The following is a 72089-nucleotide window of genomic DNA, read 5'->3' as shown; positions in this document are numbered from 1 at the left end:
TCCTTGACTCTGACTTGGGACCCTAGTGAATCCCGATCCTGGTTCTGGTTTTAAAGCATTGGGTCCGACCCATATTTAGTTTTGAGAGAGAGAGGGGGGGAAAGAGATTGTTTAAGCTCACAATTTTCTTGGAATCTATATGGTTATTCTTGTCACTTTTCGAAATTTGATAAAACCTAAAAGAAATGACTCCAAAAATGTTTCAGGTTTTGGTGGATGAAATCATTGTGGGTTACGAGCAGCTCGCACAACTACAGGTACGACAAAGCTTTTTTACTCTCTTTCCTGTTAAGCTTTTTTACTCTCTTTCCTCTTACTTATATCTATATATTTGGAGGGATTGTCTACAAAAAAACTTTTTACCTTTTGTAGAAGGAGGTCACAACTATTTCCACTCATTAGATGTCAAATTGGATGGCTTGGGGCGAGCCACAAAATCCAAGAAATTTTTTTTTTGTTGGAACTTTGTGTCTCATCAATGACACTCTTACTACCGGCAATTTTGAAATCTAAGAAACAATAATGATTGTAACCTCCTTGTACAAAAGGTAGATGGTCTTTTTGGAGACAATCTCATATTTGTAATTAACTTGTGACCTAGTGAGAATGAAGTCGTGGACGTTACGTGCAAAGGTACATGTAGTATTGTTTTACTCAGATAGTCTCCCCCATTTTATATTTTTCTCCAACTATCAGTTATTTAAGAGCCATATGCTTCTCCATTATGGGTTTTCTTTTGAAGGATATAAAAGCCCATTTAAAAAAAACTGGTTTTTCTTTTGGGTGCAGTTTATGTAGAGCCGAAGCTCCAAACAATCAAAGTAATGTGCATCTTTAAATACTGTCGAGAATTGTGGTTTCAATACTGAAAATCTTTGTTATATCCTTAAAATATATTTCCATCTTTAGTTATAAAATTTAAATCTTCAAAAATAGTGTAAATCGAGCAGATCTATGAAACTTAAAAATTGGTGGTCCAAAAATACGTTACAAGATGCACTATTTCCAAAACTTGAAATCTTTTTTTTTTTCATTTCCATATATCTTGATGTCAAGATGGTTAATTTGAGGATATTTGGGCATCAAAACAACATCTTCTAGTGAAATTTTTGATGTGGGCGCTAATTTGATTGTTTAGAGCCTCGACTCTAAAGAAACTTTTTCTTTTCTTTTTTTCATTTACATTTGACATGAAATTATTCTTTGTCTAAATCTTGTTAATTGAAGAAATAAGTCTCATTCTCTTTTCCTTTTTGTATCACTAATGAATAAAGTAATGAAAAAGACTTTTGAAGGATATAAAGGGCCATTTAAAAAAAAAAACTTGTTTTTCCTTTTTTTATTTACATTTTTCAGGAAACTATTGTTTGTCTTAATGTTGTTAATTGAAGAAGTAAGTATCATTCTCTTTTCTATCAGTAATGAATAAAGTAATGAAAAAGACTAGTAATCTCTCTCTCTCTCTTTCTCTCTCTCTCTCTCTCTGACACATGTGAAAAAGGTGAATGGCATGGAGATCGATAATCTACAACATATGTGTGAGCTTGTTGAAGACCGTAAAGAGGAGAGCCTATGGTTCGATCTTGACAATGAAAAGGTCGTGATTTTAAATTATAATAAGGTCAAACTTGCCACCTCAAACATACTCAAGCGCTACCAGAGAAAGAAGCTTCAAAAGTATGCTCACTCTTGTTAATATTTTTCGGTTTGAAAAATACTTGTGTATATTTCAAAACAACAATATGGTTTTGTGGTTCTTTTCTAAACTGTTTTGTAAATAGAGAAAGATGTGGGTTTGAGTCTCATACAACAATAAGGTTTTGTGGTTCTTTTCTAAACTGTTTTGTAAATATAAAAAGATGTGGTTTGAGTCTCATATTGAAGATAAAAGAGTTTATTGAGATATATTTAAGAGCATGTGTTCTCATGCATTATACTCTTAGTATAAAGGTGAGAGAGATAGTGCACTTTTCACTTATCACGCTCACAACGGCTTGAGAGGTACCTCTCGCACATGTATAGGTCGGGCTCGAGGCTCGATCTCTTTTTGTAAGCCCAGTTAGTATGGGATAGCCAATAGTCTTCTAGCCGTTGATGCGTGTGGGATCCAACGGTCATCTAGCCGTTGATGAAATAGAGGTTAATGACAACAACTATCAAGTGCATGTAACTTGTAGCTGTTTGGTAGTGCATGTAACTATTACTACACTAAATGAGCAAGTGCATATAACTTTTAGCTGATGGTATTGCATGTAACCATCACTACACTAAATGGGCAGCCTCTTAGTACTCTATATAAGGAGCTCTTGGACCCATACGAAAGCAGACTTTGGAGCCTCGCTATAAACGCTTGCAACACCTTTCTCTATAAAATTCCAGCAAGCATATTTGTGAACTCATATCTCTCTCTCCACTTGGTTGTTTCTTTCTCTCTCTTAACTATCAAGACTCTCATGTCTAGTGTGTGGGTTCCAAGCTTGGGTGCATAGAGCTTAGGAACATTACAAGAGACATTTATGTTTTCATGTATCCCGATGACGAATTACCTTTCTTATGCACATTAAAAACTCTATCGATGGAGGGGCAAATATCAATTTGAGATAGTGCTCCTGTATACCAGAAAACAAGATGAATACGAGATCTTTTTTTTAAAATCATACTAACTTTTTGCCCCATTTCACCCAACCAATTTTCCAACAATTTAAGATGCTATTTCACAGGTGAAAGAAAGAAAATTGTCACGACTTTTTTAAAAGTCATGAATCATGACTTCACAAGACTTGAGTGCTTCAATGAACTGAATTTCAAGAGATAACAACAAAAGGTTCTCTTTCTGCTCACTACCCTCAAAGTGGCCTACGTAGTATGTGCACAAGCTAAACTAATTAGAAAACCATTTCCTTCAATAGAAAGAAATAGGGAATTGGTAGGACTTAAACATAATGATATATATAATTTAAATAATGTTCTAACTAGAGGTAGTAAAAGATATTTCATTACATTCATTGATGATTTTTTGAGAAATGTTTATGTTTATTTGCTTCGACATAAAGATGAAGCTTTTGAAAAATTTAAAGTTTTCAAAGTGGAAGTTGAAAATCAACTTAGTAAGAAAATTAAAATTATTTGAAGTGACAGAAGAGGGGAGTATTTATCAAATGGCTTTAATGAATTTTGTAAAAATAATGGCATTGTTCACCAAGGGAATGTTTCTTATATCCCTCAACAAAATAGACTAGCAAAAAGAAAAAATAGAACTTTAGTAGAAATGGTGAATAAAATGTTGATTTCTTCTTCTTTACCATTAAATTTATGGGGTGAAGCTTTATTATCTACATGTTTTATTTTGATTAGAATTCCATATAAAAGGAGTGATAAAACCCCTTATGAATTTTGGTTTACTAGGAAACCTTTTTTGAATTTTCTTAAAGTATGGGGTTGTCTTGCATATGTTAGACTTCCAGATCCTAAATGAAATAAATTAAGTCCTAGAGATTTTTATTGTCTTCTTGGTTCTATTGTCTTGCATATGCTAAAAATAGTACAACTTACAGATTTTTAGATCTAAATTCTAACATAATAATGGAATCTAGAGATGTTGAATTTTTTGAAAATCTCATCCGTAAAAAGTGAATTATATGAATTAAGTAGCATGCCAAATGAAAATAATCATGAAAATGGTCATAATATTGATGAAGAACATGTAGAAAATAATGATAATGAGATAATAGAACCAAGAAGAAGTAAGAGAATTAGATGTGATTTTTTTTACACCTTATATCTATCTAGTTGAGGCTAATCAAAACAAGATTTTAAATTCAAAACTTATAGTCTCAAATACCAGGACATGAGAACATAATTTATAAATTAGTAAAATCTCTGTATGGACTAAAACAAGCACCTAAACAATAGCACAATAAATTTGACAATGTGTTGATAAATAGTTTTAAGAGAAATGAGGCTAATAAATGTGTATATAGTAAGCAACTAAATCCTCTATGTGTATATAGATGACACTTATTTTTGGCACTAATCTAGAAATTGTGGGGGAAACCAAAAGATTTCTCACATCTAACTTTGATATGGATGACTTAGGAGAGACTGGTGTGACACTTGATATCAAAATAGTGAAAGAAAATAAATTAATTTTGACTCAATCTCATTACATTGAGAAAATGTTTAATAAATTTGAGCATACTAATAATAAGTCAAGTCTCTACCCCTATAGATCCCCAATAAATTAATTTTGACTCAATCTCACTACATTGAGAAAATGCTTAATAAATTTGAGCATACTAATTGTAAGTTAAGTCTCTACCCCTATAGATCCCCATATTAAGTTAAAGAAAAATGATGAGAGATGTATATCTCAACTTGAATATGCGAAGAGTAATTGACAGTTTAATGTATGCAATGACTAATACGAGGCCTAACATTGAATATGCAGTGGGCAAAATTAGTAGATATACAAGCTGCCCAAGTCAGTAGCATTACGACGTTATATCTCAAATACTAAAGTACTTGAATGGAACTATCAATTATAACATAATATATGTGGGTTGTCTAGGAGTGTTGGAAAGGTATAGTGATACAAATTGGACCAAAGAAATTCATTATTCACTATCAACATCCATGTGGGTATTTACACTAACAAGTGGTGTGATATCATGGGGATCAAATAAACAAATGTGTATTTCACGCTCTACTATGGAGTTTAAAATTATTACTTTAGACTCTGTTGGCAAAAAGACTGAATGGCTAAATAATTTGTTATATGACATTCTCATATAGCCAAAACGAATACATGCGATAACAATATATTGTGATAATCATGCTACTATAGTGAGAACTTGTAATGATGTATATAATGAAAAATCTACACATATTGCAAGAAGGCATAACTCCATTAGAATATTAATTGGAGATAGAGTGATTGATGTAGAATATGTAAGATCAAAAAAAAAATGTAAGGGATGCCATTAGTAAGATGTCAAAACAAATGGGGCTAATCTATTGATCTACAGTGGGAACCCAACTTAATCTTTTGTAACCTCAAAATTTTAGGTTCAATGTGGTAAAAACAAAATGTATATATGATTAGTTTGGTTGCTAGATGACAAAATATAACTGGCTCCCATTCTAAAGAAATCCATACAGAGGATAAGTCTAGTAATGATCTATATGTTAGTAGGATTAGATATGCTTTTAATGTTGTCTATAGACTGCACATACGTCGAAATATTTTATATACAGGGGCACTCTTGATAGACACCCTTACATAAGTGTGGAAGTGAGACTGCTTCTTATGACATTGACTCATCTCTAAAGAACTTGTGAAATGAGATATAAGCACAAGGCCCAAAACATGCTGACAACTAAAAAGACACTAGAGTTTAATATTGTTTGTGAGTTTAATACTTGTCTATTAGATAAGCAACCTGGTTTAAAGCTGCGTGTTATCACGGTACTTGATGGACTTTGTAGTATACACTCTAATTGAAAGTTTAAATCGAAAGATACTTTCATAGTATGCAAATGATATGTTTCTTATGTTTTTCTTGTTATTTTGAAATAATGGAGAAAAAAGTTAGTATTTTTTTGTTTGAAAAATACTTATATGTATTTCTAAAAAACAATTTGGTTTTGTAGTTATTTCCTAAATTATTTTGTAGAGAGAGAAAGATGTTGGTTTGAGATCTATATAAAAGCATGCATTCCCATGCATTAAACTCTTGATCTTTAAAGTTTGGTTATTTATCCCACATAGGTGGGTTATTCAGAAAATCTTGTGAAAGTGGCTCAGAGATCGGTGCAGATCAGAGTGTAAACAGTTTGACGCCCACCGTAGGGCCTTTTGAGCTTCAGATCCATATTTTAAACTTAAAAAAACTTTTTTTTTTTTCATATTTATTTTTTCAGCAAAAATAAAATTATATATATATATATATATATATATATATATATATATATATATATATATATATATATATAAAGAAGAGAAAAACGTGGTAGATTTTTTTTAAAAAAAATCTTTTTATTAGATTCTATCTTTCTTTCTAGATCTTATTTTTTTTCTCTCTCCATAAAAAAATTAGTATATTTTTTCTCTTAATCTTTATGATATTTTGGATCTTTTAGATCATATAATCTTTTAGATTCATCTTTTATATTATTATTATTATTATTATTATTATTATTTAGATTTTCTTTTATATCCATCTTGATCATCTTTATCTTTAGATCATCTTTTAGGTCAATCTTTTAGATCATCTTTAGATCTATCTTTTAGATCATCTTTTAAATAAATCTTTAGATCAACTTTATCTTTTTAGATAGTCTTTTTTTAGATCTCATCTTTATCTTTAGATCATCTTTATCATTTAGAACATCTATAGATTCATCTTGATATCATCTATATAATCTTTATCATATTTTTCATATCTTCTTTTATTCATATTTATCATCTTTAGATCATATTTTATCTTCTTTAGATCATATTTTATCTTTTTTAAGTGCATCTTTATGTTTTTAGAATATATATTTTCGAAGCATCTTTATCTCTTTAAAAAAAAAAGCATCTTTATCTCTTGATGAAATATATTTTTTTTAAAAAAAAAAAAGAAGATAGCTCTAGGCCTTCTCTACTTTATCTATTTAGATTAGAAATAGATCTCATTTTTTTTCTTCTTATATTTTGTTGTCAAACCTTATCTGTATAGTTTATAATTTTCTTGACATCATCTTTTTTAAAAAATAAAAAATAAAAATATATTTTTTTTTTCTTTTTAGGCGCATCTTGATCTTGTTTTTTTTAAATAGCTAAAAAAAAAAGACTAAAAAAAAGAAAAAAAAAAAGAGAAGATTTTTGTTACATAATATTTCTAGTCATGCCTGGAGTTCGTGATAACTCAAAACTCAAATATTGAGTTTACTGCCCTTACTAAACCCAAAGAGCTAAGCAACATGATCAATCTTTTAACGGCACTGACCCCCATTACATTTACTCATAATGACATACATCTGGGGTTCAATCGTTTTCACACTCATCCACTTTATATCACTGTTTTCATGAGTCGTTATGAAATCAAGAAAGTAATGGTTGACAATGGGGCATCTTTGAACATCTGTCCCTTAAAAACTATTCTAAGAGTAGGGTTATCACAAACAAACCCTGAGGCCTCAAACATCTCAATTGCAACCTATGATGGGGCTCAAAGAAAAACCTTAGGGATCATCCCTCTCACTCTTAAGATTGAGCCGGTGGTCCAAATAGTGAGGTTTTATGTCATTGATATTGAACCTTCTTTCAATCTACTCATTGGCAAGCCATGTCTACATGAAAATCTTGTTGTGGCCTCCACTTTGCACCAATGCCTGAAGGTCCCAACTATTGAAGGAATGGCTTGCGTATGTTCAGATGTAGTCAAAGCAGTGAAAGAGAAACTCTCTGAAAACTTGAAAATTCAAGAGATCTCACTTCTAACATATAAGGAAAATTGTGTTATGATCCATGAAACGCATGAAGTGTCTGAGAAATTGAAAATTTATTACAGTCATTACGATTTCAGTTCGTCCATAGCATGGAATATGTTATTGGCTCAGGGGTACTACCCCGGCTCTGGCCTTGAAAAAAATGGGCAAGGTGCTGCTGAGGCAATTACTCATTCCCCTCATGCTAAAGGAGACACCGACGATCGAAGAGGGTTGGGTTGCACACTTTCTAAACTTCAATGTAAACTCAAATCTTCTTAGTATCCAAGTTTTATTCTTGGAGGAATTAAAGGTCTTGACCACCAAAAGACTGAATTTCTTTCAAAACTGAAGATCATAATTGAAATTCCTCTAGAAGAATAGTTGTTAGAACAACAATTGTCTTGGCCTACACTTGGAGCCCATATTGTGGCTACCACCTCCTCGGCTCCCAAGCACACTAGGGCAATTACTGAAAATTGGAGCATTACTCCCTTATCTATTGAATCCATCAAGGGGATACAACGACACTTTCAAGTCCATGTGCCAAGAAAAGGGGTTGGCGCAGGATGCCTAAACAAGCATCTTGTGCGAAGCCTCTCTAACACCATTACCTTTCAAATTGTAGAAAATGCAGTCAAGACCTTTGATAGATCCAGTGAAAATTTGAACGAAGTCAAGGAAGAAAATGAAATGAAACAAATGAAGACACACCTCTTGATGAAAATTTCAAGGCAGATGAAGAACCTTCCACTGAGGAACTCATGTTTCAAGCTGAGCAGTTTAAGACAAGATTCGATGGTAGTCTTATTGCTATTGTCAAGGAGACCTTAGACATTAATCTAGGAATTGAGAAAGATCTAAAGATCACAAGAATTTGAAGCTCTCTGTCACCAGAAGAACAAGACAAGATGATCTCCATCTTAAAAGAATACATTGATATATTTGCCTGGTCCTATGAAGATATGTCTGGCTTAAATCCCGAATTGGTACGACACCATCTTGTACTCCATAAAGCGGTAGGAGCCATCAAACATAAATTACATCGACAAAAGCCTCACTTGGAGTTGAAGATAAAAGAAGAAATTGACAAACTTTTAAAGGCAAAGTTCATCTTACCTTTGGACTATCCGGATTGGTTAGCCAATATCATTGTAGTACCTAAGAAAGATGGGAGAATCAGAGTTTGTATCGACTATAGGGACCTGAACAAAGCATGTTCTAAGGATGACTTTCCTCTTTCAAATATAGATGCCCTAGTTGACAACACTGTTGGACACCAAATGCTATTTTTCATGGATGGTTTCTCTGGCTACAATCAAATCCTCATGGCGAAAGAAGACCCAAAAAAGACTTCCTTCATCATGCAATGGAGGACATACTGCGATAGAGTCGTGTCTTTCAGTCTTAAAAATGCTGGGGCAACCTACCAAAGAGCTATGGCTGCTATATTTCATGACTTGATGCATGACATTATGGAAGACTATGTGGATGACATCCTCGTCAAATCCAAAACTCGGGATACCCTTCTTCCCAATTTGAAAAGAGTATTTGACTGACTTCGAGAGCATCAATTAAAGTCGAATCCTTAGAAGTGTGCCTTCAGTGTTGAGTCTGGCAAGCTACTTGGCTTCATTGTGAGCCAAAGAGGAATAGAAGTGGACTCAATGAAAATTAAGGCTATCTCATAAATGCCACCTCCAAAGAATATTAGATAAATTCATTGGTTGCAAGGTAGAATGCAGGCTATCCGGAGATTTATATCCCAATTAGCTGAAAAATGCGGTCCATTCAATCATTTATCTAAGATGAGACATATAAAAAAGCCTTCGATCATATAAGGGAGTACCTTCTCATCCACCGATCTTGAGTCCACCTGATTCCAATAAACCTTTATTCATTTACCTTGCTATGACAGATAAGACTATGGGGGCGATGTTAGGCCAATATAATGACCAAGGAAAAAAGAAAATCATCTACTACATCAGTAAGACAATGGTCGACTATGAAATACGAGACTCGGATGTGGAAAAACATTGTCTAACCTTAGTGTGGGCAACTCAAAAGTTAAGGCCTTATGTGTTGTCTCATTCCATCAAGTTGATATCCAAGATGGATCCACTCAAGTACCTGCTAGAAAGACATATTCTACATGGACGATTAGTCAAATGGAGAATGCTCTTAAGTGAATTTGACATCGAATATGTTACTCAAAAATCAGTCAAGGGGCAAGCAATTTCCGATCATTTAGCTGAACATGTCTTACATGACTGCGTCCCCATCAAAACGGATTTCCCTAATGAGGACCTCTTTGTCATTGAGGATCCCACTTGGGAGTTATACTTTGATGGGGCTAGGAATGAATATGTCACTGGTATCAGAGTCATCGTATGCTCTCCAGAGAAAATAATGTTTCCAATCGCTATAAGGCTCAATTTTTCCTGCACAAGCAATGTTGCAGAATATGAAGCCTTAATATCTGGTCTCGAGAACGCCTGTGAACTCCAAATTGAACAATTACGGGTCATGGGAGATTATTTGCTTGTAATAAATCAAGTGAACGGAGAATGAAAGATTAAAGACAAAAAGCTCCAACTCTACCAGGACTCAGTTTCAAAGTTGTCAAAGTGCTTCAAAAGAGTAACCTTTCAACATGTGACTCGAAAAAACAATCGGTTCACCGATACCTTGGCCACTCTCGCATTAATGGGGAACATTCCTCCCCAAATGAGTGTCCAACCATTCTATATTCGACACAAAATCTATATTAGACACAAAATTAATCTTTCTCCTCCCAAGATGGAGTCAGAAGAAGAAGATCAAGAATCAGAGAGGGAAGAAGAAATGTTCTCCCTCGGGGCCAACCAGATAGTCAAAGCTAAGGCCTGATATCATGATGTATCAGCCTTACTCAAAGATGGAATGTATCCCGACGGAGCCTCAAAGAGAGACATGGATGCCTTAAGAAGCTTCTCAATCAACTGCTTGATTTAAGACGACATCCTCTACAAGAAGTCCTTTGAAGGAATCCTCCTAAGGTGTATTGACCAACCAGAGGTCAACACAGTGCTCAAAGAACTACACAAAGAAAGCAGACATTCAGAGACAACACTCCTAGCTCATAAAAGTCAGAAGATAAGGATCCTACTAGACTACTATGGCTGAAGACAGTTGGAAATATGTGAAGAAACGCCCTAAATGTCAAGTTTATAGGGATCCCATACATGCTTCTTCCATGTCACTCAATCCAAAACCTCTGCAAGAGTTAAAATAAATCAAACCCCTAGAAATTCTAAGGGGACCGCCTGGGCCACTTTCACAGAATTTTCTGAATAACCCACCTATATGGGATGAAGAACCAAACATTAAAGATAAAATCATATTATTTCCTGAAGAGAAAGGATTCAAAGAAAATGATAGGGGCAAGGGCATGATTCCACTACTTGGGGCACCCCTCATTCAAATAAAAGAAGAAGATCCAACAGAGGCAATTCTATCCACCAGTTTGATAGGGATCACCCCATTTTATGAAAATACTGTGGAGGCGGTCTCATCCAAGATATTGATTGTCTCATCAAATGGAGCAGACCCTATAGGGGCAACCCTATCAAACCACTTGATAAGGGTACCCTCACTTGATGATGAAAATAACGCATGGGCAATAGGTGAGGCTCACGCCTTATATGAGGACTCCCAAAACGCCTTGAGGCGATGTGCTCGTCAAGAGCAACATGAAGTTGCAACTGAAAAAGATTATCGAAAAGGCTTGTGGTGATCACTTATTTCTCCCTTTCAAATAAGTCAAGTGGGGCATCCATGCTCTGCTTAAGCATTCTACTCTATGGTATTGACAACCTAAGGAGTTGAAAAAAAAAAAAAAGGGGGAAAAAAGATGAGCTTAGCCAACCCAACAAGAGATTGAAGGATTAGGATACTCGGAGTGACTCTGAGTCTAAAAATCAAAGCTCGAGTAAAGCAGTTCAAGGAAGAAATATTCTATAAAGATTCGACAACCTTTGTCAAGGAAGTATTAGATACCAACTAGGACTAGGAAAATCGAAAGATAACCAAGACTAAGACCTCCCTGGCATTAGGAAGAAGGAAAGATGATAGAATTCTTATTTGTTTTGTTTAGGACGAAGTGCCAAAAGAAGGAAAAAAATGTCACCAACTCTTCTCCTCCTCCTCTGTTTCCATCTTCTTCAAAAGAAAAGAAAAGAAAAAAAATCCTCCAAGATAAAAATCGAAAAAGAATCTCGAGTGTTGGAAAAAGGGCCACTGGGCTGAACACCCAAAAGGGACCCTAGTGACAGAGAGGAAAAAAAAAAAATTCTACCGAGCTAAAAATCCGAAAGGAACCCCGAGCGTTAGAAAAAAAGCTACCGGGCTGAACACCCGAAAGGACCCCAAGGCGATAGAAAAATAGAACTTCTCTATCTTTTCGTCTCTTCTCCAAAATCTCTAGAAATTCTTCTCTTCTCAAGTCAAAATGGCGTCAGAAAGCAAAGGAATGCATTAGTCAAAGTAAAAATTGAAGAGGCTCGACTATCTGAACTTCAAAAGAATGGTAGTGGAGGAACAAAATTGAAAGTCCAAGGATATTTTGAGCACTCTGAGGCACATTTCATATTATCCAAGGTACCAGTTTGCTCGAAAAAACAAAAAAAAATTTCTTTGAATTGTGACATAAAAGCCAAGATTGGAAGATGAGGAAGTACTTAGTGATTTCTCGTCTTGAAAGTCCCAAGTAGAGGCTCGACAAGCTCATTAAAAAAAAAAAAAAGAGGAAGAAGAAGAAGAAGAAGAGATAGCTCCATAGTAGCATGAGCCTAAACTGCTTACCAAAACTTGTTTTTCAAGATTTCTCATCCATCTTCAAAATTTCCCTAATGTGTTTCGTGAGTTTTCAAAAACCTTAATTTCTTTGGTTAAAATGTAGCCCGAAACTCTGTTTCCGTTTCAAAATTCAATCTATCTTCAAAACTTTCTAAAATGTTTTTAAAAAACGAAGGAGTTTCATGGAGGCTTGGATATGATGCATCTGCCACCACCAAATCCTGGATTGCCATGCTTGCAAAGCCTTAGGAAAACAAAGACCAACCCATAGGTTCCCATACCAAAAAGCCTGAACTTGTGGACCCCAATAATCAGAATCAAAGGCGAACAAGAAGTTCAATTAGCCAGAAATACATCATCCCATCATTTCATCTAAATCAAAATCCCATTCGATTGGAAAATCAAACCCCGATAAAAAGGTCTAAAGTCGAAGATGACTACACTGACAACTTCCCAGGTAGCATTGAAGTGACTACAATAAGGAATGTCACTGGCTCAAAGATGGCACGGTTTCTGTTGATTGTCACTTCGGATCCCGACTGTCGGAGACCTTTCAACCGCACTGAATCAAAGATAGCAGTGCCAGTTCGATGTCTTACGGATCAAAAATATCCATCGACTTACCACCTACCCAAAGGGTACTGGTCATTCAAAATAATAATCCCTCAAAAAATATTTTCCTTCCTATCATGTCTCAGGTGTCTACTTCTTTGTCATTGACCTGGTGCCCCAAGTGAATAACAAAGAGGGGCAACTGTAGACACCCCTTCGAAATTCTGGCTAACGAAACTCTTAAAAACCTCGATTCTGGTCCTAAATGACCATACAAACCCTAATAGACCATAGGCAACTTAAACCCAATTTAAGTAACCCAAAACTTCCCAAACTTATTTCAACTTGAAGTAGAGCCCGAGATCTTTCCAACGGTTCAATAATTGCTTGAATCGGACCTACGGATAAAAAGATATAACAAATATCAATCTGGTCAATGTGGGTTGATGATGTAGTCAACGCATCTGATGACGCAGTAAACACGTTTTCTTTAATTAGATAAGGCTAAAACTTCAAAATAAATCCAAACAAATAAAAAAAACTTCAAATTTTTTTTTAAAAAATCACTAATGGAGTTATATAAATACTCCCTTCATAAGCCAAAAGAAAGAGACTAGAAATCACAAATAAATCCCTTAGAAATTCTTGAAATTAGAAAAATAGCCCAAAAATACCAAAAATAAGAAAACCCTTAGAAAATTCCTAAAAAATTTAGAAAAAATTTAGAAAAAATTCCAAAAAATTAGAGAAAATCTCAATCTCTGGAGATCCTAAAACCTTTAGAAAACTAAAAAAATTCTCCTCCAATCCCAAAAAGAGCCTAAGTAGACCCTACCTAAAATTCTCAACTTTTCTCCTGCCTTAATAACCCTAGATCTAGGTCAAAAGAACCTTAGATCTACCAATTTCAACAAGCAAATGCATCCAAAAAATGAGATGAGGGTGTAAATCAAAATAGTGGCATGATCGAAGCCTGAAACTCGGGGTTTCGGGTCTGTAGAGGTAAGTATATATTTCTTTGCTTTATTTAGTTTGTTTTTCTTCATTTAATTATCTATTTTATTTTTATTTTTATTTTAAAATAATTCATCATTAGATTTAATTCAATTTAGAAGCGTTTTTTTTGTCAAAATACAGATTTGGAGCTGGCGCTGCTAGTGGACTCAGGAAAAGACCGGATCTATATAGATTTGATATTTTTCTGAGCCTATAATTCAAGCGACCCTGCTTTCTCTACCTTTTTAAAAAGTAGCTCAATTTTTTTTAAGATTTGAGCATATCTCATTACAGAGATCATTACATATTGGAGTGAACACACATTGCTTGGGCAAATGGAGAAATGAAGCTATATTGGAGATTATGCAGCATTTTCGATGAAATCTTTTTCATTTTAAGTAGTGGTTCTTTTGAGTTATCTCGTTATTTTAGATAAGCTAATATAGAAGCTTATGCTTTAGCAAAAAATTGATGTGCACCGACATCAACATCCACAGGTGGTTACATCATTTGTTTTTTAAACCTCGTTGTAATTGTTCGTAGGTAAATGACATTCATAGTAGCTTAGTTATGAATTTTCCTACGAAAAAGGGTAACGATGCAATGTTTGACCTTTTTAAGGGCATTTCCATCCTCTCCCCCAAATTTAAATTCATAATTTCTCTTATTTTCCATATCTCTCTTGTTTTCTCTCGCTAGTTGTCATGGTCGGCCCCTCTTCGTTCTCCTTCTATAAATACCCCTTTCTCTCCCTCTGCAACAGTGGAAGTGCGAGTGTACTCTCTCACACTAAACCTAGAACTCAAATGAACGAGCTCCAAACCCATGAAAACCCTAATTTCTCTCTCTAAAATCCTAGTGGACATGATACTCTGATCCTCTAAAGAACACTAATTCTATCCTCAAAACCCTAGAGAGATGGCTCCAGAGCCATTTAACTGAACCCTAGCCATGTCTTCACAGCATACTGAACTCCCTGAAACCCCAGATTCCGGCCAAGAGTCCGGCCAAAGTCGGAAATCCGGTGATTTTCCAGCAAGTAAATTGAATGCGGAGGCCCCAGCGTTTGTTCCTTCCATGAATTCCAGTCCATTCTGGCATGGCTCGAGCTCCAGGCATTTAATGCCTCAGGTCCATCACAGGCAAGTCTTACCCTTTCATCCTGTTCATGCTCATCATGGCCATTTCCCATACTTTGGCTATGGAGATCAAGAGCATGCTGGCATGGCTACTGATCCTGATCCAAACCCTAGTAAGGAGGTTATATCTGAAGAACTTAGTAACAAGGTTGTTAAGCAGGTATAGGGTTGATCACTTGTATAATTTTGTTCAAATTTTTGTAAATTGTTTAGTAGTGATCATCTTTTGTTTTTAATTTTTTTTGACAAATTTTGAGATTTTTTTCGTCTCAGTGTTCATTAAATTTGTTTAATGCAATTTCAGCTAAGGACTAGAAATTGTACTCTCTCTCTCTGCCTCTCTCTAACATATGCATCACATAGAAAACCACTTCAATTATGTTGCATTAATTCCGATTAACATTGAATTGTTATTTTTAACTGTGGAAACTGGGTAGGCTCTTACCATATGAGCTGCCTTGTTGTGAAATTGAATTCCATACCTATATGCTCTTACTGTATTAGGAGAAAATTTGAAAGATCTATACGAATCTACTATGACTATATTAGGTTAAGACTGTTAGGCATACTAACGTTTCTTATGATTAAAACAAAATCATATGTTTTCTTGTTGAGGTGCTTGAATTGGATTTTTCTGTGTTTGGGAGAAATTTTTGAAACCTCTTTGATCGCCAGAGAACTAAATTAGTAAATTTAATTTTAGGAGTTTTATAGCTTGTGGATAATGACAAATGATTGAAGTCTTAAATTCAAATGACTCAAGATGATCATGTTTTATTATGTTTACTTGAAGAGTGTTAAATCATGATTCTGGCATGAAATGAAGTGATAACAACCATTCAGACAAAAAAATAAACCTGATAAGGGATTTTTATATTTATTGGGAATACAATTCCTGGGCACTCGTAGATGCCTTGTTAATTTTCATTCAGCTCAATTTTCAGGTTGAAGCCTGTTTGATTAGTCAAATTTTAATATTTCAAACTACCTTGAGAAGAAAGAAAAGATAAGCCCATATATACCGTTATACTTGCTATTTGCAGGCATTCTCTGCTCTATTTCCTTCCAATACCTTCTTTCCTTCAATTTTGGATTCCCTACCTTTTTGGTTGAGAAGCCCTACATTCAATGCAGGAGATGGTTACAACATATTGGGGTAGTGGGGCATATTGCCCCATTGGCCACCACTCAAATCTTTAGTTGTAGGGCTTGCACATGTATATATATATGTCAAAGTATCATATATGCACTGCGGAGCCTGTTGGGATATCTTTTGAATGTTGTAACTTGAGCTTCGGGTGACCCATATAGCCCTAGGCGATCTTTCACCTCAGTTATACAATTTTGCTTATTTGAACTGTTGTTTGTCCTATTTAAAGAGCTTTATGCTTAGATATGAGTGGGGGTAACTTCCATGTGATTGCTTCAATCATAGAGAGATTATTATGAAGGTGTAGTTGGCCGTATTTTTTTGCTTTTTTGAAGAAATGTTAACTTGGGCATGATTTATTAAAAAGAAAAAATAAAGAAAGATCATCATCATTTTAGCCTTTTCCCAATTAATTGGGGTTGGCTACATGAATCCCGATTCTCCATTCTGCTCTATTAAAGGCCATATCTTCAAGGAGGCTATAAGTTCCCATATCTTTTCAGATTACTTCAAACCACCTCCTTTTGGGCTTACCCTTTGTCCTTTTCAGTCTTTCCACTTGAACTAATTCATACCTCTTAACAGGTGTTGTACTTGGTCGGTGCCACACATGGCCAGCCCACCTAAGTCTACTCTTTCTCATTTTATCGCCTATTGGTGCCACGCCTAAATTCTCTCGAATAGTTTCATTGCAAATTCTAACCCTTTTTGTCTTGCCCCTCATCCATCTCAACGTACTTTTCTCCGCTACTCTCATTCTATGGGTATATTGTTTTTGTCCGCCCAACATTCCGCCTCATATAGCAAAGCTGGCCTCACCGATGTCCTATAGAACTTGCCCTTCAACCTTATTGGTATGCGGCGATCACATAAAATTCCAGTTGCATATCTCCACTTTGCCCACCTACCTCTAATTCTGTGTGCGACATCTTCCTTGATCTCTCCATTTTCCTGGATTATCGACCCAAGATATCGAAAGTGCAGTCTTTTTTGAACTTCTTGGCCGTCAATATTAATTACATCCTCGTTTCTACTCTTATTATCACTAAATTTGCAGTCCGTATACTCCGTCCTAGTCCGACTAATTTTAAAACTTTTGGATTCTAGAGCATCCCTCCAAAGTTCTAACTTTGTGTTGATGTCGTTTCGGGTCACATCAATCAAAGCTATGTCATCTGCGAACAACATGCACCACGGTACCTCATCCTGTGGGTGCTTGGTTAAGTCGTCCATAACTAAGACAAAGAGGTACGGGCTCAATGTTGATCCTTGATGTAGATCTATTGTCACTGAAAACTCACTCGTTTCTCCACTAGTTGTTCGTACACTAGTAACTGCTCCATCGTACATATCCTTCACCAAGTCGATGTAGTGTCTGGAGACGTCTTTCTTTTCCAACACCCGCCAAATCAAAAATCAAATCTCGAAGTACTCTATCATAAGCTTTCTCTAAATCAATAAAGACCATGTGGAGGTCTTTTCCCTTCACCCTAAACTTCTCAATCAGTTGCCTAAGTAGGAAACTAGCCTTAGTTGTTGACCTTCTTGACATAAAACCAAATTGGTTTTAAAAAATAAAAAAAGATAAAAAACTCAAAATGTGATTTGTAAAATAGGTATAGCCTCTTGACCACGGTTTTCCCATATAATCGACCAAGAAATCCTTGGTTTTGGTGAAACCAAGCTTGGCAATATTTCACAGTCATTTGGACGTCACAAATTTATTGGACCTTGGTGGTCACACATTCATCCAATACGTGCTCTGAAACTTGAAGGTTTTCGTCAAGATACAGGCCTCATGCCCATTCACCACAGTTATGTTCTTTGAGTCTCATACTTGCCCCAAATCAATCAAACTGATTAGTTCATACTGCTTAAAGTTTGTTTTGGTCATTTGATCATATTTATGCTGAATCTAGGTGTGATTGCTCTGAAATTGGCATATCATAGGTCCACTCATACATTCACCAGAATTATGTACTGTTGCATTGAAATCAAGACTAATCAGACTCCAGCTTATTTAAAATTTGGAAGTTGGAATATTCTCGCTTCTAGCTATAGGACTAGGTCTTGTTGACCTAATGAGACTATTTGGGAATGTGGGATGGCATTTTGCTGCATTCTTTTCCTACGCAATGGTTAACTTTGTTCCTACCTGTACTAAGCTATATTGCGTATCTCTTGAATTCTTGAATTCTTTTGAACTTGGGGTGATATAAAAACCACCCAAACATTATAAGAACAGTAAAATCATTGGGAGCCCTCAGTTCGAGTGCGCAGATCCAAGATGAATATTCTCTTGAAAATTTGGGGCAGTCGATTAAGTTGGGGCAATGTTTCGGTTCATCAGTTGGACATTATTTTATGTTTCATGCCTTTATTTGTACAAGATGCTATTAGGCTAAAGCAAAACTGGCTAACTAGTATTTTCATATGGTCATTAAATCGTTTCTGAAGCTTTTAGCAGACATGATTGGTATTATTTTTCTATCTAATTTTCTGAAATCTGTCTAATTCATGGCGTTGCCTTTATTTGTAGGTTGAATACTATTTCCGTGATGCAAATTTGGCAACTGGCGACCACTTGATGAAATTTGTGAATAAAGATTCTGGAGGGTTTGGTCAGATGCTTGATTACTTTTACTCCTGATCTAGTTTTTTGACTGCTTTAGGGTTATGCTTTACCTGCTTGATTGACCATGTGTGAACAATTTTCTCATGTGTGAAATATTTTCTCAAGTATGTTAAATCTGTTTTTGTGAACAACCTATGAGCGTGCTTGCATGCGGCATGTGGGTACCTATCTACATACATACATGCACATAAACACATATGCATGTGCAAAACCTTAATATACCTGGACACTTGTTTGTCCTCTATATAACATATTAGCATCAATATGATACAATACCAATACTCTGGGATGGTTTGATGTATAGAATAATAAAAAATTAGAAATGTAACAAATAAGATGTATAGTAATGCATGATAATATGAGATTCCTTACTGTCCTGAAGTGAAATATGATATGATATGATCATTGGTAGCTCTTGTTTGGGAAATCCTCAAATCCCAGCACTGCAGAACTTACCCAAAATAATAAATAAATAAATAAATAAGAGCCATGTCCATAGATAATGGCATGGTTTGGATGGGTGAGATGTCTCAATAAGGCCTTAATTTGGAGATCATCTCCAACAGATGGGGAATACCACTTACAGGTTTTTAAGTCATGTACAAGCCAAGCATATGGTTGACCACCTCGTTTTTTATTGATGCTCCGCAGCAAGTGTTTGTTCTATTTCCTACATGTTTTGGTTTGGCACCTTGTTATACCTGCCTCAATAGTTTATTTATACTAAAATTGGGTATAAAATCTTTTCTCCAAAAGTATCTGTAGTGGTAGAATGCATGCTTGGCATGGATCTTGTGGGGAATTCGGAAGGAGAGAAATAAGAGGATTTTTTGAAGGGGCATCAAAGGCTTGAGATAGTGAAGCAGGAAGGAAAGGTGAGAGATTAAATCTACCTTTCTCCTGAACCTCGAACAAGTAAAATCAGCAATAATGAAGAAAAAACATGGTTGTATATCAATCCAAGAGAAGAACTTTCTTCTTTCACAAAATAAATTTCATTCCAAGTAAATTAAGTCTCCCAAAATTTGACATCCAACCTTTTATCAGCCTATGAAACCCTAAAATTAATTTGAGACCCAAGTAAATATTTAAGACTCTAAAATAGCACTAAACAATACAAAAATTTCAGAAAAAACCTCTGTGAATAGTAATGTGTGAACAGTAACATGTGAACAATACCCATGAACAACAAATAAAAAATATTAAATATAAAAAAACCCTAGAATCCCTAAAAACTTAAAATCCGAATAATAAATCATACAAAAATTAAAAATACATCTCTTGAAATTAAACAAAAATTAGAAACTAGAATAATTTTGTCATGCATCATTCTCCCTAAACTCATCCCCGAGTTTTAAAATGAGCTAGGACGACTTCAGTGTTAAACCCATGATCTTCTTCAACCTTGAAGGCCTTGTCACGATCCTTAGAACAATATTCAAATGTTTCCATCTTTAGATACACAACCTCTCGATAGTGAAATAAGATGCATCTTCATTATTAGTTTCAATGTGCTTTTTGTAATTCTTGATCATATTCTCGAAATCCTCATGTGTTGTATTTCTAGCCTTCCTGCTTTTTGACTCCTTCATCACCTTATTTCTTTCTTCCCTAAAATCTTCACCAGTTGAGCTCCTTTGGGTTTGGGTCAACATTTTGCTTCTCCATCTCTCCATTCATGAGAAAGTAAGATATCCTTGCTGCCGCAAGACTAACTTCTTTCGTTTGAACTAGTTCTCATCAAATATAGGACCTTCATCAAAGATGGGGTCGCCTTTGAAATCAAGGAATGATGATTCCAATTGAAGATTCAAACCTACATGTTCTTCATCTTCAACTGATACTTCATCAAAGTTAGTGGTTCTTCTATCACACTTAGGTAGGTCAATTTCAATATTGAAATCCCAAGATCTATGCTCCCGAATATGAAGCTCCCGCCGCGGAGTGCATGTGTAGAACGGATTAACAAAAATAACACCTGACTCACAACCGCTATCATAATGTGTCGGGTTGATTCATGCCATTCTCTATAAAAACCCTCGCGATTTGGATCTATCCCCGTAGATTCCTCTTTGTTTAAGGCATGTGGCCTCGCTTGTGCAGCAATTCCTCTATAACCCTCTCCATAAAGTTGTTGATTTCCTTGCTTAGTTGGATCAAATTGGCATCCCTACGGCTAAGACCTCTACGACCAGCCATCGCAGGCTCTAACCGTCTTCGAACCATAATGTTTTGATACCACTTGATGCAAGAAGGAAAGGTGAGAGGTTAATCTACCTTTCTCCTGAACCTCGAACAAGTAAAATCATCAATAATGGAGAAAAAACATGGTTGTATATCAAGCCAAGAGAAGAACTTTCTTCTTTCATTAAATAAATTTCATTATAAGTAACATAAGCCTCCCAAATTTGACATCCAACATTTTATAATCCTATGAAACCCTAAAAGTAACTTGAGACCCAAGTAAACATTTAAGACTCTAAAATACCCTTAAAAAATACAAAAAAATCATATATACCTCTATGAACAGCAACACGTGGCAGTACCCATGAACAGTAACTAAAAAATAAAAAAAACTAGAATCCCTAAAATACTAGAAAACCCTAAAAATAAATCCTAAAACTATTAAAATATACATCGCTTAAAATTAAACAAAAATTAAAGATTAGAATAATTTTGTTATGCATCTAATAGTTTGTGACATCATAAATGATATATGGCCATTGGATGGTGACGTTTGTGGCCTGGTTGTGTTAGACTTGTTCCGTTACTGGAGCATTCTAGCTATGGAGTCTAGCCCGACCTTTGTGATTCTTGTGAGGTGGATTCCTTCATTGAATGGCATTATGAAGGCCATCTTTGATGGAACTAGAAGAGAAATCCTAAAGCCTTTTGTATGGTATTCAATCAGATTAGTTTTATTGACCTAAGGCCAGATAAATCGGGATCACTAAGTTAGTTGAGGTGAAGGCTCCATGACTACGCTTTAGGTTTCCTCTCAAATCTTGACAAGCCCATTTGTAGTGGAGAGTGGCTTGCTCAACATGATTAGATTGGCGAGTAGGAACCTCTTATCAAATTAGAGGATTCCTTTGAGTAGATAGAAGATGCTTCTCTTTTGAGCATTTCTCAAGCTGACTCCTGACGCCATCAGAATTGGCATCACTTGACATCATAGTTCTTGCGATCTTGCAATTCAGGTGGTGATCCCACACTTCCAAGAAAGGGATTTTCAATGGATCTTATTTTTAAATTTTGGTATCTCAATCTTTATTGTTAGGGATCGCGATCCCCACCTTAAAGACCAAGATAACAATCAAACTGAGGGTTTTCTTTGTTATATAGCCAGCTAGCAATGCAACTATATTAAATGGTAGCCTAGGAGAAAAAATATGGCTGCATCACTAGCTGTCTATATATAAAGAAATCCTTATATTTAAAGAGTATATAAAGTCTTATATATGATGCTCTTTAAGTTTGGGAATGAGATTCTCAAAAGGTTGGGATTGAGATCTCGAACATGTGGGGATCTCTATCCCTAAAATATACATTGTACAGATGACACTTCCTACCATAGGACTCTTCTATCCTTTCCAGATCTTGCGCCTCTTCCCAATTCCAAGAACATGTCAATGACATCTTATCGGTCATATATCCTTTCCCTTCTCGTTGTGGCATACTTCCCTATTTGTATACATGAGTTTGGTGCATCTTGAATACACACACCAAAGGAAAAACCTAACACAATACTATAGCATTTTTCCTATAGCTGAGTGCTGTTAATCTTAATTTTCAATCTTAATCTGATCGTTGAGAGCTCATCTACTCTTTGTTATTTACAAACTCAATCAAGTTGAGATTTTGGTCATCCACACTTCCAACAAGGGCACACTTCTTAAAATATGAAAACAATATTGCAAATAAAAATAAAATGGCCAAAGTACCCCTGAAACTTTCAGGGCATTTGGGTCCTTTTATTTTATTTGAAATGTTCTTTTGCTTTTAACTAGTGCTTCCTTGTTGGAAGCTTGGATTCCCAAAGTCTTAGTTTAGTCCAAGTGAAAAAATCAAATTAAAATACAGATACACACTCTCAACCATCCAATCTTTTCACTCTAGGAAAAATGCTGTGCCATTTTCTAGTTTTTTCTTTCATATATATGTACATATACATCATGCATGCACGCACACAGAAAATTCTTGAGCCCGATGGGGTTCTAAAAGAGCTCCAACCCCAGAATTTATGTCCATCAAATGAACTACTCAAATTTTGATAGTAGTCTAATTTGATTTAGATCATTCTTTGGAGCTCCATGTTGACATTTTTTTTTTTGTGGTTCCAAATCAATTATGTTTTGGATAGTGATTTTAGGTGGAAACCTATTCTTGGTCCCTCTCCCAATTTGTGGATTTTGATTAGGGACCAATGCTACAACATTAGGCCTTGGCACCATCAAATATTCATGTCTGTGTGTAGGAATGATCTATGGTTGTCATGGTTCAAAATCACATAGGTGATGTTTAGACTGGGTTATGTGTATGTGTAGGGATTTTCTGTGGTTTTCATGGTTCAAATCCACGTGGGTGACGTTTAGAATGGGATAATCCAAAATATCTTATTGGGACTTGGTATCATAATCATCGTCATAGCCTTTTCCCAACTAAGTGGGTCGGCTACACTAATCGTGGTCCGCTATTATGCTCTATCAACGACCATACCCTCAGTGAGGCCTTGTATATATAGATTAAAAGGGTTTAACGATTTTTATGAGATTTTAAATTTTTGACCAGAATTTTTGCAACTGTTAATCGAATGAACCTCTTACTTACCAAGAAAGAAGAACAACTACGAAAGTCTTTCCTTTATAGTGGTGTATGTAAAGGGAAACATGTTTCCTATGCGTTAGGATTCTGCGAAGCATAGCTTCCTTCCTAATTCGGAAGATATTCTGAACATTTGTATCATTTACCACCTCTTGACACATGAGATCAAAGTAATTCTCTAATTTTAACTTTTATTGCAAAAAATTTAAAAATAAAAAAGGGAGATCAAGCTACTTCATTCAGTTGTTTGATCCCCATTCCCCTGCCCTCCACTTTCAAGATAGTCTGGGTATATGAGAATATGCCGATTGAGAAAAACAGTGTCGAGACATCTAAAAGTGAATGAGGAAAAATGATATGTAAAATGTGAGTTAGAAATACGTGTGGACAGAGAAGATAATGTGCTTTGGTAGTTATCTGGAGTAGTGAAGTTCTTAAACATTGTAAGCATATGAGCTGGAAGTTCTACTATTGGATAGACTGGCCTTCTCAATGGATGAAATGATCTTCTAAGCATTTCTTGGTCACACTTTGGTTGGTTTCCATCAGTGCTACTTGGCATCCAATTTGCCTTAAAAGGCTTCAAGAATGAAAATAGCTCTTAGTTCCAAAATTAGTTCCACAATGACAGTGGCAATTTATTGGCTGGTGATACTTATTGCCCATGGGTAACCTTGAAGTAGGAGAAAGTGAAGATGCCTGCATTTGTGCTATAATGGCTTGATTTTGGCTGAAAATTATGAAAAAGTATGAATATATATTGCCGTAATTATATTTAGAGCACATAAGTTGTTGTGCTTTGACCTGTGTTAAAAAATCCCATTCGTGCTTGGACTGTGCTGAACCTTTTCTCATCAGAAATATGAATTTATTTGGACCACCAAGATATACAACATTGGTTTCATGGTTTAAGCTTGATAGGAGGAGTGCATTGTGTATTGGGGACACAGTATGAGGATAATACTTCATTGTATATTGAAGACAGATCCTTTGTTGTGGATGAGATATGGTATTAAAGTGGTTGGAAGCAAGGGCGTGCCAGGTGCAGTTGTCCCTAATGCACCTCTTTTATCATGTCATGAGGTTCGTGATGGGAAAATGTTTTTGTTCATCTTTGGATAAGACATGAGTTGCCATCGGAACACCCTCAAAGACTCGGCTTGGAGGATTAGGGAATTATGATCGTGTCCTAGGTTAGATTCTCCTGAGAATACCTAGTGAGGCTATTTGCCACAGGTATTACTTGAGTATTTTGAGGGATTCTTTTGGTATATTCTATTTTATTGCATTTGCAGGGTTTCTTTTTTGTTTATTATTTATTTTGTGTACAAAAAACATAAGATTTGCAATTTCGAGAAAGTATTTCTGTTTCATGATGTAAAGTTCCAATTGGAAGCATGTTCTTCAGAGCTAAGTTAACCATGGAAGATCGTATCTAAAACAAAAGAAAATTTCATGTGAAGACTAGGAGTGCCTTCAAAGATGTGTGACTCACAAATGCAAAATGAATGGGAATATATTGGTGTTAAAATAGTGTACTTCTGATATGGAGTTAACCATATTTTTTTAAATAAGAAATTAAACCATGAAATAGAATATTTCTATCAAAGGTGTATAGTCTCAAGAACATAATTATTGAAACGGATTGAGAGACATTGGTGTTAAACTAGAGTGACAACTGATATTGAATCGATCATTATTTCGCATTATCTAAGACTCAGAAATATTCACGTTCGTTTTGCACAGTCCCAATATCAGTTATTGCATCTTTCAAGAAGATAAAAGCCCTTATTAGCAATCATGCAATGCTTGCCGATGCTCTCCGGACCTCCAAAAAGCTTGTGAGTTTTTTTTCTTAAAACATGTTTGTGTCGTGCACGTTGTGAATTTTAGCAGTCCTAAATGAAGAGTACTTTGGCTTTCTCCTCTGTTTGGTAGGTTGTGAGCGAAGATGGAAAGAAAGTTAAACGCCTGCATCCCCTAACTGAGTCAGATATCGAAGACTTGCAGGTATATGCATCTATAATCAGTCTCCTTTTATCTACAATTAGTTGTTTGGTTGACTGCACAAGCTAGGGTCTGGTGTATTTTCCTCCTTGTGCTTTTTTATAGGCCATTGCTTTATTTTCATTCTTGTCGTTTTTTTGGCAGTCACGTACAGTTGTTGTTGAAAATTTGCCCGAGGATCATTCTCACCCAAACCTTGAGAAGATATTCTCTGTTGTTGGAAGGTAAGGCATCCGTTTATTTGTTATTTTGTTATGCCTTATATTGGAAAACACTTCATTTGTTCTAAAATGTGAGATGGTATACATGCTTCCAGTGTGAAGACAATCCGTATATGCCATCCTCAGGGTGCAAATGGTACTGCTTCATCGGCTGCTCGATCTCCGAAAATGGACATGCTTGTTAGTAACAAGGTATTTTATATTCTATCAAGGTTTTTTCTTGAATAGAGCTGTAAACGAGTTGGATCAACCTGGCACAATACCACAGACATAGCACACATAACTGTGTGTGCCTGTGTATATAACTACACAGGCACCCACAAACATACACACAGGCACATATAACTAGTTTGGGTCAAGCCAGACCCAGACCTGGACCAGGACCCAGTCTGGTCCAGATGTTTTGGGCTTGGATCTGACACGCGGTTCCATTTTTTGGTCTGGACCCAGACCCGTGTCAACCTAAACTCAATCGGTACGCATATTCTTGTGTGTCATTATTCTGAAACCTAACTATTTAAGGAGCTTTGGCTAAATTATATTGATACAGTTTGATCGGAAACCGTTTCTAAAAAACCATTTTTAAAATTAAAGTAAAAATAAGATTTATTAAGCTTGTTGTTCTTTCCATCTCTTGAGTGGGTGTTGTTCTTAGATGTGGGATCTAGTTTGGATTTGGGCTGTTGGTTGTTTTGAAAACGATATGAGCATATCATTAGAAAGGTTTACCAATTGGGACCAGAGAAAGAGAGCAACTACACTTCTTAATAGAAAAAAGGAAAAAAAGGCAAGTTTTATCTTCTTTTGATGGTGATATTTGAGGTATTATGATATTCAGCTGAAACATCTTTTCATTTTTCTGAAGTTGCATGCATTTGTGGAGTACGAGACAGTTGAGCAAGCAGAGAAAGCGGTAAGTCGTTTTTTCTTTATAAATCCCAGGAGTTCTAGCTAGTAACTGGTAATTTTGCATACTCTTCTTTCCATTTTCGTTTTTCGTTTCGAGTTATGATGGGGCAATCTATTGCTTATAGGTTGCAGAGCTGAATGATGAACGTAATTGGAGGAGTGGACTTAGAGTGCGATTACTGCTTAGACGCACGGTACTTTGCTTCAGTTTCAAGTGTAACTCTAGCAATAGAAAATATTGCATAAGAGAAATAAATGATAAAAAATATAATGTTTATACTCTCTCTCTCTGTGTCTTTCTCTCTCTCCCCCCCCCCACGTGTTTATGACAATGTGGTAATAACTACCTTATCCCAATACACCAGGCCAAATCCGAAAAGCCAGGACGAGCTAAAAGAGCAGATGGGAATGGGGAGGAGGATGAAGCATCGACATCTGAGCTATTGAGTGAGAAGCATGTTGATGATCAGTCTCCATCACCTGAATTGTCCAACGACAGCATTGTAAGTCATTCACCTCCAATGAGTCCACCAAGTAGCACACACGCGTAACCCAAGATCTCTCTCTCTCTCTCTCAATTCCCCGAATGTATTGCAGAGGATATCTCTCTAATGATTCCCTAGACACATAGACAATGTGTTTATCATGATTCCCCCTCTCTCTCTCTCTCTCTCTCTCTCTCTCTCATTCTCTCACTCATATTATGTGAACATAAATCAAGCTCTCATTTGTCACTAGCTACAAACACACCAAGCGCTCTCTCTCAGCCTTGTCCTTGTACAGGGGGATGAAGGATCTCATGAAAGGGAAGGTGGGGGGAGGAGAAGTAGGGGCCGAGGCAGAGGCAAGGCTCGTGCACGTGGCCAACACCCTAATGGATGGGGTACTACTATGCACTCTGTGGGCACCCCTCCAACATCATCCAACAATAACCACGCACTCACAATGCCACCACCTGAGCCCAAGCACCCACCTCCTGGTCCGCGGATGCCTGATGGAACAAGAGGCTTCACTATGGGTCGAGGAAAGCCAATGGAGATTGCCACCCAATGAATGATGCATGCCTCTTGTATTTGCACTCCTGCCTCTCTCTCTCTCTCTCTCTCTCTCTCTCTCTCTCTCTTTCTCTCTCTCCTCGTTTGTACGCCTCTCTGATTCTCTCTCTTGTTTTTACACCATGATTCTCTCTCGTGTTTGCATGCTGGCATGAGTGTTTTGATGGCAGGTTTTTTTGGATAGATTAGTTAGTTCCTATACGCCTGCATTTTCAGCTGAGATGTAGGGAGGCAAAGTTCAGTTTGTGTCAAGTTGGTTAGTGAAGGTCTCTCAGGGCTGGCTTGTTCATGGGGAAGAAGGTAATAATACTGTGTAAATCTCTTTTCTTCTTCTTCACTTTCTATATTAAGTTTGTGTTATAATTAAACATAGTATTATTCTACACAAATCAATCAAGAAAATGTATCACCTTGTAAGCTCTCTCTCTCTCTCTCTCTCTCTCTCGTATATTTTGTTTCAAAGTTGAAAGATTCACCATCTTTTACACATTTTGATTACCATATACCAGACATCGATCACAGCTTGTATGTATGCGTACACCCAATGTTTTACAACACAAACTGACTTGCCGAACTGGTCACCAGCCAAAAACTCTGGGTTAGTGAACAAGATTTGGAGAGGCGTATCAACGTTTTCTTATACCTAGTGTCTGGTTACCAGCCAAATGAATCTCCATCGATGAATAGAATCGAAATGGCATGTATATATGTGCTTACATCCAGTGTCTCAAATCTCATACCTATAGTTTACTAGCGAACCCAATCTAGATTAATGAAAGTTCTATAGAAATGACCCAAAAAAAAACCACCAAAGTGATAAGACAGTAAATAACAACAGACTGTTACAAAACAGTAATGCCACGGCAAAATTATAAAATGAGAAAAATATATAAAAAAAAAATAGCACAGCAGCAAAGGAAAGCTACCAAAGACTAACCAGAGAGAATAAATTAAAAAATAATGGTTTCAATTTGAACGGACTATAAAGTACATCAAACTCCATGATAGCTTACAGCTATAAACTAAGGATCTTACCTGACATATCAATAGCACGACATACAAATGGCATGCATTCCGGCGTCTTTTTATACTGCCAGCTTGTTATGGCCTTTGGCCTTGTATACCGATTTTATGAGCGATCTAGAGACAAAGTCCAATCTCGTAGGAAGCAACCTCGATGCCACATCATATTGGTGAATCTATCAAGGGTTCCCATCCATATATAGCATTTGAACTATATGTCTTACACATAATTAAGATAAGGAAAATTGTTTGATGCAGGCTAGATTGCATTTCTACAATATGCAGTCCATAGGTTTAAAGTATCCATCTTAAAGATAGATGCAAATAGGTGGTCCATCCAAAAACAAGTGTAACTAACAGTCAAAATGTTTTTTTAATATAATTATTATTTTTAGTTTTAATTTCATTTTTTTCATATTCATGATCTCCATGTTAAAGATTATATATTCTCTAAAAATTAAAATCAAATTATATTTAAAAAATACATTTATTGCGAAGCCTGTATTTCTACAATATACAAGCTGGTCGCAAAGAAACCGTGTCCTTAAAAAAATAGCTCAACCTTCTCCTATACAAGTCGATCCATTGTAATGGATTTTTCTAAAATGGGTACTCGTAAATTATTTGAACATGTCTAGTGTTCCAACGAACCATGTGAACGACTTGTTTTACCATTAAGAATCTCAACATCTTGGGGTAACAAAATGCCTAAATTGGTTTACTATTATTGATGGTTACTTTATGGTCTACCCTCCAGTTCCATTTTGATGCCTTCCATTGTAAGGCCTTTGTCACAGGACCCACTAAATTCTCGTTTGTTCTTACAAATTCTAAACTTACCACTACATCTTTCATCAACATTTGAATGGAACTATATCCATGCGCAATACATCCAGATTTGCCGATATATAAATCAATATATGCTTGAGCAATTGTTGCGCAGCTATCACAATTAATTTTGATTAGTTTGGGCCAATATAGAATCATTGCCCTTCTTCACAAGCAGAATGTAGTGCAATGAACTACAACCCTATAGTGGATCGAGATATACACATTTGTTTCTCTAAGCCCAATGATACCACTCCACCACTTGTAATATAAGAATCCAAAACAGTTTACAACGCTTATATTTTATCAATTTAACGAACTTACGAACATACTGTGTTTAGTACCTGCCACCTATATTTTCTCCCCCAAAACCTTTCCTTAGCTAGAGAGAGTGTGTTCTACAGCTGAACTACCAATGTGAGAGTGAGTCCTACAGTCAAACTAACAATAAGAGAGAGAGTTTCCAAATCTCGGGCATTTCCTCAACGCATACAATGTAAAACTCGACGTTCAGCTGCTTCAAAACAGATCCGTCTTTGCCACCCACCCTCTCTTCTGGTGGAAAAGCTCAATGATTCAGCCAGAAATAGAATAAGAATAGCAAAATTGAATGGATGTAATTTTACAAATATCAAGACCACCCACCACAAATTACAAATACAAGGATGCGGCGAAAACAATATCGCGCTTGATCTTGGAGACTGCATCCTCAAACTTGGCCTCGAGTTCGGTTTCGCCGATGGATTTGGTGGCTTCAATCAATTGTTGCAAAACCTCTTCAAGCCTTCTGATTGCCCTTATAAGGCTCCCCTCAAACACCTGCGTTATCTCCATTATCTCGTAGAATTTTGAGCCTTTTGCCCATGCGTAGACCACCTCCATTATATCGGGCCGGAATGAATTAACAAAATCTTCCACATCGATCTGAATCTGTAAATGGAAAACAGAATTTAATGAAGATGCAAATAGACTTAAGAATGTACATCCATTGAATTCTGAGAATAAATTGCATCCTAGATGTAACTCCAATAAACCATTTATTTTTTACGAAAGTTCGTCTGATTATATCCATTTGTGCTTTCACTCTCTCAATCATTAAGCCATATTCTGGTTTTTCTTTAGAAACACTCTCTCTCTCTCTCTCTCTCTCTCTCTCTCTCACACACACACACACACACACAAAAGGAACTAGAAGAAAAAAAACTATGCATTCCTATGCACACACAGATAATTGTTCCGATTAGTACCTTGCATTCCAGCTGGACTTTGGCAACTCTCCTGGCTGTGTCTTGGAGCTGAGAGTAGAGCATTTCAAGCTCTTCCCTGGGCTTCGGCATGTCCTTGAGCTTTTCGGTCCAAACAAAGCACGAGAGAAGGGCCACCAACTGCTCCACGCTCACATCCTTGAGCACCCCACTGAACATTAGTTCAGTCAATGTCAACTCTTCGGCACTGCTGATCTCACATGCCACCTTCCCCTTCAGCTCAACCACATCATCACTCGTCGCATAACTACATTTTAGACAAACCCAATTTTGAATGCTTATCAACAAAATGTATCGGAAAAAGAATATATAACCCAACATGCTTATATTGTAGGGCATGCCACTTTGAGAAGTAGGGATTAGTTGGACCAAAACCAGCTAGGCGATCAAAATCATCATCATCAGAGCCTTGTCGCAACTATTTGGAGATTAAAATAAAAATAAAAATAAAAATAAAAATTTTAATTCACACAAATAAAAGGGAAAAATAAGTCTGCTATTTCAATGATCAATGCAGGCTATTCATTCAGTGGATGGTGCAACTAGGCTTTTTGACCTCAAAATCATTTTCTTTTATTGCTTTTTTTTTTGGATTAAAGATGTGCAACATTTCATCCTAAACAAATCCCCTCTAGCTAGTTATTTTATGGCTAGGCTTATACCGCAGCAATAAACCCGTTGGCTTATATTAATTGAGACATTTATATGCCTAGCATTTCTCAGTCTAAAAATTTAGTCACTTAAATGCATAAACACAACACAGTATAATAGAAACATCAGTTTGTTGTATCTATGCATCATGTGAGAGAGATGATAAACATCATAGTTCACCACACAGTCAAAATATAGTAAATTTCAAAGGTCCCCAAAGAAACAATACCATTTTGAGAGAATTCTCTCTCTCTCTCTCTCTCTCTCTCTCTCTCTCTCTCTCTCTCTTTTATTTTTTTATTTTTACTTTTTTTTTTGGGTGTAAAAGGATGCAAGGGCATGTGTGCAAGCTAAGCATTGAACCTCAGTACCTATACACCCTAACCAGTAAAGCCAAGAGGCGTACCCCAAATGAGCCTTAAAACTTTTCAAGGGATAATAAACAATACCATTGAGTTCATCCGTGATTCAGAACATTTTGTTATAAAAGATTGTTGCAAGTCCTAATAAACATTATTCTATGTAGAAATTACTTGTCAAAAAGAGTTCCCATTGTACAAGTCATCACTGAATGAGAATAAAAAATCTCCAGACACCACCAAGAATCCCAGGTACTTTGACCTCAACATTAAAACACCATCAAATGACAAACCATTTTGTTTGGTAAATTTTTCAAGACGACAAATGAGAGCACCAAGCCCCAATCTCAACGCAAAACTCATTAGTAAACATAAAAGAATACATGTGTTGTTATAATATAAAATAAATAACAATAATAATAATGCAGGTATGTATATATATATATATATATATATATATATATATATAGGGGAAAGTATATAATGAGACCATTTATTTTTGGTACAAGGTGGTCACAATTAATCTTGACCATTGGATGTGAAATTGGGTGGCCGCATTTATTTCATTCACCAAGCTCAAAGCTCAAAAGAAATTTTCTCAAACTTTGTGACACAACCAAGTTATCAGATTTCACATCGGATGGTTGTAAGCAATTGTGACCTCCCTGTACCAAAGGTAAATGGTCTCATTGTATACAATCCCTACATATATATGTATATATATATATATATATATATATATATATATATATATATATATATATAAGATACTACAAAACGGCCACAAGCGAAAATGAACAGTGATTTCACCTGCCCTCATCACCGTCCAAACTTCATCGTATGGTCACGATTGTCCGATAGTGTTTCATTTTTCATTTTTTTTTTTCAAATCGAAATGACTTGAAATTTGGAGCGTATATTCATAAAAAATAATCGAATTTAAAAAAAATATCAAAAAAATATTTTACATGAAAAAATTGACCAAAATACCCGCAAAAAGTTTTGGAGGTATTTTGGTCAATTACTTTTTCATGAATTATTTTTTTTATATTTTTATTAGGTGCATCTCACTAAGATGTGCACACATTCCAAATTTTAAGTCATTTTGGTTTGTAGAAAAAAAAAATGAAAAATGATACACTACCAGACAATTGTGACCGTGCGATAAACTTTGGACATTGATGAGGGTAGGCGAAATCAATGTTCATTTCCACATATAGGTATTGGGAAGACTTTTCCTATATATATATATATATATATATACAATTTTTAGGTATTTTAACAACCTTTTCCTTGGGGAGAATGGGTAACTATGTTTTTCCCGTTGAGAGTATCTTTAATGCTTTGATATCACTAGAGATATTCTCAACTATGAAATATCATATATATGAAACATAAAAAAAAAATTCTAGACCATGCAACTACAACATACAGATTTCTTTCCAAATATTAGTAATACAAAATGGGTGAGGTTTGTATAAAGCACCACACTTATACTGTAGAAGTCGCACCTCTAAATTTTTCCTGGAGATGTAGTTCTGGTGTCGGAAACATTATGATGGCTTGAAAATCCATTTTCATCCCTAGTTATGAAATTCGAAAATCTCAATATGGTGCAGATCGAATAGATCTATAAACACAAGAAAATTTTGAAAATAGGCTGTCCAAGTAATTTGCTACAAAATGCACTACTTTTAAGACTTGAAATTCTTTTTTTCTTTATATCTATACAGCTTGAGGTCAAGATGGTCAAATTGGACGGTTTCCCAAGATCAGAACACTCTCTTCTATAGGATTTTCAAGGTGCACCTTACTTCAATACTATAAGGTTGACCCCTTATATAAACCTTTTCCAGATAAAATATATCTTTATAATACTGCACTATCTTGATTTGTCCAAGCATGAAAGGTTTCATTATGCTTGTTTTACCCTTGATAGTGTTCTTCCTTGGTTAACAGAATCATCAGTAAAAGGAAAAAGAAGAGTTTACCCAAGTCTTCGAAGAACCCGTTTCCGCGCTTTGAGTTCATCCTTGAAAGCTAATGCTGTGGAGGACCGCAATGCTTTTCGAGTCAACTTAATTTTGGCTGTCAGTTCTTGTTTCTCATGTAAAACTGCAAGCTTTTGTCGGAGAAGAGGAGACGTAGTAAGTTCATGCTTCTCTATTAACCCCTCCAGGGTCTCAACTCGCCTAACTGCCTTATCATATGAACTACTGTGAACCTGAAAACATGAAAAGAAGGAATATTTCCTAAAGCAGTACTGAAGAATGGAAGTCAAACCATATTCAAATGGATTGTGTAAAACAATAGTCCATTGGGTCATCATGATCCAAGGAAACAATGGATGACGATGGGGAGTGAGACTACAAGACCCATCACTGCAGTCATGCCTGGTTCTGGTGCGTCCCACTCTCTATGCATAACCATCCATCATTTCATTGGACAGTGGTGAACCCATTGGGTGGTTTTTCTTTTTCATTTTGGAGTTGGATGGATTATAGCATACTTTCCCAAGAGAGAATCCCTTAAAAAAGAAAAACTACATCAATGCACAAGCAAAACAAAACAATTGAAACATGAATAGAGAGAAACTCACATTCATGTCCTCTTTTGGGTCCAAAAGAGGCACTCCATCAGGAAACCTAGCAAGGATTTCTGATATCTTCTTTAGGGTATGTTCCCGTGCTTCCAAAGGCAAAAGATCCTTGGGCATATTTGCTATACATGCACAGCTAAAGCTATCCAGCTGGAAGGTAGAAAATAATATTACAAATCATCAATAAAGCTTAGTAACAACACCAAGTCACCAACGAAATGACAAGAGGGTTAGATTACCTGAGTAATGGGTATAGACACGACAAGAGGTTCCCCTGGCTCTTTTAAAGGAACAATTTTAACAGTTTTCTTGCCAGATCCTTCCTTGTTGGCAACACACCTTGTAAGAACGTCAATTGTATATTGATCATCCTCAGGTTTTAAATTCGTATGACCTGAAAAAAGGAGAAACACATTTTCTTAATCATTAAAAAAGAGATGAGCTCCTGCAACTTAAAACTAAATAAAGAAGTTATCTAAATCTCTCAGCACCTATATAAACCCACAAAACGTTTCCCTTAAATTTTTTTTTTTTTATGTTGTTCACTGTTGTATTAATAAAAAAGGTATTACAGTAGTCCGTCGAGATAGCCCACAGGTTGGGCTTCTCGGCAAAAAATGGGCTTACCCAAAAGGGCCCTGTACAAACTTTTCCCTTAATTCATCATGAGACTGAGGAGCTAATGCCCTCGTTTGAACTTGTTGGCACATGTGTGCATCCCAAGGAATGGGACAGATTGACGTATTTGGAGATCTAATCATATGGTGTTTGAACTTGTTGGCACATGTGTGCATCCCAAGGAATGGGACAGATTGACGTATTTGGAGATCTAATCATATGGTGTTGAGCACAGTTTAAATCATTCTTTAGAATACTCTTCAATGTAGATGAGGCTTCCTCTCAAGTATGTATATGTGGAATAGCCCCACACCCTCCTGAGTATGTTGCTTTGGCTGGCTGGTTGTACTTGACATGGTATTGACAGGGGACCGTTCAGCCCTTGGAGGAATCCAATTCCCAAAGACCCAAACATGTGTATTGTGTGCTGGGAGGGCTGAGGAGAATGTTAACCATTTGTTCATCCACTGTTCTGTTTTTTGTACAGTCTGTACATAGTACCATTTGTTCATCCACTGCTCTTCATGTGTAATATACGGAACTCATATTGAGACTCTTTAAAATGAATTTGTTCTTCCTTGATCATAGGAGGATGTGTTGTCAATGTGATTTTCTAGCCCTTCCTTACAAAAGGTCCTATGGATGCTTCGCATTACAACTATTTTTTTGAATCTGTTAACTTTGCATTAAAGTAAAAGAGGTATTGGCATTACAACTATACTATGGATCACTTGGCTTGAACAAAATAAGAGACCTGATAGAAAACATTCAAATTCCAAAAGAGTTGCTCATAGATTCAGATTAATGGTTATTGGTTGGCGCTTGCCAGGATAGACTTCAGGGCAGAAAATCTAGTTAGAGAGTGGAAGGTCATTGTTGACAGCTGAGTGACTCACAGTGACTTACACATAAGTTGGACTGGCCCACCAGGTGGATCCCAAAGCTAAACTTCAGTGGCAGTTCATTTGGGAACTTGGGACCTTCTACTGCTGGGGGAGCTTTCAAAGACAATTTGGTGTACTCACACTGTCTATACCTGTTCTTTGGATATTGCTGATCCTAAATGGGGGGAGGTAAATGGCCTTCTCACAGTTCGTAAGATCTTGAAAACCTTTTCAATGCCATTAATTGTAGAGGGAGATTCTATGAATGTGACCTGATGAGCCAGCAAGCCCTGTCCCATGAAGACTTGCTAACAAGGAGATCCATGATACGTGTGAGGGAAAAATGGCTACCTTTCATCAAGTGCCAAGGGTGGCAAGTGACTTAGCAATTCACTTGCTTCTCCTACTGTGCAAGTCTCGGTTTGTACGCTCATCTGAGCAACTTAATCTAAATGGTTCCTATTTAAAGATATTATCATTCATGAAATCAATATGGATGTACTTGGACCCTTGCCATAACACATTTGTTTGCTAAATGCAACAAGCCAAGCGCCATATAATTCTTCACTTGCATAATGCCCTTTTCCCTCTTAAATTCCCATAGAAGTGGAATCCTATACAATCATTGTTCCAGTTTCCACTTATTTTCAAAGAATTCATACTTACTAATATATGGATAAATTGGTTCTCTTTTTATTACCACCTCTCTAGAACTTAATTCAAATTTTTTGTCACCAATGCATAGAATTTCTATGTAATCTTCACGGATAGTAATGCTTATAGAATGAAAAAGATGAAAACAATATATGAAAAAACACATACAAGGCATAAAATCCCATAAAGTAAGGGACATCCACTTTTATGTGCTTTTCTTCTTATCCTTATTCATTTATATTTTACAGATAAAGATCTTAATTCTTTAACTTCATTTCAACATTGTCGCATGCATATCCATATGACTACACTAAGTAAAACTGGATTCATACTCTTCTAGAATTAATGCTAAAAATATTTTTCACCAAAATAGAAAGACGAATAGGTCATTCCTACATTTTCATGCAACTCATATGACATTATCCACTGGTGCAAATAATTCGCCAGAACCATCTCAAAATTTCCAAAGAGAAAATAACCCGCACCCCCCTCCCCATAATTTTCGTCCCAGCTAAGCCCTCAGGTCCACCAAAGACCCGTGGACCTTAGTAACCCGGATAATGACCCCCCATACCTTTTTCTCCCTCTTAATTACACGCCTTTTTCTAAGACAAAATATCACAATCGTCCCCCCCTCTCACTTCCTTCACCCAAAGCTCTTGTGAACATGAGGGCCTAACTGGGATGAAGATTTTGGGAGGGGAGTTGCGAGTCATTTTCCCAATTCTAAACCACTAGTATCAGTTCAATGTGATAAATTTAGAAGGATGCACTAGATAAGAGCTTCATATTGACAAGGTTGTCTCCTATCCATCAATACAAAGCTATCAAGGAGGTAAATATATCAAGAATATTCTTACCATCTGCCGAATGTATCACCCTCTCAAAATTTACAATCACACCCCATGTAACTTGGTCCTCAACAGAAAAATATGAGACTCTTGTATCACTCCTTGCGCATTGGATACGCACAAGCCTTCCAGGCTGCATGAAGGGCAGAGAATACTTGGGAGAAAGGGTAATATCCCTAATGTCTTTCTTTAAACTCTTGTACTGCTGGATAAGGGAATAATAGCCCTTCAACTTCTCTTCCTCCTCAATCACAATTGAGTCTCTCTCCTCTTCAAGAACCTTCACTTGTTTCTGCAAAAGAACAGGGCAACCCCCAGATGTCAAACTTTCACTGTTCAAAGCTCCTGCTGACAATCAGTGCTAACATATCCGTTTTCCATAATAACAAGTCAGTGAATAGAAATATACATCACATTGCAGCAAGTAAGTACATAAAATGGAGAGATATACACTGAGGAAAAGAAGACAGAAGAGACGAATGGGGTGAACAAAAGAAAGCAGCGAAAACAAAGGAGACTAGAGAAGAAAAAGAAAAATATGGTGAGGGGATGGAAGACAAGTGGTAACTTACCTCAAGATCAGGAAGAGCACGGTCAGACTGGAACTGATAGAAAGAGTTCCTCAGCAAATTTTCAGGATTACCATCTTCACAACGCATTTGATTCAACAGCATATTGTAACTTAGATGGAAGGCGCTGAATACAAAGACAGGTATTTTTTGTTTTTAATGCAAGGATATTAGTAATGCAACAGTTAGCTACAATAACCTAGGAGTAACAATATAAATATATAAGACCATGTGTTTCTAGGACAAATTGCAATTTGGGCCTATGTGAAAAATTTTCATCTGAAAATTGACCTTAGGGGGTCTTTATTGTCACATTTGAATTGATTCCCAATTCTCCAAAATTCACATACCACTCCAAGGTTTTTTCTTCTTTTTTTTTTCTCTTTTTTGGAGAATGTTCACTTAGGCAAACCACTCCAAGTTGTTCAGCAAATAGTTCTACCTGGCACTCAACTCTCTCCCTCTCTCTCTCTCCACCACAACCCATCAAGCCAATCACCACCACTACCATCACTAATGCCACCCTGGCCCCGTGGCACCACCACTACAACACCCTCCACCACCGCCACTGCCACAAGCCCACAACCACCACTCTACCTCCACCACCACCGCCACCGCCTCCTACACACACAAAAAAAAAAAACACACATGCACATGCCTGAGAAGTTTTGAAATTACATATCCTAAAAAAATAAATAGATGCAAAATGTAAATAACTAAAAACTCTCTTATAAATTAGTAAATATAAGATGAATATTGAGTGATTTGGGTCAAGTGGAAGGCTTTAAAAATGCAAGGAGAAGGCCCAAAAGGATATGGATGGAAGTAGTGAGAAGAGATATAATGACTTGTGGTCTGCCATTCTGCTCAATATTTATCGTCATCATTATCACTCAAAAGTTGGGTAACACTCAGATGATGATGATGAACATTGACCTCTAAATCACTCAAAATGTTCTCTCTTAAGAGTAGGTTCAAAAAGGATTTGTTGGGGCTTTAAGTACCCTCCCATCATTTTCCACCTTAGGAGGAAAAAGACTACTTTTCCCACAGCCCGAGGACAATTCCCGCCCTTGGGCCATGGTAACCAAGATGGGAGCCTTGCACCAGCCTAGAAGCCTAGGCACCTGCCTCTAATGCTATGCACCCAACTACGTCCAAGCTGCCTAGGAGGGCCACCTCGGCCTAGGCAAGTCATTTAGGGACCCGCCTCACCTTGAAGTACCATCTTGGCGGCAAGGAAGGCTGCCGTTTTCTACACCAACCACCACCACCTTGACAACACCACTATCACCACCATCAGACCATACTACTACCACCACCACCACCACCACCACCACCATCGCACAATACAATAACAAAAATCAAAGTTCAAATTGGAATAATCCAACACCCCAAGAGAGCAAATTACAGTTGGCAAAATTTCCATTTGATTTATTAGAAATTGTATAGGAAAAAAACACCATTTGAGAAAATACTGAAATCAAACAGTGCCTTAATGGTGAATCACCATAGTATCAAATTTCAAAAGTGAAAGCAATTAAATGGGAGTTAACATGCAACACAAGACCCAGGACTAACAAAGTGTCGAGAATTCCAAAACTTGGTACATGCTGAATATTCTCATGAAACCCCAAAGATAAAAAGCATATGTAGCTACATTTGTAAAACACCATCTGAAATTCTAACCCCATAGGTTCCATAAGAAGCATAAGAAATCATAATTTTTTTTGTTTAAGTATCACTCTCAAAAAATCAGGAATTAGAAGCTTAGCTGCTCATCAAGAAAGAAAAGAATCACCAACCTAACCACTCAAGCACCAGTTCCAATGCCCATATTCCATTCATGCCAATTAAATAAAATTACAAAGGAAACAAATTCAATATTTCAATACCTGTTCAAGCAATCAGCACTTCCTTTTACCATCGTCTTAGCTGTAGATGGTTCCAATTTCTCATCCACCATGAGAATACAAATACCACGTTCATCAAGACCACGACGACCAGCACGCCCACTCATCTGTATATATTCTCCACTAGAAAGCCATCTAAACTTGTCCCCATCAAATTTGCGCACATTAGTGAAAACAACGGTCTTCGCAGGCATGTTCAAACCTATACTGAAGGTTTCTGTGGCAAACAAGCACTATAAGAAAAAGTTTCAATTCTCAGAACCCAGATAGTCAAATGCCGATTCATAAAGTAAAATTTCTGCAAAAAAAAAAGGCAAAATCCATATTTAATGAAGTACAAAAACAATAGTAGGTCATGCATGCCCAATGATACAAGTCAAACAATATAAAGCGTAAACATCAAACCCACAGTTTAAGGCCTATAAATACTTCAAGAAGTCCTAAAATTGCACAGACACGTGTATGAGAAATGCAGGTTTTTCCAAAGTCAAGAAAATTGTATCCAAGAAAGACAACTTTGATGATGCTTAGAAATGCACATTGCAAATAGAGTCAACTCCGTTTGACCAGCATGAATCAAGTGTACATTGAACTGAATAATGTCTGAATCAGAATTTCCAAAAGATCATTCAATCAATCACCACTATTGTTCAGAAATTTCCCAGCCTGGCCTCGTAGGTGACCACAGGCCCTAGGTGCGTTGGTGAGTGGGCTCCAGGTGCATATCTAGGTGGCCAAGGCAGATGCCTAGCGCCTTAGCCATTTCGGGCGCCTTCTCCCGTCATGGAATTTTGAAGAAGATTTCTAGTCGAGTTTTACCAGTTATGCAAAACTAAATTACTATTGTTAAAGTTGCCAAATTTATATGAGATTTCTCAGCTGGTTCAATGAGAAAAAACAAAAACATCTGAGTGAATTCCCAATATTTCATCCAAGGATTCTACATGCGTATCTTTTCAAAATTAGTTTAGAAATCAAGAATTTTGGCGGTAGAAATACTTTCTTTATTTTCAGAAATAGAATATTATACCCCTATTCTTGAGGGTAAGGGTGTACGAGAATTGCTTGTTTGAGGGAATGCTTGTTTGAGGGGATAAGAGTAGTTTTTAAAACAGTAACGAATCAAAGCCTGGCAGGGGTAGCAGGCATCCTTTTCTTATTCATTTAATCTCCCCAGTCGATGCTATAGAGAAAGACAAGGAAATAACAATTTAGAGAGAAATATACATAGCAAGTAATAAAGAGCATGGCAACACAGAGCGAAGAGAGAGAAAACTGTGAGAAAGACATAAAGACCAAAAGGCGAGGAGCGAGAGGGAGTTTAGAGAAAAAGAGAGGGACAGAGAGAGAAAACCATGTTGAGAGAGAAGTGGAGAGAAGCCAACTGAGTAAAGGGAGGTATAGATAGAAGGGCAAAGAAAAGAATGCAAGGGAGAAGAATATATACATTCGAGTGCTATCTTAGCTTTTCCATGTTGCCAGGGAATCTCCCCTCTCTTCCATTGCTTGACCACATAAACTAAATGCATTTAATAATTATTTTCATTTTTTGCCTGCCTCCCTCCACCCCCCAACAAACAAACAAACAAAAAAACAACAAAAAAAATCTCCCTTTCTCTATCCAATCCTTTCTCTAACTCACCTGTGGCAATTGCAGGTCTTTGGTTTTTGGCTTTATGCAGCCTAAAATGCCCTGGGGACACGGATTGACTTTTTTTCGCATTTTTCATTTTGTATGCACGAATTATTGACTCACATTTTATAGGGATATGGACTGCCTTTTATTTAATGTTGTTGGATGTAATACATTATCTCAACTTAGCAGCAAAAGAAATGCCTAGGAGGCGCCAGCCCAGGGGGCGAGGCGCTGCCAAGCAGCATCTGCATTTTTCAACATTGACGACTGATCACCCCACCCCCAACATGTGGTAACCAGAATACAAGTAATGAACAACAAAAACTAAGTTCTAATACTAATCACATACAATCAACTCCAAGTAGCAATGAGACTAACCATGCAACCTTTGATGCAAGATCCAACACGAACAAGGCAACGCATCCTTAAATGATAAGAACCAACCACTTTAATTCTATTTAATATTGCTTTATGGTTTCAACACCATTTTCTTTTCCATGCGTTTCTCTGTGCATGTGCATGTAAAGTGTGATCAATTAACATGATAAATTAATGAGAAAATCAAACTTCAAAGGTATCTTGTGCATGGAGTAAGATAAATGGTAACAGTGAAAACAGTAGCACAATTAAAACAGTGAAAACAGTAGCACAATTAAGACGTACTACATACAATTGTAGTCCCCAAAGCAGTAGTACAATTAAATCTACACATGAAAACAGCATAAAGCTGGCTAAATCATTTGAAACATGCAATAGTATTGCCTACCTTGATAAGGCCTTCTTGAAAGAGTATCTCAATCACCTCTTTTAAAATTGGTAGCAACCCAGAATGGTGAACACCTATACCACGTTTAAGCAGGGGTAGTATGTTCGATACCTGGTGATTAGCAAGGGTAAAAATCAAAACTGTAAGTCAAGCTGATTGTTTTCCTGTACTAATGCCAAAATTGAGTGGCAAAAGAAGTGAAAACAAAAGTGACTTCATCCAAACTCCTATACCAACGAACAAGTAAAATTTAAATGCAGTTAATCAACATAGCTCATATAAAGAGAGTTAATGTCCCATTTCCTAGATCAGTTTGCTGGCCAAAATCAACTTTATGGTCTGAAAAAAGAAATGAAGTTTCCAAGACTCAAAATCAAGGAAATTCTCTACTAATTGTATATTGCCAAAAACTCAGATAAAAGTGAAAGAAGACTCCATCAAATCAAAATATCAGAAAACAGTCAACCAAAAACAAACCATTCTGGTCAAAATTTACTTAGCAGGCCAACTTTCCAGATCCAAAACGATGCAATATTTACCTTGCTAGGTGGGATCAAGGTTCCCAATTTGCATTGACCAAATTGGATAGTCTAACGCAATTCTGGGAACTGTACGTAGAACTGACTTCCCAAATATAAGAAATCCTTAACAAGCATAAATATAGGGCATTTTTGCCCAATCCATTTTTGTAATTTTCTTTTTGTCTAGTACAGAAAATCACTAGCAAAGATGTTTTACTCTTTCTCTTTCACAGGATAGCTGCCAGAGGTCTATGAACTACAGCAGGGCCTTTCCCAATTGGTGGACAGTACTATAATTGGGGCTATCGAGATCTCTCATTTCTTGTTGTTAGTAGTAATTTAGTAACGCGGATTTCTTTCCTACTTGACTCTATTCATTTTTCATGGCATCCACTTATACGCTTCGCAATATTCCATTCTTTTCTATAATTCCCATTAGGACAACTGGCTTTCTTATTGGACACTAAGGAATTTCAAAATTATAAACCTTCTTATTAATAAGTTAAAAAAATTGTAAAATTATTACCTAAAAGAGTTATCAAAATAAAATAAAAAAGTTGCACAAGAAATAGATTGAACCTTACCATTAAGAAGTCAAATGAAGTGCACTAGATTGAATGTTGAGATGCTTCTTAAAGGGGAAAAAAAAAACCATATTTCTCATACATAAAAATTACAACTTCATTTGAACAAACAAGCAGATTTAATGCAAAAATACAAGAAAAAAATGTTCAATCCAGATAAATTATATCAACCTTTTACAGCCATTATTAAGGACATAACAAAACTGTTTCATATTCTGCCATTAATTTGGAAAAAATAAATTTATTGTTTTGATAAGCAAAAATAGAAATAGAAATACACACATACACACACAGACACATATTTGCATGTGTGTGTGTGTGTGTATAAAAGAAGAAATATATATCGAGAAACAAAAGCAAATAAAAAGAAGAAATATATATCGAGAAACAAAAGCAAATAAAAAGAAGAAATATATATCAAGAAACAAAAGCAAATAAAAAGAAGAAACATATATCAAGAAACAAAAGCAAATTAACTATATATATATATATATATATATATATATATATATATATATATATATATATATATATACACGAGAAACAAAAGCAAATAAAAAGAAGAAAAACCTGAGGAAGTTTCTTATCATCATCTGAAAGAAGATCCATAGCACTCCAAAAAATATTCTCTGTCAGCTGTTTCTCATTTTCATCACACAAGTCCATCTTAGCCATCTGCCAAACAGAGAAAGAGAGTCAGAGGTGTACAGATATGACATCATCAATTGCTCCTGCTAAATTGATCCACTACTGTTATTATTAAACATGCCATTACACATTTAACCCAGCATGCCCCGGTACAAATTTGTGCCCATATAATAAACCCATTAATTAATAGACATTGAACTAACAACCATTCTGCAGTTATTTATATCGTCACAACAGGGAAATGAAGGTGGTGTGATGAAATAGCAGATGATATGGCATCATAGCTCACAAATCAATTTGTCCATTCATCAAAACTACTATAGAAAATATAAAACAGAGAAAAAGAATGGACATGATTACTGACATATCTTGTGTTTTCATTAAAATAATAAGGTAATCTTATTTTTTTGCTTCTTATTGTTTCCATAATGTCAATATTTCCCAATGTTATCAAATTCACATCACTTCGACCGAAGAAGCCAAAGGCTTCGGATTTTAAGCATAAACCGAAGCGAAGAGAAGCGTGGTGCTGCTGCTTCAATCAGATTCAGGCTGCTTCGGGTCTGCTTCGGCCGAAGCTTCGGGCTGCTTCAATCAGAAAAGAAATACCCATACAAAACTATTTCTTTAATTATTAATTTTTTTCATTATTTTTATTTAGTTTATATAAAAATATCTAGTTTATTTATATTAAATTAAAAAAAAAAAAAGTCCAAAGTCTTCCCCTAAATCGGCCGAAGCACCAAATTGCTTGGTTTTTCTCACCAAACCGAAGAAGGCTCCGAAGCGAATCTGACAAAATTGATATTTCCTATTATATATTGATCATAGAAACTCATAAATTACATAATAATGATCCACAGAATTAACTAACAAAGAGTTTACCTGCATTGCAAGAAGCTCACATTCCCTTTTGCTAAAGCTGAAGAGGATCACTGGATCATACTGTCGTTGCATTATCATTTTCACCATCTTGAAAATGTCGCTTTCTTCACCAGCCTTACGTGTTAAAAATCCCTTTTGCCACTTACCATTCTCCTTTTTCCTTTCCCCACCTTCTCTGGCTGGAACAAGTGCATTTAAAGCTTTTTGAAAGCTGTCCTCTCGAAATTTTCCGTTCTCATCTACTACCAAGTATAGACCAGTCCCCCCTGAAGGAAAGATATAATGCTGGAGAGGGGTAGGCCGATAATCTGTATAAACTATATGACATGGTTGCTGGTGTACCTGCAATTTGTAGGGTGATGTCACTAAAGAAAGTAATAGCAATAAGATCCCAAAGCAGTATGTTGTGGGCCAAAGTGCATGGGCAGACAACTTTATAATATGAAAGAAGAGCAAGTATAATGCAAGTATGTAACCCAGAAGGGCATGACATACTAATAGTCCAGCTGGGTCATCACCATAAAAAAAAAAATGGATGGTAATGTAGAGAGAATGAACCCACAAGAACAGGACACAACCCCACCCCACCCCAACCCCCCCACACAAAAAAAAAAGGCACCCTCCCTCCCTCCCTCCCACCCTGAATAGCAACAATCACTATGGACTATGCTTCTCCATAACCAATGAATTAAAGCATACATCCATTAAAAGAAAAAGAAAGATAGGGAAATAAATAGAAAAAAAAGGAAGCAGTGATAATTGGCTCGAATAGACAGGGAGAACCTTTGCAACCCAATCCGCAAATTCCTTGGCATTAGGCACTGTTGCTGAAAGGAACACAAAACGAGAGTTCTTTGGAGCCATGACTATGCTTTCTTCCCAAACCACCCCTCTTTCTCTATCACGCATGTAATGCACCTCATCAAAAATAATCCAGGATACCTCCCGAATAATCTCGGATCCCTTGTACTGCATACTACGCCAAATTTCGGTAGTCATGACCTACACAGTAATGGTTTGTTAGCAACTTCGCAAAGGTCATGCGATTCTCAAAAAGAAAACAAGAGCACGGAATAGAACCCCAAAAAAACTAAAGATCATCAAAAGACCGAACCCACCAAGCAAGAGGCATTTGGTTCAATTGTTACATCCCCAGTCATCAGACCAACATCAGAGAATTCTTCTTTGAATTCTCTAAATTTCTGGTTACTAAGTGCCTTAATTGGAGATGTGTAGATGACGCGCTGTTTGTCTTGCAAAGCCATGGCAATGGCATATAAAGCAACAACAGTCTTCCCAGCAGAAGTATGTGCAGATACCTGAAAAAAAAAAAGAACAAAACCAGTTTTATCAATCATCTCTTCATCGGAAATATATCATGTGTCTGTCTATATACAAGTGCTCAAAATAAACTCATTAAATATCATAACAAGATTTTGTGATGGTTAACCAAATATGTTAAGAGAGAACTAGAATTTTTTTCTTTTTATTACTGCAATTAGTCAATTTTTTGTAACAGATAGAAATAATTCAAATATATAATTTTGAGATATCATTAAAATGGGCTTGCTTGTGAGACGTGAGGATGAAGTAATGAATTTCATACAAGAAACAAAGCAATGCCGAAATTGATTAACACTACTCTGAAGAAAGTTATATGATTAGAAATGAGCACAATGAAGTGTACCTTCTAGTGAAACAATCATTATCCATACAATTTACCTTAAAAGACCAAAAACCTAAAGCTAAACCCAGTACCAATTACTAGAATGGTAAAAACATATTCACAAGGTTAAGTGAGCTCTCACAGCTGCCGCCTAAAACCTTGGCCAAAATCAAATTTCACGTTTTGTTAGGTGACTCCGCCATAAATTTAAGTTCACACACTTTCTTACATATTTCCAAACCTTCCACAAAAAATATCACAATGTTCCATAACCCTAAGTGTTAAAGATAGTATTTAGAGTTAACTACTTAATCATTTACTGGCTCAACCTTCAAGTTCTAGAGAAAAAAAAAAAACGGTCATTCGGTAATTAAGAACTCGTGCAAATAAAGTATAAAACTCATAATTTCTGAGACAGAGAAACACAAAAGGGTTGCCTTTTTCTTCTTTTTTTAATAACTTCGGACATGTTGATCGCTGCATACCAATGAAGCTGCAGGGAAAGTTTTATTGGACCGCTGTGAGACCAGCTTTACTTTATGGGGCGGAAAGTTGAGCTGTCAAGAAACAAGGATACGAGGATGTTGAGATAGATGAGTGGCAAAACAAAAAGAGATAGAATTCGAAATGAAAACATTCAGGCACCAATAAGCCATACTTAGGGCTGGTCATAGCAAGAACCCAGTACAACACGTGCTAGGAAGTGTGAGTTAGTTCGAGTAGAAGACTCAAAAGGAAAAAAGGGTAGGCCAAAATGAGATGATTGGAGGTACTAAGAAAATACATACGGACTTATGGTGTCACCGAGGGTGTGGCATTAATAGGGTAGAATGGTAGATCAGGATTCGTCTAATCAGACCCCAATTAGTTGCGAAAAAGATGATGAACATGAACTCTGTACATAGTGAGAATGGAACTCTAGACGTTACTCTGAACCCAAAACAAAATGGTAACTTTAAATCCAAGAAATACAACTTCACTGCCTCAAAACATTAGAAACACAAATTGGCCACTTCAAAGCACTACAAGCACGATCCAATAGTTCAAAACCGTAGAAAACATAGTCACATAGAAGAAAGAGCGGGAAATTAGCAATAATTTGACAGGATTGGGAATCTTGAGAACGTACCATGACTGATTCACCATTGTCAAGGCACTTGATAGACTCGAGCTGGAACGGGTCAAGCTCAAAGGGAAATTCCTTTGCCGGTTTCAAAGGCAAGGGCTTTTCCGGGCCTCTGCGACGAACAAAACCTTCAGGGTACGAGACATCATGATGACAAGTTACGGGTTTGTTTGAGAGGAGCGGTGGAGAGTTACCATCTTTCTGGTGTTTTAGAGAAGGGTTGAGGTCTTCTTCAGAGGAGCCATCTAGGGTTTTTCTTTTGAGAGAACCCATGGCAAAAGTTGCGGAGAGGCCAGGGACTTGCAGGGCACCACCAGTCCCAAACCGCAATTACAAGTGGCGGTTTTGAAGAAGAGAGTGTGAGTTACATGGCGAAAGCCCTATAACCTCAGTAAGGGTATTTTAGTAATTTAGCCCGTATAAGCAGGGGTGCTAATGGGCCTTTTGGATTCCGGGTCACGTCACGAACTAGGTTGTGGCTTCACCCATACTCAAGACTGGTGGGCGGTCTATGTAATTGGACTCAGACCGGACTTATCCGACTTTTGGGTCTGGGTTTAGATGAAAACAAAAATAAAAACTATTATTATTTATCAGTATAAATTTAGCATTGCATATACACGTATATAGTAAGGAAAATTACTAATATCTAAAATGAGCTTTTTAGACTTTTCTTTACTCTTCTTTTTTAAAAAATCAATTTTTTTTACTAAAACCCTTAACCCGAAAAAAGATGAGTTAAGGGCAATTTTACCCCGTTTTGACGTTTATCGGGTATCCTTCCCATTAACCCATTTACTCTGTTTTTTTTACGAAACCTGGTTTTTACACATTTCTTTATTTTCCTCACGCTTTCTTCACCTCTTCTTTCCATCGGATTTTTCTCTCCATTAGCTTCCTCATGGTTTTCCCTTTCCACGAATTTCTTTCTCTCTCCGTTGGTTTCCTCGCACTAATTGAATCGCTCTATAAGCAAAATAAATAACATATATAAGAAATTCCAACCCAATATAGAATTATTCTAGAGAGTAGAGATAAGAGAGAGCGTCCGTGTGTTTGAGAGAGAGATATAGGGAGATTTTGCATAATATTGAAGTATTCTAGAGAGAGAGAGATTTCACACAATAGAGGTACTTTAGAGAGAATGAAAGATAGAGATTTCACACAATAGAGGTATTCTAGAGAGATAGATTTCACGCAGCACAAATATTTTCTAGACAGAAAAAGAAGGTTGTTTGGTAAAAAAAAACCAGTATTTATAGCAAACAAAGAATGAAGGAACAAACTAAGAACTTGGAGCATTTTTGGGGGATCCGGTATTTTTTTAAAGCACTCCGGAGATCATAGTCGGGCACTTATGAAATGCGTTTCGGCAAAACTAAAGCTCACTCCGGCATTTTTTGAAAGCACTCTGGAGATTAGTTCACTGTAAAACATCAGTTCGGCCCCTATAAAAAGTACTCTAGCAAAATTAAAAATTACTCCAGCGTTTCTTGAATCCGCTCTGGAGATTGATTCACTGTTAATAGGCCGTTCGGAATCTAAAAAACGCGCATTGGCAAAACTAAGAAGAACTTTGGCATTTTCTGAATCACTCCAGAGAATGTTCACTGTTAAATAAGCACTCCGGCATTTATAAAATGCACTCCGGCAATATTAGAAAGCACTCCAACATTTGCTGAAAGCACTCCGGAGATTAGTTCACTATGAAAAAGCACTCCGGCATCTATAAAAAGCACTCCGGCAATACTAAAAGGCACTCCGACTTTTCTTGAATTCACTCCGGAGATTGATTCACTGTCAATAGCCAGTCCAGAATCTAAAAAACACGTACCGGCAAAACTAAGAAGCACTCCGGCGATATGTTTCCTAGATACACAGGCACTTCAGTCCGACGTTTTAGATATTCGATCCGGCATATTGTTTTCTCATAACCACTCCGACAAATAATAACCGCAGTTCGATGTTAATGGAAATTGGGATCCGTCTGCAGGATTTAATCGCACGTTCAAGGTACGAAAAGGGGTATTTTTGGCCAAAAAAATAAACCTTTTTTAGTTGTGGGGGTTTTAGTAAGGAAAGTTGGTTTTTTTAAAAAAAGAGTAAAGAAATATTAAAGTGGGGATAGAAGGTCTAAAAAGCTCATTCGGGGTTTTTTTTAGTAATTTTCCCTATATTGTATATAAATATTAAGATTTAAAGAAACGAATTGGTATCATGAATAGCAAATTGGTCTTGTTCGGTGGATTGGAGGTCCAAAGGTGGATTGACGGTCCAAATCGACGATCAAACCAAAACAATTTAGAGAACAAAAAAAATAAAAATAAAAAATAAAAGGACGGGCCAGTTTTGTGACAATTGGTTCCTGATATTTTGATAGAACTAGACGGGCACCATGGTTCCTTATCTAAACCAGCTGGTTCCAGTCCGATTCTCTATTTTTTAAACATTGATAAAATATCAACTCGAGTTGACCTATACCTAAACCCAAAAACCACACAATAAATCAAATGGACCTGAACATCCAAGCTATTTGGACCTAGAACTGACCCGCTAGGTCAAGAACTGAACTCATTTTAAATCGATCTCTCAGGCTAATAGGTCGACCCTACTCAGTTGCCACACCTACAGGTAAGAGGCCCCAACAAAATGACAAAAAAATATGTGCTTGTCCCGAAAATGCTCTTGCTTGTTGAAAGTCATCGACCATGAACGATGGCGATTTAGGTATTTCTTATTACACTTTTGGATTAATAATTATACTTGATATTATTTGGAAACTTCTGACCATCTTAATAATTTTTTAAGAGCCTTTGAATGATGTCTTCTCTACTAATTGAATCATTTTCTAGTGAAAGATTGTGGGTTTAAAATTTGAGTGGTCGGCAATCTTGGGCATTGTGATTGTGAATATGAAAAAATAAACAGATTTTAAAGTTTAGAAAATAAAGTGTTATGAACTTTGATTTGGAGCATTTTTGGACCTTATATTTAATAATTTTAAAATAATATTTTGAGGTTAAATTTCTATTTTCTTTTGGTTCATGATAAGTGATGCAAGAACATTAGAACATCTTATAAAATTATTTATCTTAACAATGATTATTTAGAAGGATTATTTACAAAGAGGCTCTTTATCTTTTGTACATGAAGGTCACAATCATTCTCACTAAGTAGATGTTAAATTTGATGGCTTTAGGTGAGTCATGAAGTCTGAAAATTTTTTTTTTGAAGTTTATGTCTATTCAATAACACTCTTGCAACCACCCATTTTTAAAATTACGGGATAAAAATGATTATGACCTCCATGTACTAAAGATAAATGATCTCTTTATAGACAATCTGTTAGTTATATGGTAGTGTTAGATAAGGTTTTGAATTCAAATATTATGATTAACAAATTTAAAAAAAAAAAAAATTCAAAAAAATATATATAGCTTTCTACTATAGTTGGTAATGAATTTACATAAGAACTAATGTCTAACAATTGGTATAAGTTTTTTTTTAGGTAATTTAATGGGGGAAAACAGGCTCCAACTCATTTTTTATCAAATAATTCAAGAGTTAGTTTTTAAAAATGTTAATAAAGTTGTGTCAGTAAAAATAGAAACCACAACCTGAAGACTAAGATGTGAGAGGCCACAATCCTAACCCCTTTCCCAATCGGTACAAGTTTCATAAGTAATTCAGTACAAAGTTCGAGTAGGTGCCAATTCACATTTTTTGTAGGAAAAGGTTTTCATGAGTCGGTAGCCTCACTTATTTAAATGACTCATCTCTCCAAAGTCTATCTCTAATAGATTTTGGATTCAAATTTTCAGGGAATGAAAATCTGATGCGCAAGAATCTTAAAATTTGATATGATTTTAACATCGATAATTTTAATATTTTGCGTAATAACCAATAAACATCTATAACTTCATTGCCGGTTTAGGTGGTAAGTGCTACAATATGATGTCTTGAATTTTATTCACTTATTTCCAATTTAACATTTCACAAACAACTTTTAAGGGCCGTTTGGTTACTTGAAAATATATTACACGAAAATAGATTAGTAAGAAATTTCCAATTTAACATTTCAAAAACAACTTTAGTAGCATTTGGTTACTTTAAAATATATTACAGAGATAGATTACTAGAAAATATGACATTTACAATGTTTGGTACATTTATTAGCAAGAAAATGGAAATAGATTACACAATCTTTCCTTCTAATATCGTGAAATCTATTGCACACGGAGAGGGCTGGGAAATCTTTTACCCGCTTGACGAGTACATACAAGTAATGTACTGTGCATGTCTACATTTTCCCTGTACATCATCTGCTCCCTCTCAAGCTCTCTCTCTCCCAAGCTCTTTTTCTCTCAACCTGGTAAGCCTACAACTTTCCTCTCTCAAGTTCCCCTTTTCCAGATTCAAGGCGATTTCTAAATCATGATATTAATTTTTCTCATTTCATCATTTTGCACGAATCCACTCCCTCTCCTATTCCTTGCTTCCTCAACCTTTCTGTCTTCTCTTCCTTGGTTCATGAACCTCTCTCAACCAAATATTCTATATTTGCCCTCTTCAACCTTTCTCATTCTTCATCAAGCACTACGTGCTTTCCCTCTCGTCCAAATATTCTATGTTTGCCCTCTTCAACCTTTCCCACTATTCATCAAGCACTACGCCCTTTCTCTCTTTTCATCAAGCACTGCATTTTATAATGATTACTAAATCTTTTGATAAAAAAAAAAGGATTTTTTTGGGATTAGAGTTTAGATTGACTCAAAAAAATGATAAATATAATTTATTTAAATTATAATGAGTACTCTTTTGAAAAAAAAAAAAAAATTAGATTAAGATTTAAATACAGATAAAGAAGTGATAAATTACTTACACATTGGACTCTTCTAATATCTCAATCTAATTGTTAAAATACTTTACCATTTTATAATAATTTTTTTAAAAAATACATCACCATTTATTGTTTAAACTACAAAATTAACATTATTTAAAAGTTGTAATTAAAATAGTTCACTCGGTGTTTAATCACACGATTAAGTTATTATTCTTTGAGGCATGACAAGCATGGTATAGTCATGCTATCTATACATACGTATTTCAATATTAAATAGGAATGTCTACATAAAGACCATTTATTTTTTGTGAATGAAGGTCACGATCATTCTCAAATATTAGATGTCAAATTGAATGGCTTGAGGTGAATCATGAAGTGGCTTCTTTTTTTTTAAAATTTTATATTTATTCAATAACATTAGTACAACCACTCATTTTGAAATTTAAAAGACAAGAATGATTGTACGTACAAAAGATAAATCCTCTCTTTGTAGAGAATTCCATATTAAATCGCTATTTCTAGTAAGAGCAAATTTAAAATGCAATATAGATAATTTAATATTAAACCGTGTCAAGTAAGAGCAATGTATTTCCCATGTTGCATGTAAATACTACCCAAACATTAACAATCCATATAATGCATTATGCAATAATGTATTATGCCAATAATATATTTCATAGACTATATTTTCAGGTATCCAAACGACCCCTTGATCATGAAATGCAATTTGTTTAAAGCTTTAGATATTGTACTAGTTTTTCGAACATGTATTTAAAAAACAAGAAATTGTTACTAGCTTGGGATTCAAGTGATTTGAGTTCATGCATCGATTCTAGGTCTCATGTTAAACAATAAAATGCAAAAAGAAAAAAAATCTCATTAGAACTCAAGAATCATATGGCTCCGTGCAACATGAAAACAGTAAAAAAATAAGACAAAATCTTCCCGAGACTCAACAATGACTCATTCCCCAGCTCGAGACCATATGGAATTGCGACCCCAAGTCCTCGCTAGCTCAGGTGATACAGAGTAGGCTTGTGCTGCTTCTAACTTCAAAAGCTATTCATAAATGAATCAAATATCGACTGTTTTGTTTTCTTGGTGGATAGTTCAATGGTAGGAATCGAACTTGAGATGCAGCGTTACAAGTTTGCAGACAACTCAAGCCCAAGCCCAATTCCTAAATATCTACAATTTGAGGTGCTTAACAATCAAAGCCCTCTCTTTTCTTTGTTTGAGTTGAGAGAAATCAAATGTGGCACTCTCTTTTCTCTCACCGTTACAAGCTAAAACATGTGAAGTAACAGCAACGACAAAACAAACAAGCACGCACACATGCACACACAAACACAGACACACACACATGCATGCACAGGAGTGCGCGCACGCACACAGAGGTCCTGAAATGTCCAACATAAGTTGCATTGTTTAAGGTCATTGTTCCTCTGATCGGCAGTAAAGAAAGGCGGCATCAACTCTTCAACACGATCAATATACTCACAACACAATCAATATACGCACGTCCCTACTCCCCACACACATGCACACACACGCAGGCACACACGAGAGAGAGAGATGTCCTGTATTATGAAAACTACCACCCCAGTATTAGGGAAACAAACTCCTTTAAAAAAACTGATGCAATGACACCAAAACTTGGTTCATGATCATAACCCCCCCTCCAAATTATTCTTACCAATGCAATGGTTTGAAAAATCTAAATAAGTGCAGAAAAAGGTGGACAAAAAAGAGATATTTGAAAAAGGAACAAATAGATGCCACAGATCACTCGTTCTGCACAAATATGGAGTATTAAAGAGGCATTCTATAAGCAGTCAATTAAATAGAAACTGGTTTCACAATGATCAAACATACCCTGACTCTATCTCTGAAATGGGTTTTCCAGCAATTTGTTATGGTAACCATTCTTGCAGTATTCTTTAACTTCATCACAAAGTTGTCGGGTTTTCTCGCTTGGCAAAAATCCATGAGCATAAGCCACCAGAAGCAGACAAAACCAATCATTGCTCATATTTCACATGAATAACTCCTGCATAAACCATCAATCAGTCAACTGCAACAACTCATGGACTTATTAACCATCATTACTCATAGGGCCAATATATGAAGTCTTCGACAAGTTTTTTCATTAATATCAGGAAGATTGATGAATTTATATTCTTTAATATCCAAGACTCAATAGGCACCCCATTTACAGTTAACTGAGATTCCCAGCCTTCAAACTATTCCAATATTTTACCAATTTCCAGGCATTCAAATTTCAAGTGAGTACCAAAACTATAGGTGAACAAAATGGCTTCCACATCAAAGCACAAGAAATTTGAACAGCTCTATTGGTACAAGTTGTAACTCACTACAAATCTTCATGGCCACATGATCTTTTATATATCCCACCGTTTTTTCAACCGGAATAAGAATTCGATTGCTTTGGGATTATCTTGGGGAACTTGAAGCATAAGCTGAAGCTTGCACTTATTTGGGGCCTTCTTCGCCCCAGCATTTTCTTTTCCGACCTGAAAGAAAATAATAATAATATCAAATATAAAATGTAATCCAAAGAAACCTTAATGGCCTACAAATTTCCCAGTCCCTCGTAACTTTTTCTCTCATATTTTTTTTTTTTTTAAAAAAAAAAAAGAAAAAAAAGGAAGAATCCTAGTCTCTTTATGTTTCCTTTGAACTTTCCTCTTCATGATTTCCTCTGTTTTGAGAACCATAAAAAAAATCATTTGTGGATCATTTCTACATACCCAAAAAGAAGCCCATCCAAGTCGCACTTCAGAGTCATAACCAACCTTCAACTTCAGGTCATCGCCAAAGTTGTGCTTGTATACAGCACTCCAGTCATTAGAGTAAAAGTTGTACAAGTAGCTGCCAAAAAATGCAAAATACTTACTTTGACCAGTAAATAAATAACACTCAAACATAAAGCATGGTCTCAATTTAAACTTAGGTATTTTCTGGATGTCGCCCAAAACACGTTTGACACTGCTAGGGCAGCATTTTAGGTGATGCCACATGGTCGAGGGGCCATGCCACTTAAGACCTCAGGCCTGCACTCAGCAAATGCCACACTTTTGTATGTAAGATAAAATTGAAACCACGAGTTTTATCTTACTCGAAGAAATGCTGCATTTTCATGGAACGCTAAATGTGCATTGACAACAAGACATGCTGCAGTCAAACCAGAGGTTATTATTTTTTGCCTCTCCCACAAGTCAACAAGTGGTTTAACCTCAGGAGTGAGGTGGGAAAGGACCCACCTCACCAACAAAAGAAAGAAATGGAAATTTGAAGAAACAAATTCCTCTAAATATACAAAAAGCCAAAAAAATAAAAAAGGCACCTTATCTTTCAAACTTATACAGATACTCACTTCTCCCGACTGTTAAGAAGCCCATCTTGTCACTTATCAAAGAAAATAAAGAGAAAACCCTCCAATGGTGCATTAACATTCACTGCTACACCTTGGACATTTCTATAAAGGCATGTAATGATACATTTCAGGAAACAATAATTAATACTTTGACTGTGGTTGAAATACTCTCCAAAATTAGATATGTGACATTCTCCCAAATAACATTGGAAAATGCAAGATGATTGGCAAAACACCACATACCTCAACTTGTCAACAGGGCTAAAACGCCGCTTGAATGCAAATGAGAAGACATTAGACGGCAATGCGACACTGGGAATGAATGTCAGTTCATCATCCTGCCATGAGCCCACGAGCAATAGAGTTGACCAAATTGAATTTATATGCAAATTTGGGCCTCAAAAACTAAGACTGTCATATAATTTTGGAAAGGGGGGTAAACGAATTCATATACTACAGAAAATCCTGCAGTCTGTTGTGATCAAGACCATCCAATGAAATGATAAATTGTGATTGAGAGAGAATAGGATCCACCATTGGGGTCGCGACCATGTTCTAACAGGTCCCCACTTCATTACCATCCATTGCTTCAAGGAACAGTGATGAACCCAAGAACTAAAGTTTCCCACAAGATCATGGTATACTTTCCCATTTTAGAATAATTTTGAGATATAAACAAGACCAGGACGTATCATACCACTCAGCAGTTCTTAAGAAGTTTTACCTTGTAAGCATATATGAGATTCCAGTTTCCATCCTTGTGTAGTGCACTGCAAACACCATTAAGGACATTGCCTTTCAGGATCCCACCAAGAGACAACACTCTCTTATCTTCATCGACCTCCTTTTCTTCCACTTGGACTTCACCATATGGGAATTTCAATGATGCTCGTGGCTGCAATGACATTCCTTAGTTACTCCCACAAGTTATCTACTTTGAATAGAAGAAATCAAGAAAGTAGTAGCCAATAAACATATGAATGCAGAAAAGAACATACAACAAGATACAATAGTGGAACAGTGATGAATCTAAATAAACACATTTATAAACTAGACACCTCTGCAAATTGTAACAAGTATGTAATACAAATCAATGGTTACCATAGCACATAATTGTTAATGAATATCCACCCTCCATGATTCCAGAAGTAAAAGTAGGACAAGAGAGCATAACTTAATATTTCTCAAATAGTTTGAAAGTAAAACTCGTGCAAAACAATGAATCTAGAAAACAGCAGCAATCATTCAATGCATTAGATGCAAAACATATTGGTAACAAGGTGAAATTTCTTGTTTTAATTTGTTGAAAACTATCTCCAGAGAATAAAGAAAGGACTAACAGAAACAGACGCCTAGATTATAGACCAGTGATCAATTTGCAAACAATGACATGGCAGGAATGGATTCCTGAATTTTCGGAAAATGAAAACACAAGATCCAAAGTCGGCTACACTTGCAATTGCTAATCCATGCAAACACCATTTACCCCAGAAATCAAGAGAACCTTAACCAGCTGTAAGGATGGCAAAAAATAACTGAAGCAGTTGGAACTACCACAGAAGATACTAGATGGTATAAGTTCGTCATCACAGTTTCTCACGAGCAATACATACACAAACTGGAAACAAAAATATGATAAAGAAGATATATATTTTTCCAGTCTAGTACAATCCCTTACAGATTCATTGTTGTACTTACCGGACCAGTTGAAGGGACAGAAGATACCAATTCAAGTTTATAAGAAGGATCAGCTAGAGTTGCAATCAACCTTGCCTCTCCTTGTTGTGCCTGTTGAATTAATACTTTTGTAAAGGCAACTGAAAATCATATCCAAAAGGAAGAATAGAAAGAAAAATAATAGGAACAAATTACTAAAATGCAACTATGTTGGAAATCATCTACATGGGGCCTGATAAATCTTTAAACATACACATGAGTGATAGTGACCTATATTCAGGTAATACCACCAGTGGACTGAGGATGTTGGACAAAACTATAATTTTAGAGGCACCAATGTAACTAGCAAATCATAATAGCTTAAAAAAAAAAGGATATCAAGTTATACACAATCATTAATGAGGAATAAAAGATCTTTGACATGGAAACTCAACAGTTGCTGTTAGCAGTTAGATAGCTTCACCAACATCATTTTGATTTCTAGGAGTAGTTCATCAAACACGCTGGTACGTCGAGACCAATATTTCAGAAAAATGAGTAACTTTATTTTAGTATTGAACTTTGGATCAAATTCAAACCAAAACTGTACAAAGTTAGGGAATAACTATGCTCAAACATCGTATCTGGATAGTCTTCATCTTATTTCATTCCTCGAAATCTCTTATTTAAAATCTCTTATAAAAATGTTCATCATAAAATCCATTGATACAGTAACTCATGAGTCCGTGTCATGCAAACAAGTAACAAGATGACACATTGGTATAAGATAATCTGTAACAAAAACATAATGTACTCTAGCAATGGTCAAAAAGCTAAAATAGTAAACTCAGAGATGCACTATAGTTGTCGTAGGAAGATTTTAAATGGTTAAGTCATAAAACTCCAAATAAATCCACATGAAAGTTCGGAACTAGAGCTAAAGAAAAAGAAACCTCATTCCCAACACAAATAATGAGAAACTGAGGAAACCCACGCTAGGATTACATTCGATCTTCAGGACTATAACTGTGATGAAGTTGTAACCAGGAATTCCAGTTGGTAATTTTACTTAAAAGCCAAGGTTAGGTCTAGGAGAGCCACCCATTGCCAGTGCAATGCATGCAGCAGCCCTTTGATCAGCTTACATTAGAAACAAAAAGTGGCAGGGACTTCTTTCCATCTCATTTGTAATAACATTTTTTTAATGTACGCTCAACAGTGTTGGAACATGACAGACATACACATTGACCACCATAAGACCTTGAACACTATTGTAATTGATTGAATAAAATACCCTTCCAAAAACACAGCCCAAACCACAAGGGTGGAAACATAGACCTGACGAAGGAAATGTTGAAGATTAGTAGCCATACAAAAGTCAGGCTCTATACACTCTACAGCACTGGAGTGGATTTGTTTCCTAAAATAGTTTCCTGTTGGCTTTTGGTATAGGAAATTTAGTGGAGGTCAAACGGAGTGGATCATCCATCTTCCGACGCATTAGCATTAGCAAATTTACACCCTCAGATGTTAAAAGGCACATCTCACTAATTGAGACCCTAGGCATGTTGGTTGCTGTACATCCACATGCCATGTGCAGCACTGCAGCCCACTACTCAGCCGAGAGGCACAAGATCAGATTGCCAAAGACATAGTTAACTTGTTATCAATATAAAAGTTGATTCCTCAAGAAAGTAGTATAATGGCAAGTAACACAACAATTTCATATTAATTAATTGAGACCATAGTTTTACTTGTTTGGCATACAGAAAAGTCTTTTAGAAGTACAAACTTACTAACTCCATTGTTATGGTGATGCCATCACAATCTTAATAATTATGTCAAGAACAGTTCAAGTTATGCCAGTGCCTAGAATGGAAGTTCCTTCAAAAAAAGAGATCAGATTTGTAATTCAATAATATCATGATCGTCAAATCCTTTTCCCAAGTAATTGGGGTCGGCTACACAAATCCTGGTCTGTCATTCTGCTCTATTAAGGGTCATACCCTCAGTGAAGCCATAAGTCCCTATATCTTTTCTCACTACTTCCAACTATATCCTTTTGGCCTATCCCTTGCCCTTTTTAAACCTTCCACTTGAACCAACTTGTACCACCTAACAGATGTTGTACTGGGTATGGGCCACACCTGGCCAGTCCACCTAATTCAACTCTCTCTCATCTTATCGCCTATTAGTGCCACACCTAAATTTTCAATAATATATTCATTCTGAATTCTATCCTTTCTTGTCTTGCCACTCATCCATCTCAACATCCTCATCCGCTGCACTCATTTAATGGGTATACTGTTTTTTGACCGCCAACATATTGCCCCATAGAGCAAAGTTGGTCTCACAGAGTTCCTATAGAACTTGCCCTTCAGCTTCATTGGTATGCGACGATCACATAAAATTCTGGTTGTACATCTCCACTTCGCCCACCCAGCTCGAATTCTATGTGCGTCATCTTCCTCAATCTCTCTATTTTCCTGGATTATCAACCCAAGATATCGAAAATGCGCTCTTTTTAGTATTTCCTGACCGCTAATCTTAACTATTTCCTCATCTCTACTCCTATTAATATTAGACTTGCATTCCATAAATTATGTTTTAGTCTAACTAATTTTAAAATCCTTATATTCTAGAGCATCCCTCAAAAGTTCTAACTTTGTGTTCATGCTATTTCGAGTCTCATCGATCAAAACTATGTCAACTGCGAACAACATGCACTACAGTACTTCATCTTGTAAGTGCCTAGCAAAGTCGTCCATGACAAAGACAAAGAGGTACGGACTCAATGCTGACCCCTGATGTAGACCTATTATTACTAAAAACACATTCGTCTCTCCACTAGTTGTTCGTACACTAGTTAGCGTCCCATCGTTCATATCTCTCACCAAGTCAATGTAGTGTTTAGAGACTCCTTTCTTTTTCAACACCCACCAAATCAAATCTCAAGGTACTCTATCATATGCTTTCTCTATATCAATAAGGACAATGTGGAAAGTCTTTTCCCTTCACCCTAAACTTCTAAATGAGTTGCTTAAGTAAGAAAATAGCCTCAATTGTTGACCTCATTGGCATAAAATCAAATTGGTTTTCTAATACACTTGTTTCATGTGTTAGTCGTTGCTCAATCACTCTCTCTCTCTCTCTCAGATCTTCATAGTGTAGCTCATAAGTTTGATCCCTCAATAGTTCGCACAATTTTGTATGCCTTCTTTGTTCTTGTAAATAGGTATCACAATATTTTTCCTCCATTTGTCAGCCAATTTCGTTGTTCTCAACACCTTGTTAAACCGTTGGCCAGTCAGTCACCACCAATCTCCCCCATGCACTTCCAAACCTCTATCAGTATACCATCTGGCCCCAAAGGCTTTCCTATCTTCATCATTTTCAAAGCTTCTTTCACTTCCGATATCCTAATCCTACATATGTATATATGACCTCCGCCCTCATTTATGCCAATGGTTCCTTCTACCGCTATGTTCCCATTGTGTTTGACATTTAATAATTTTTTAAAATAAACTCTCCATCTTTCGTTGACCTCTTCATCTTTCACCAAGACCCTTTGATCCTTACTCTTAATGCATTTAATATAGCATAACCCGATAAAATGAAGTTAATTAAAAAGCAAACAATCGCATTTATTATAATATAAAAAGAAACGAGGTGCACGTAACTCTAGATCCACTTTAGAAAAGAGATATTAATAATGATCCATGCAGCCAATTCCAATGAAAGATAGCTACTAAAAAATTGAAAGGTAATATTGAAAAAGAAAACTTCTCACCTTTTTAAAGGAATACTTGAACTGAAGTTTACTACCCAGGTTAATGCAAGAGACATTGGAATCATTCTCATTGCAACTATATGACAGAGAAAAACTCTTTGTTGAATAGCCTATAAGAAAACATTTTAGATCTCCAATCTGACCCATCTGAAATTTCAATTGTCTTAGCAAAATGGAATTTTCTATTTCAAAAGCTAGATGCTTAGTTTTTTATTGTAATTTGATATAAAAACTAATAAACAGGCAGTGAAGCTCCTTTCTCAGTAAAATACTCACAAAATATAAATCATGAAAAATGTACTGATCGTCCCTCCATTATAAACTAAAAAACAGCAACCATACTTCACCTGACTAAACAAAAATTCCAAAACCATAGCCTTTTACACCCCCAAATCTACAACCAAGTTATTTAATACTGTCTTGGACCTTGTTATAACCCATATATTGCTTTTGTAGTCTGCAACAAAGCAAGTAAAATCTTGATGTGCAACATTTAAGCCTTAGAAGACTTCTTAACTTACTTTGAGTTCCATGAACAAATAATTTTTTTCACATTAAATGACTAAAATAAATCACTGATGTAGTAATAGATAAACTCAAGTAATTCTTAGAAATAATATTTTATGAAACACCTTCACAGCAAAACTTGGGGAGTCTACATCAAAATTCTCAAACTTGAGTTTAATGAGATTTCAATAAATTCAGAAAATGTATTGTATACTATATGAATTACAGCAGAGAGACAGAGAGAGGTAATTCTAATGCTGGTGAATTCTAGAACTACAAATTACCAACAAAAAAATCAGTCTAGCATCTATATTCAACCCAGTGTTTTAAAATGCGGCCACATCGCCGCATATGCGACGCATCATGTGGTATGCGGTGAACACTGCATCGAAAAACACCGCATATGCGGTTTGGAGCTATGCAGCCACATATGCGTTGCATCAGAGCGCATAGCGCATCTACCGCATATGCACCGCATAATTTTCCGCCTTTTTTTTTCAATGGTACCCCTCGGGATGGGCAAAATGGTCATTTTGACCATCAAAACTTTGGGGAAATGGTTTGGGGGTATTAAACCCCCTAAACGATCATGTACAGCCACTTTCGTGGTTTTTTTTTGTAATCATCGAGCAAAAAACAAATTTGAGCGGAAATTGTTTTTCATTGAGATCTTGGATTTGTGGATTATTTGATACTTGGATCTTGATTTGAACCTTTTGGTTGTTGATTTGGGGACCTAAAGGTGAATTTGTGACTAGAAATCAGGGTTTCAAAGGCCGTGAAGAAATCGAGCACTGCTTCAAGAACCGGTAACTTTTATTCCTTGTACAGTAATATTTATTTTTGGGGCAATGTTTTCTTCCCAATCTTCTAGTAATAAGGATCTAGCTTGAAAATATGCCAAACTAAAAAATCCGAAAAATAGAAATTGTGTGATTTGCATGCTCTGTGGAAATACTTATTTTTCAACAAAAAGAACACTTAGCCGAAATTTCTGGGAATGCAAGAGCATGCCCACACGCTACAGATGAAATAAAAAATGTGATTAGACAATACATAGATAGATTAAAAAAAGATAAAGAGAAGAAAAAATTGAAAAGAAAAGAATTACTTGATGATATGTAATTATTTGATGATGATGATGATGTTGATGATGATGATGATGATATATATCTGAAGTTGCAATGAGGCAAAGGGGTACTCGAACTCCAGTCTCAAGCGAAGGTTATAAATATTGGTGGTAGTGTTGAAAAAAGAACACCTCTCTCTAAGGGACCAATAGATGTTTTTTTCACCCCTAGCCCCAAAATTGTGGTTCAGGAGAAAAAGATAACAACAAAACAAACTACAATTGAAAATAGATACAAGAAAGAACAGAGGAAGTTGGTATGTAAGTAGATTGCAAAGTGGATTTACATGGCTGACATTCCTTTTAATACTATAACTCTCGATAGTTTTGCATGTATGGTCCAGGTAATTGGGCAATATGGCCCATGACTTGTTCCTTCTTCACTACATGAGATTAAGGAGCCCTTGTTAAAAGATGTTGTATTTGATGTCAATAAAATTTTGATTTCTCAAAGAGAAGGGTGGGAGAAATATGGGGCCACTATTATGTGTGATGGTTGGTCCGATAGGAAGTCGAGGTCATTCATTAATTTTTTGGTTAACTATCCAACAGGTACATTTTTTGTTAAGTCTATTGATGCATCAGACAAGTCACATGATGCTACATACTTATGTGACTTGATGGATGAGATTGTAGAGTTTGAAAGAAAAATGGGTACAAATTATTACTGACAATGGTGCCAATTATGCTGCATCTGGGCATTTCTTAACTTTGAAAAGGACACATATGTTTTGGACTCCTTCCGCAACTCATTGTGTTAAACTTATGCTTAAAGAAAGGGGTACAACATCTTTATTTAGTGGGGTGATTTCAAGAGCGATGCTTGTTGTTGGATTTATTTACAATCACACCATAGTCCTAAGCATGATGAGTTTTACAAAGAAGAGAGAATTAGTGAAACCGGGTATCACTAGATTTGCCACGTCATTTCTCACCTTCGAATCCTAGCCAAGCAAAAAAGTGCCTTGAGGACTATGTTTGCTTCAGAGCAATGGAGTCAAAGTAAATGGTCAAAACATAAGGATGGGAGAAAGGCCGAAAAAACTATTCTGAATCTTTTTTGAGTCAAATAATTCTTGCATTGGAGATGGCTTGCCTTTTAATGAGAGTGCTTCGACTGGTTGATGGTGACGTGAAGCCCGCCATGGACTACATACATGAGGCAATGAAAAGGGCAAGAGAAGAGATAAAAAATGTTTTAAAGGATGCTGAAAATATGTGCAAGGCTATACTTCAAATGTTTTATAGGAGATGGGATACCCAGCTTCACAGGCACCTCCATTCAGCCGGTTACTTTCTAAACCTTTTTCTTCACTACAACCACCCATCCATTGAGTCAGATCGTGTAATAAATTGTGGGTCCTTAGATGTGCTTGAGAGGTTGGTGCTTGACAAAGATATCCAGGATGAGATCCAGAGCCATGAATTGATTAAATTCAAGTTAGCCTTAAGAAACTTTGGGAGAGATATTGCTGCTTGAAATAGGGATACTACAAAACCAGGTAAAGGCAAAAAGTATCATTATGTGTCTATGAATTTATATATACTTCCATTGTTTATATGTTTACCCTTAATTTTTATCTATATTATAATTTAAATTATAAAATATTATACAGCTGCATGGTAGGCAGTATATGGAAGCGAGACACCAAATCTACAACATCTTGCTATTCGAGTGTTGAATCTCACATGTAACTCATCTGGTTGTGATGCAATTAGAGTGCATTTGAGCATGTAAGTCCTTAACTCCTTATTTCTTGACTTTCAATTTCAATTTTCAATTTTCAATTTTCTAATATAAAATCTAATTTCAATTTTCTACCGCAGCTCCATACAAAAAAAAGGAATAGGTTGGCGCAGAAAAAGTTGAATGATTTGGCTTATGTGTGGTATAATGAGCGGCTTATGGAGAGGTATCAAAATCGCATGAAGCTCAACCCAATTCACTTGTATGAAGCTGATGGTGATTCTACAAGTGAATGCACCATGGATCCAAGACTAGAGCGTGTGATTGAGGATGAGGATCTTACATGGCTCAATGTCAAGTTAGCAACAGGGGCTAATGAAGAAGATCGACCAAACACTAGAGTACAGAGGAGTAGAGGAGCAGCATGAGCTGGGTCTAATCGCATTCTCACATCAACTCCAGAGGTCGAGGAGGAGGAGGTGGACACAGAGGAGACCGAGGAAGAAGAATACATAAAGGCTGTCAAGGATGATATTGATGATGCACATGACGACTCTAAAGATGACTTCTCTGATTAACATTTGAAAAATTGACTTCAAAATTTTCTGGGATGATTGTATTAAGTATATTAACTCTTCTTGAGCTTGACTTCAAAACTCTTTAATCTTCATAAAGACATGGACTTTTAGTTTGTAGTATCAATATTTTGTAACTCTGAAGTTTGTGGTTACAAATTTGTGCTTATGGTTGTTGATTGTTGAATGCTTTATGAAGCTACTTTCAACTTTCAAGTTTCTAGTTTCTAGTTTCTATTAGGGGATAGTGGATACAGAATCTCCGGCAACTAATATTTTTGGAGTTAATCATTAAACTAAAATACCTACTATCACATATATCACCTTCATATATTTTTTCTATGCATTAACCTATTTTTATAGATTTTTTAGAATTTCTTTATATTTGTTGACTGCATCGTCGCAATGCACCCGCATCGGGACCGCATCACCGCATCGGCCCCCACCGCTTTTGGTCGCATCCCGCATTTTAAAACATTGATTCAACCGAATCTAAACCATCCAACCAATTCCAATAATTCCAGCATAATAATCAAAAATCAAGAAAACCTCCACCATATCAATTCTGAAAAATCAAAAAAAAAATTATATAAATAAAAAAAAATACCAAAAAAGATATTGCAAATTTTTAATTCAAAATTTCTAACAAGTTCAAAAATAAATAATATAAAATTCATCATCCCTCAACAAATGCAAGCAGTCATCCATTCAATTCAAACTAAACAACTCAGTAATTTAAGTAATCACAATTCCGCCAAGAAAACAACAGAACAGTCCAGAATATTTAATCTTACACTGACATCATGAACTCCTTTGATCTGCACTCGTGGACCAACATCAAGACAGCCAGAAATCACCGCATTTCTCTCATCATGATCATACAAAACAGACAAGTACTTGGTCACAAACCCTAATTGCGGGTACTGAATATCCCCATTCTTGTTCCTCTGAAACGAATACTTGAGCTTTGCGAACCCATCAAAGAGCTTAGTGGAGATCTTGTTCACAAATACTTTGTTCTCACTGTCGAATTCGATAGAGAGCTTAGTGGGAGGGACAGGGACAGGTCTAGGACTTGGAGGAATGGGGGTAACTGGTTCTAGAGAATTAGGGCTAGGGTTTTGAGGAAGCTCTTGTTGTGAAGAATTATGGTTAGGGTTTTGGGGAGGAGCCTCTGCAACTCTCATTGTGGCTAGAGAGAGAGAGAGGGGGGATGAGGTTGGAGAGACGGAGAGTGTATTTTCCTTTGTGGCGTGTTCTTTTTTTATTTCTTTTGGAAGCTTTCAAATTAAACGTTAATAAATTCGGGGTTTCGTGGCAGTGAACCTCGGTTTTTTCAAAAAAAAAAAAAAAGAAAAAAAAAGGAGGGAATTCTCTTTAATTTAAATTTTAAAGGGACTCAAATATAGAATTAAGCTGCAACTCAAAAATCCTCGAGACTAAAATATAGAATTAAGTTGTAACTCAAAAATCTATCAAAAAAGCTGCTTTGATGTTGAACAACCTGTAATTAATCATTTTGACGTCGAGAATTATGAATGCAGAAAAAAAATTTCAAATCATAAAAATAATACATCTTGCAACACATTATCATGACTATCTATTTCCAATATTTTTATGTGTTTATAGATCTACTTGATTTGAACTATTTTTTAAGTTTAAAATTTTATAACTATACAATAAAATAGATTTTGAGGCTATCTTAAGAATTTTTTACATCAAAATTACATCTTAGGATAAAAATTGTATCTTTGATTGTTTAATGTTGCAAACATATACAAACCACATGCTTAAAATAAATGGATCAAAATTAAAAAGTTTATATAAGTCCCAAATTTTAAGAAAAAAAGTAACACCGCACCTAAAAAACCCAAATCTATTTCCATGCTGGGAAAATCTCTTACTGATCATCTTGAACTCTGGCATTCATGGATTTAAAAAAAAGATGATTCCAAGTCATAAAAGTAATGCATCTCATAACACATTATCTAGACCGTCTATTTTTAAGCGTTCACATATTTGTTGATATGCTCAATTTTTTTAGCTTAAAATTTTAAATTAAAGTAGAAAATAGATATCTATTGAAGCAAGAAATACATTTTGTGATGGGATTTTGAGGTTTAGCTCTAATTTTTTTATAATGCGTAGAACCTTATGTTAACATCATCAAAATTTAAATTATTTATTTTCTTTTTTATGTCGAGCCCAAATAGTTGGGATAATACTCCGATGATGATGATAATGATAATGATTGATTTTTCTTTTTCTAATACAAACCATGAAAATGTTAGCCTATGGACACGGTTTTTTAAAACCGTGGCTCAAATATTGCATAGAATGTTATTTGAGAGTAAAAAACGCATCAAACTGAATGACTTGGCAATTATTAATTTTAAGAAAAATGATTAAAATACATAACTTTTTTGAAAATGGCTTAATTATATTTTTTCATACTTCATGTTTTAGAAGGGAAACTTACTATATTATCAAAACTTTCAATGAGCAATCTTAAGTGTCCCCACTCAAACATAATGCAAGTGGCCCAAGGCCTATAGTTGTCTGAAATTTATTAAACCATTGAGAATGAAAAAAAAAAAAAAAACAATATAAAAATCACCAATTATGTTTGTTAGGCTACAATGAATGCATGACACTATTATTACTTTGATCTCAGTCATTTAATCATGATGTGCTGATTAATCATCTTTAAACATATATAAATTATACATATGTGGAGACACAAAACACACTGGTTTTCACTAATAAGGTATGTCGTACACATACCATTCTATATTTCAAAGGTTCTGCAACTCAAAACCAAGCAGTTGTACATATATAGGGGTGGCAATGGACCCCGACCCAGACCCAACCCAAGACCCAAGGGGTAGACCAGATCTGGGTCTAGGTCTAGGCCCAAGATTCGGACCCGAACATTATTCGGGTCGGGTCAGGTCAGGTGTGGGTAATATTTATTGGATCCTAATATATAAAATATATTTAAATAGTTAAATATATATATATTTTTAATTGTTTTGGTCTGGTCCGAGTCCAATAAATTTGGGTCCGGTCGGGTCCCATATCATTTTTTTTAAGTCCGAAGACCCGACCCATTGCCACCCCTAACATATAAAAAACTATGAATATTCTCCTTTGCGCTCTTTTAACTTCAGCTTAATAAAAACAAGTTTTGGAGAGGTAACTATAGAAATATTACTCTTTCATAGTTTTGGAAAGACAATCATAGAGAATGTAACAAGATAGGCAAGTGTATATTGTATGTAACAAAATCGGAATGGGGTTGAAGTCGTGGCGGTAGCACCATTTGAGCCTTAGCTACCGGTCAGGATTTCAATTCCCATTGACAAATTCAAAAACTGCCAATTATTTCTAAAAACGGGTAGGGACGAGCAGGATCTCATTCGATTTACCGATCGCATCTCGAAGTAAATCGATTCATTTTTCTTTTTTCATCTCTAAGCTTATTGATGTTGCATATTTGATGGGCGTTGCACTTTTTCTTCTCTTTTCTTTTTTCACCTGTAGCTTATTGATGTTGCATATTTGATGGGCGTTGCACTTGAATATTCATTCAGCCTTCCCAATTCATTCATCTCTACCTAGCAACATACACATCACTTGCTAGTCACCATATAACCCTCTAAAACCTTTCATTCCCATTATTCATTCTCTCTAAAACCATTGCATAGTTGGTGTAAACTGTTGTATACATTTCTCACCATTCATTCCCTTAATTCCATCACTCTTTCACTAACCACATAACCTCTAAACCTCGGTCTAGCATATTTTGTACATACCACTCCAAACACTTACGTCTAGTCCATACTCTCTCTTTTGGCCTTCGCATAAAATCTACACTTCTCTTTATTACACAACCAAAATCTCCAAACCCATTCTCTCCTACCTTCTATCAACGATCGGTATTGTTAGTGATCCAATGGGTACTCTATCGTCAATATCCATATCCTTCCACCCTTAATATAGGAAATTTTGTGTCGATTAAATTGACACAAAACAATTATTTGTTATGGGAAACCCAAATACGATCCCCGATTGAGAGTCATGATTTATTAATGGTGATTGCCTTATATCAGGTCAAAAGATTTCCTCTCCTGATGGTAAGGGTGAAATCGAAAACACATACTACAAATGGCTGAAGTCTGACCGGCTTCTTAAAGATTGGATTACAGGGACACTGTCGGAATAGTATCACAGTCTTGTGATTGGCTTTAAGACTTCTGCAGAAGTATGAAAAGCTTTGAAGAATGCCTATGCATGTAATTCTCAAGCTAGGGAGTTTCAACTTACCCAGCAACTCCAACTTTGTAAGAAAGCGAATTCGACCCTGCGAATTCGACCCTATCAGAATACATATGCAGAGTCAAGAGTATTTGTGATGATTTGGCTGCTATTGACAAACATGTACCAGATAAAATAAATTATTTTGGCTTCTTAATGGACTTGGTCGAAAATATGAGAGCTTTGTTGCCACTATATTTACGCCATTGATTCCTTCCTATTTTGAAGTTATATCACTTCTTCAAAGCCATGAGAATAGAAATCAGCCACATGTCTTTGAGGAACACTCGTATCCAAATCAGAATATAGCCTTTGTTGGACAACAGAGAAATTTTGAACTTGACAAAGGTACTATAAATTATAGAGCTAGAGGCCAACATAACTTTGGTGGTCAATAGTTTTTCAATTCTCGGGATCGTGGATTTGTTCAAACATGGCAGAAAAATAACAGGGGTCGTGGTGTGCCATCGACAAACCAAGAAAGTGGTGATACACATATTCAAGACATGAATCAAAAGTTCCAACAAGATTCGTAAATAGAGCAATCAGGTTAGACACCCTAGGAAAAGTGTTAAATTTGTAGAAAATTTGAACACACTGCAACTAATGATGGCATCGACTAAATCATATGTACCAAGAAAAATATAGTCATCAAACTCTTGTTGTAGTGACTATAGCAAATTCCCAAGACTCAAAATAGTTCCCAGACACTGGTGCTTCGACTCATATGACAGGAGACCCAGGTAAACTACAAAACCTTCGTCCTTATAGTGGTAGAGATACAATCATGGTTGGCAATGGTGAGCAATTGACTATTTCACATGTTAGTGATGCAAATATTGATGTTGGGTCTGAAAATTTTAATATTTCTAATGTTCTTTTGGTGCCAGAAATGAAAATGAATTTATTATCTGTTAGCCAATTTATAAAAGATTTTCCTTGTATTTTTTAATTCTCATCAAATCGTTTTTTGATTAAGGAAAGGAGCACATGGAGAACTCTAGTCAGTGAAAGTAGAAAGGACTGACTTTATGCACTTGAGGATGTGAAAGAAGCTTTATTTTCTAATTGAAATAAGAGAACATCAAAAGATGTGTGGCATCAACAACTCGGACATCCTCGAGATAAAGTCCTATGTTACTTAGAATCTAAACAGTTGATTAATGTTGATACATGAAATAAATCACACTCTGTTTGTGGTAGTTGTCAGATGGGAAAAAGTTACAAACTCTCGTTTAGTAGTACTGATAAGACATCTACAACACCTCTTTTAACATTCGTTCAGATTAATAGGGTTTTGCTTCAGTTTCATCTAATCAAAGTTATCCCCTTTTATGTAGTTTTTGTGGATGATTATACTTGTTTTTTTTTGGATTTATCATTTGAAAAGAAAATCTGAAATTTTCTCTGCAATTATAAAATTTCATCGTGTGGTTAAAATGAGATTTGAGAAAAGAATTAGAATTTTTCAATGTGATGGAGGTGGTGAGTTTGCTAAGAAATAATTTATTGCTCATCTTACTGATAATGGAATTGTGCAATAGATATCATGTTCAGAGAACAAAATGGAATAGCAGAAATGAAACATAAAAATATTGTAGAATTAGGTCTTACAATAATGTTTCATGCAAGAATCCATAAACGGTTTTGGGTTGAAGCTTTATGTACCGCAAGTCTTTGTAATAAACAGAATTCCGTCAGCTAATTTGCAAATGGATTCACCATATTCTTTGTTGTTTAGTCGCTTACCAGGCTATTCTTCATTCCAGGTTTTTGGGTGTCGGTGTTTTTCATACCTTTGAGACTATGCAGCAAATAAATTTTTTCATCGTTCTCTTCCATGTGTATTATTGGGTTACAGTATTCAGCATAAGGGTTACAGATGTCTGTATCCACCGACAGGGTGAGTCTATATCTCTAGATATGTTGTATTTGATGAAAATATTTCTCCATAATCCAAATTCTTTGTTTGATAGTTCATATGTACAGGGGGAGTTGACTACATATGCAGAATGGTCTGAATTTTATGACTCTAACATACAAACTTCTTCTTCTAATCCATCATCTCCACATAAAGCGCCTATAAGGAATGCCCAGGATGCGTTTGCTCCTGCAGTTGATTTGCCTACCAATAATGATAGCTCTCCACCTTCTCTTATAGAGGAAGATGTTACCACTGCGACACCAATCTTAGAAGTCCAGGATAATATAACACACAATCATGATGATGAAAATGTTGCTACTCAAGAAACCACCCAATCTAATTTTTTACATGTCTTTGAGCATTCTCGTCATCACATAGTCACAAGATCTCAAGATGGTACTCAAAGACCTCTAATTCTCCCATC

General features: G+C 36.0%; 5 protein-coding genes across 14 annotated transcripts; 3 read left to right on the top strand and 2 right to left on the bottom strand.

Annotated features, from left to right (window-relative positions):
* The first annotated feature begins 7095 nt into the window (after positions 1 to 7095).
* On the top strand, positions 7096 to 9029 carry LOC148781869 (uncharacterized). Its single transcript, XM_088870914.1, has 2 exons — positions 7096 to 7732; positions 8434 to 9029. The coding sequence occupies exons 1-2, from the start codon at positions 7096 to 7098 to the stop codon at positions 9027 to 9029; spliced, it is 1233 nt and encodes a 410-aa protein (XP_088727040.1).
* Positions 9030 to 9582: 553 nt separating this feature from the next.
* LOC105421768 (uncharacterized) lies at positions 9583 to 10041 on the top strand. Its single transcript, XM_011630468.1, has one exon. It carries the CDS (start codon positions 9583 to 9585, stop codon positions 10039 to 10041), a length of 459 nt encoding a protein of 152 aa, XP_011628770.1.
* A 4577-nt stretch (positions 10042 to 14618) lies between these two features.
* LARP6B (RNA-binding protein) lies at positions 14619 to 28215 on the top strand. The gene is made up of 10 exons (XM_088869297.1): positions 14619 to 15153; positions 18683 to 18764; positions 25349 to 25443; positions 25541 to 25612; positions 25754 to 25833; positions 25926 to 26022; positions 26696 to 26743; positions 26865 to 26933; positions 27105 to 27242; positions 27523 to 28215. The coding sequence occupies exons 1-10, from the start codon at positions 14806 to 14808 to the stop codon at positions 27790 to 27792; spliced, it is 1299 nt and encodes a 432-aa protein (XP_088725423.1). The 5' UTR covers positions 14619 to 14805; the 3' UTR covers positions 27793 to 28215.
* Positions 28216 to 30105: 1890 nt separating this feature from the next.
* On the bottom strand, positions 30106 to 48166 carry MTR4 (RNA helicase, ATP-dependent, SK12/DOB1 protein). Of its 6 annotated transcripts, none has more exons than XR_016057401.1 (15): positions 47844 to 48166; positions 46167 to 46367; positions 45832 to 46050; positions 45049 to 45390; positions 44086 to 44190; positions 42411 to 42521; positions 39991 to 40241; positions 38538 to 38716; positions 38099 to 38222; positions 37536 to 37818; positions 34759 to 34913; positions 34520 to 34669; positions 33912 to 34144; positions 30893 to 31157; positions 30106 to 30575 (listed from the first exon to the last, which is right to left on the bottom strand). XR_016057401.1 is itself a non-coding variant. In XM_020676351.2 (15 exons), the coding sequence occupies exons 1-14, from the start codon at positions 48111 to 48113 to the stop codon at positions 30297 to 30299; spliced, it is 2988 nt and encodes a 995-aa protein (XP_020532010.1). In that variant the 5' UTR covers positions 48114 to 48166; the 3' UTR covers positions 30106 to 30200; positions 30291 to 30296. The 6 variants fall into 6 exon arrangements, 5 of the variants coding, with proteins under 5 accessions (XP_020532010.1, XP_006858736.1, XP_088725422.1 ...); XM_020676351.2 differs by lacking the exon at positions 38538 to 38716 and having other exon boundaries at positions 30106 to 30200; positions 30291 to 30575; XM_006858674.4 differs by lacking the exon at positions 38538 to 38716.
* Positions 48167 to 51947: 3781 nt separating this feature from the next.
* On the bottom strand, positions 51948 to 66683 carry OEP37 (chloroplast outer envelope protein 37). 5 transcript variants are annotated; one of them, XR_016057403.1, is made up of 8 exons: positions 66219 to 66683; positions 57779 to 57868; positions 56805 to 56975; positions 56324 to 56418; positions 55455 to 55575; positions 55059 to 55217; positions 54559 to 54733; positions 51948 to 52536 (listed from the first exon to the last, which is right to left on the bottom strand). XR_016057403.1 is itself a non-coding variant. In XM_011630391.3 (7 exons), the coding sequence occupies exons 1-6, from the start codon at positions 66609 to 66611 to the stop codon at positions 55086 to 55088; spliced, it is 1002 nt and encodes a 333-aa protein (XP_011628693.1). In that variant the 5' UTR covers positions 66612 to 66683; the 3' UTR covers positions 54439 to 54733; positions 55059 to 55085. The 5 variants fall into 5 exon arrangements, 1 of the variants encoding a protein (XP_011628693.1); XR_016057402.1 differs by lacking the exon at positions 51948 to 52536 and adding an exon at positions 53454 to 54263; XR_002283447.2 differs by lacking the exon at positions 51948 to 52536 and adding an exon at positions 53454 to 53742.
* Between the last annotated feature and the right edge of the window lie 5406 nt (positions 66684 to 72089).

The sequence above is a fragment of the Amborella trichopoda genome, chromosome 6, assembly GCF_054954075.1.
Source record: "Amborella trichopoda isolate Santa Cruz 75 chromosome 6, AtrichopodaSantaCruz75HAP2 v2.0, whole genome shotgun sequence".
NCBI classification, from domain to species: domain Eukaryota; kingdom Viridiplantae; phylum Streptophyta; class Magnoliopsida; order Amborellales; family Amborellaceae; genus Amborella; species Amborella trichopoda.
This window is presented reverse-complemented; position numbering and strand designations above follow the sequence as displayed.

Excerpts from the sequence above, each read along its gene's own strand:
- LOC148781869 (XM_088870914.1), top strand. The coding sequence starts at position 7,096 with ATGGTTGACAATGGGGCATCTTTGAACATCTGTCCCTTAAAAACTATT. Across the intron at positions 7,733-8,433 it reads CACACTTTCTAAACTTCAAT|ATATGTCTGGCTTAAATCCC; the intron begins GTAAACTCAAAT and ends GGTCCTATGAAG.
- LOC105421768 (XM_011630468.1), top strand. The coding sequence starts at position 9,583 with ATGGATCCACTCAAGTACCTGCTAGAAAGACATATTCTACATGGACGA.
- LARP6B (XM_088869297.1), top strand. The coding sequence starts at position 14,806 with ATGTCTTCACAGCATACTGAACTCCCTGAAACCCCAGATTCCGGCCAA. Across the intron at positions 26,744-26,864 it reads TTGAGCAAGCAGAGAAAGCG|GTTGCAGAGCTGAATGATGA; the intron begins GTAAGTCGTTTT and ends TATTGCTTATAG. Across the intron at positions 26,934-27,104 it reads GATTACTGCTTAGACGCACG|GCCAAATCCGAAAAGCCAGG; the intron begins GTACTTTGCTTC and ends CCAATACACCAG.
- MTR4 (XM_006858674.4), bottom strand. The coding sequence starts at position 48,113 with ATGGGTTCTCTCAAAAGAAAAACCCTAGATGGCTCCTCTGAAGAAGAC. Across the intron at positions 45,391-45,831 it reads TTGCGGATTGGGTTGCAAAG|GTACACCAGCAACCATGTCA; the intron begins GTTCTCCCTGTC and ends TACAAATTGCAG. Across the intron at positions 37,819-38,098 it reads GTGCTCTTCCTGATCTTGAG|AAACAAGTGAAGGTTCTTGA; the intron begins GTAAGTTACCAC and ends GTTCTTTTGCAG.
- OEP37 (XM_011630391.3), bottom strand. The coding sequence starts at position 66,611 with ATGAGAGTTGCAGAGGCTCCTCCCCAAAACCCTAACCATAATTCTTCA. Across the intron at positions 56,419-56,804 it reads ATCTCATATATGCTTACAAG|GATGATGAACTGACATTCAT; the intron begins GTAAAACTTCTT and ends GGCTCATGGCAG. Across the intron at positions 55,576-56,323 it reads AGCCCTGTTGACAAGTTGAG|CTACTTGTACAACTTTTACT; the intron begins GTATGTGGTGTT and ends ATTTTTTGGCAG.